At 46.7% G+C, this 72089-nt stretch overlaps 1 protein-coding gene across 1 annotated transcript; it reads left to right on the top strand.

Moving 5' to 3' along the window:
* The first annotated feature begins 15660 nt into the window (after window positions 1-15660).
* Window positions 15661-21760, top strand: HEY1 (hes related family bHLH transcription factor with YRPW motif 1). Its single transcript, XM_069621247.1, has 5 exons — window positions 15661-16112; window positions 18348-18423; window positions 18535-18618; window positions 18735-18816; window positions 20685-21760. Exons 1-5 carry the CDS (start codon window positions 16027-16029, stop codon window positions 21278-21280), a joined length of 924 nt encoding a protein of 307 aa, XP_069477348.1. The 5' UTR covers window positions 15661-16026; the 3' UTR covers window positions 21281-21760.
* Window positions 21761-72089: the final 50329 nt, after the last annotated feature.

Here is a 72089-nt window from a genome sequence, read left to right as displayed (position 1 = left end):
TATGATGTGGTGTTGGTAGGTGGGATAGTTGGGGCACTTCTTTACATAAAAACCATTAAAACTCATCAATTCGACGACATTCTTGATTGTGTCATTGTCGTGTTTATTGATTGGGGTGGTGTCACACAATGGTGCATGGCTTGTGCCGTGTGTAAGTGTCAAAAGAAATTGTCTATCAGTCCTTGGCATGCCATTCTCCCATCCCTCATGTCATCTCTGGCAATGCATGCAATTGCCTCTGCCACAGGCACTGCATCCTCATCCTCTGGGTCGTCAGGTGGCAGTGGAACATTTCGCTCCAGGCAGATATTGTGCAACATTGCACACACAAGTACAATGTTGCCAAATTTCTCAGAAGCGTACATTAGAGCTCCACCGGTACGGTCGAGGCAGTGGAAATGTGCCCTCGGGAGGCCGGAGGTATGCTCGATGCACACACGGGACCTGCTGTGAGCGTGGTTGTAGGCATTCTCTTGCAGTGTCTGTGGATCACGCACAGAGGTCATTATCCAAGGCAGCTGTGGGTATCCGGGAACACCTGCCTGGGGGAGGCACAGGCATTAGTCATGGTGTAAGGTCTGGGGGTGGATTTACGCAATATTAGGTCAATGGACTACTTGTGCACGCAGATGGGCATTCATTTCATGGGATGTGTCTATTCTACGTCCGTGTATGCAGTGTCACTCATGCCATGCATTGTTTGTGCTTTGCATGCAACTTGGTCCCTTCCAGCATATGTTACATAAGGTGTCTGTCAGTGACTTGTACAGTGGACATGGTGGCTGACATGTGGCAGTGTATTTACACTGTGCATGTGGCATGCTGGGTTCCTCATGGACCCTCCCTGGGCGTCTGGTGGAAAACGGGTAGGAATTGTGGACGTGGCACTGGCAGGGATGTTGTTCTGTGAGGCAATTTGGCAGCATTGCTTTGGTAGGTGCATGTTGCATTGTGGTACCTATATTCATATTGGTGCATTTGGTTTAAACTTATGAGTACAACAGCTTTTCCATTCAGGTAAGTCTGATATGTGCATGCTCCCTGGTTTGTACTGTGACGTTGATGCGGGAGGTGGTCAAGTACGGATTTCACATTCGCTTGTCACTCCATCCTTTGTGTGGCAATTCTCACCCCACCGCCCCCCAAATGGGCATGTGCTCACAGCGAATGTGTGCTGGCTTTTCTGCTCACCCACTATCCAGGTCTGTTGTCCTCTATGCCTGTACATGTATTCTGGCAGTTTACTGTTCCGTAGGACCATGGCATCGTGGTTGGAACCAGGGTAGCGGGCACAGCTGTGGGTGATGATGAGGTTGTGGTCGCAAGTCCCCTTCACATTCAGGGATGGGTAGTGCTTGCAGTCTAGGGCAGCAATCACATATGGCATTTGGGCAATGGCATAGAACTGTGCCTTCATGGGCTGGGGTGGTAGGCAGTGGGATGTGGTGTTGCACTTGCCGCCGGAGAGCTTCAAGCACCTGGGCCAGCACTGCACAGAATGCGAGCTGTGCCATGCCATGCATCATGGACATAGAGTGCTGGAAGGTGCCAGTTCCAAGGAATTGTAGGACAGACACTTGTTTCAGCAGTGGGGGCACAGCTGTCCGGATGTTGATCCTGCTCCCTATGTCATCCTGTATTTTGTTGAGCAGCTCTATTATGGTCTCCCTGTTCAGGCGGTACAGGGTGGCCAACTGACTGTCAGTGATGGTCCAAGGTGAGGGCCTACCCCTGGGGATCAGGGCACGACTTGCCTTGTTCTCCTGCTCCTTCTGACCACCCCCCCTGTACTCCCTGTGCCCTGGCCTGGTTGTCCTGCCTCTCTACTTCCAAGTGCAGCATGAGCAGCAGCCTGTCACAGTTCACAGTGGCAGCATGGTGTTGGAAACAGTGTTTGGGCCTGGTGTGTGCCTTATATAGCCCTTTGGAGTGGATTAGGATCACCTGTGGCTTCATTTCAAGCACCTGTGTTCATTTACCTACAGCTGGAGGCTGGTGGTAACTGCGCTGTGTTTTCGCTGGTATTAGCGCCGGTTTTCAGCAATAATACTGCCAAACATGGACTTGTGATGCAGATGTTTGCGCCTTGTGTGGCCAGTTATAATAGCGCCAGCTGTAATTGGGTGGCTGTAATAGTGCCGGCTCACAATCTGGCTGAGCAGTATTTGCAGCGCTAATTCCGTTAACACCCCTTTTAAAGGTTACCGCCGGACTTCTGATGAGGCCCATTGTCTTTTGGCAGATGACATCATTGAACCTGCTAGTGGTCCAACACCATGGGTATCCCACATTGTAGCAGTTCCAAACAAAGTAACAACTGATGAGATATGCTTATGTGTCGACATGCGGCAGGCAGAAAAGTTGATTGGGCGAGAAAGACACCTTGGGATGATATGATATGTTATTTATAACGCGCTTAATACAAAGAGTCTCTAAGCGTGGACCCGGGATCGAACCTGTGTTGCTCTGTGTTGTCTTGCTTCCAAGGCAAGCACGTTGCCGCTGAGCTATCCTCCCGATGCACCTGGAAGACATGTTTACTAAATGGCGCAATGGTGTTCTCAAAACTCGATGTGAACAATGGATATCACCAGATCAAATTGGATGAGCACTCCAGGTACATCACAACTTTTGACACTCACATTGGCCTTAATCGACATAAAATACTTTGTTTTGGCATATCATTGGCAGCTGAGATCTTCCAAGAGTGTCAGAAAAGTAATTTGTCATGTAAAAAACTGTTTCAATTAAAGTGAAGACATTCTAATATTACCACTGAACCACACGATCACGCTCTACAGCAAGCATGCACCGCCTTGATGAAACGCGACTGGCGTTGAACTGTGAAAAATACCTATTTCACAAGTCCCACCTCAAATTCTTCTGACGCATTTTCTCACACAGGGGGATACAACCTGACCCAGGGAAAGTAGCTGGCATTTCAGAAATCTCATCCCCAGAAGATGTCAGTGAGGTCAGGTCATTCCTAGGAATGGCTAGATACTGTAGCCGGCACCTCAGGGATTTCACCATCACCAGTGCCTCACTCAGCGAACTCACAAAACAAGGGACAATATTTCTATGGTCTCACGAATGTGAAGAAGCGTTTACCCAAATAAAAAGGGACATTGTGTCGGCAGAACATATGGCATATATCGACCCGGTCATGTGCACAGAACTGATGGTGGACCCAGTCCAGTTCGTTTTGAAGCAATTTTAGCTTAAAAATCATCCAAGGCTAGATGCTCCAAGGACAGACATAGTGTATATTAGTAAAAGCTTATTTGATGTTTATAAACATTACTCTCAGCCTAAAAAGGAAGGACTAGCAGTTGTATGGGCCTGCAAGCACTTTCAGATGTTTCTCCTTGCGAAACCATTTACCATAGAGACTGATCATCAGTCTCTGGTGACCACATACAGTAACCCTAAGTGCATGAGAGATGGGGTTTATGACTACAGGACTTCAACTTTACAAATTGTACACAAACCAGGAAAAGAATATAATCCAGCAGACTTCCTGTCACGGCATCCACTCCCGGTCCCATAAACTATCATTTCCATAGCTGAGGAATATGTCAACTTTCTCACCTAATGTGGGCCGCTCAACACTCAAATGCCAACAGTATTCAGGGAACATGGTATACGAAATAAGACACTGAAGAAAGTGCAGGAACTGATCGAATCCCAGGGGCGGAGAGGCATATTTCCTGAGGGACATCAAGACCGGGAGGTGTCCATAAGGGAGCTGTGTGAATTCAAACAAGTGAGGGATGAGCCATCGGTCTCAGTGGAAGCACTTATCTTGAGAGGCAATAGGATAATTCCTACAGAACAACAAGTCGTGGACCTAGCTCACGAAGGCCATTGAGGGATGGCAGCCACCAAACGACAGATAAGAGACACCATTTGGTTCCCCGGAATAGATGCACTCGTGCAGCGCCCATTAAGAGCCTGTCATTTGTGCCAGTGTATGTCGCGACCAAGCAATCCAGAAGCTCTCCAAATGACTGAGATGCTGGAATTACCCTGGAGTCACCTCTCTGTTGATTTCTTTGGAAATAGCAAATACTGGTTGGTTGTCATGGGCGAGTATTCCTGATTCCCCATCGTTCAGATGGTCTCCTCCACAGAGCCACCTCTGTCATCCCAGAGTTGGACAAGATTTTCTAAGCCTCAGAGATTTTAGACATACTAAAATCGGATAATGGACCACCATTCAGCAGTTTGGAGTTTGCTCGGTTCATGCAGTATTTAGGGATCCATCACAGGAAGATAACTACCCTGACGCCTCAGTGCAACGGCATGATTGAGAGATTCATGAGTAGCTTTAAAAAAGTTCTTCAGCAAAATGAACTTCCTTTCATGTCACTCAATCAAGCAGTATGTAACATGCTTCAGGGTTACAGAAACTTGCCACCTGGAATGACAGGGAGGGCTGTTGTTCAGTAGGAGATTCCCCACATCTCAAGAACAGTGGAACAGTGAACAAGGATGAGAGAGGGCTACTGCAAGATGCATTTGGAGACCTCCGAGACTCATTGAAGAAATCTGACAGAGAGAACTAGTGACAGATTTCTGCCTCCAGGGGAGGAAGTGGGAGGGAGATGTGTCCTGGAGAGAACAGTTAATGAAAGATGAGCACTGTCTCGTCACCTAGACACAGGGAGCATGCCCATCGCACATGCGCGATAGATTGTACTGTGCACGTCAGTTGCCGGTGCAAGGAAAATAAAGAAGGTTGTGTTTACGCCGCTGGATGCATGTAGGTTCCTTTTCCATGCTTATGTGCATGCACAGGCACACTGCCTCACACCCACCTCACAGATACTCCAATTCCCCAGATTCACAGGGACTCAACACAACACTTGAATGCCACACTTACTGAAAACAGACAATGTACCTTCACTTCACTTTTAATTTAAGTTTTTTGAACCACCACAAAAGAAATCACACCAACCCTGAACAACAAACATATTGATTCCTTTATAGCTATTGCACCATCCCACACACCACGACACAGTACTCACCTGTAAACACTGCTTACTGAATGTGCTATCTGTACAACGATTTTAGCACACTGCTTGTGGACAACCACCACCATCAACAAGAAAGATTTAAGCTAAACGATGTCTCTAGAATGACCAGATGAGCACAGAAAGACATGCAAAAGGACCAAACATTCAGATTGGGGATACTCTAGCCGTCAACAATAGGCACACCTGGTGATGGACAAGTCTGCCATTTCATACCACTCTGCTTACTGCCACCCACAGATAAGGTCCCTAGTAAACACACCTAGAATCGATGGGACAAGTCACTAGAAATACAGCACAATTGAAGAAGCTTGAAGGACAGCCATGGGACGAAGAAAGGCTTAAAAAAAACATGCCCTGAAAAGCCTCATAACTCGGAAGCTCCCACCTCTCAAGACGGATATTTTAAAGAATTATATAGAAGATGAAGTACACGCTAAAAGAAGGTACACAACCGAACCAACTCACACACCAGAAGTGGTCACCAACGATAAGTTACAACTAGAGATGGGTAAAATGACTGCCGGCAAAACTAAATTGGTGAAATTTGGTAACAATTCCATTTTGCTAGTGGGCGGTTTTCCACTTTTCAGTCACACGTTTGCCAGTGAAATGTTCTTTTTTTGTGGTATGAACCTCACCCAAAAAATATATAATTTCGGGAAAGAACAAAATTTAAATGGCCAAAACACCTCTTTTCCCCCAGACAAAATTTAATTTTTCAAAAAACGAAATTTTGGAGAAAAATCAAAAATGGGCAGGAATAAGCCCCAAACTGCCAATGCCTCTCTGCAGGCGAAATTGACAGAATTGAAGATTTTCGCCCACCCTTGGTTACAACCTGCATGCACTTGCGGCACACCCCAGCATTAAAAGACAGTAATTTCAGCAGATAAGTGAGACACTGAGAGTTGCAAGTCACACTGAGAGTTTCAAGTCCATCCAGTGCTAATCTCCCGTGGACCCGCGCTTACAAATCTTGATGATCATTTTATAAGGAATGTTGTGTAGAGGGTGTTGGTGGGGCACCATATAAGGCCAGGCCCCCTCCGGTGTCTTGCATGACAGAGACACAGGAGTCCAGCAGTTCAGTTGGTAACTGCCACGTGTGAGCCTGTGCAGCCCTTTTATTTAGATATATCACAAGGTGTGTGCCATGTGTTCACACACGTGACACTGCACGAGGCAAGGGTGGTTCAGACACAACATCCCATCCCAATTACATTAAAACAAAATGACAATATGCAAATTAGTTATAGCACCCAACATTTGGAATTTTAGCCTTTTCCTTGATCACATGTAGGGTTGGGCAGATAGACAAACACTCACAATTTTAAAACACACCCACTCAGCAACTAGGCACTGGGCACTTGTACAGATACAAACGTTATTAGTCCAGAAGATATTATACTGCTGATGTCCTTTTTTTACTGAGCCCAGAATTAAGCTTGCCGGCAGTCTGTAGGCCCACAGTTTCAGATCGCCACTTCACTGTGTCCATTTTAAGTGTTCTACTCATGACGGAGGAAGCCAGATTTTCAAAAGTACATTATGGATCTCTGGGCTACATACACTTGGGTGATGACCCATTCACTTATACAGATGCCAGAGAAAAGGCTTCTCTCTGGCCACATGCAGGCAAAGCTGCACCCGGCCTAACCGGGGGCCACATCTGCTGAGTGGTCCAGGTCATGGTAGTCCGTTGTTGGGAAGGAGGTCTTTCTCCTACTTCGGTGCGGCTGCTCGCCGCTTTGTTACTGGTCTCCCCCAGGCTTGAGTTGTCATGGAGAGGGTGGAGGCAGGCTGCGTAGTTTGTTTCTCACCTCCAGGCGGGCTATTTATTTTTTTAAGTGCACAACAAGCCGCTCCCAATTCCTGTTGCTGCGAGCACTTTCTTCAACGAGGCAATGGTCGTCACGCACATTGTTCCCCCATGCAGGAGGTTCCATCGGTGCGGCAGCTGGTCTCATAAGGCTGCCCGCTCCGTCATTCTCTCGCTCTCATAGTGCGGCATCAAACCGCCTGCATCATCGCTGCTACTGCCGCTCTATTCCTCCCCTAGGTGGGAGCTTGCGGTCATTCATTGTAGCGACGCCGCGAGGACTGCACCTCAACAACGGCACCAGTGTCGCGAAAACTACACCTCCCCACTCAGATGACTGCAGCTGGAGTGCTGATGGCCACTCCCCTCTCCCCGGCACAGCCTCTCCTTCTTTCTACTGTGGTCGGTGCTTTGAGCCCACACTGGGGGCTCCAGTGGCGGGCGCCTGTGCACCACAGGACCTCAACGAGCAAGCTGGTGGCCGTCAGATCAGGTCCGACCCAGAAATGCGCCCGCTCAATGCGGGACCTCATCCGGGAGGCCAACCGTCGTGGAAGTACTGACAGAAAAAGCAAGCACTGTACATCAGGCGCTCATAGGGGCATGCACCAACCAGACCAGTCTGCACACAGGATTACTCAAGTCCCTGTCACCATTGTTGTGGGGCACCATATAAGGCCAGCCCCCTCTGGTGTCTTGCATGACTGAGACAGAGGAGCCCAGCAGTTCAGTTGGTAACTGCCGCACGTGAGCCCATGCAGGCCATTTATTTAGATATATCACATGGTGTGTGCCACGTGTTCACACACGTGACAAGGCAAGGTGGGGGTTCAGACACAACAGAGGGAACAACTCCAAGTGTGTCATTCTCACATAAGAGTCGATGCATACCTCCAAGCATGCACGCAGCTATGGGTACCATTTTTTTCCTCACCTCGGGCGCTGCCAGAGCTAAGGCCGTCCCTGATAACACACCGGAGTGAGACGCTGAGAGTTGCAAGTCAGACCTTTATTTCTGCACCCCATTGCTACATATGTGACAGGTCCTAATTAGGGCAATACAGTTCTGTTATTGTGGACCGTGTTTTTAAAAAGTCTGCCAGGTCCGACGACACAGAGCCAGGCGAACTGGAGGAGGCACCCCCGATAACCCGGGCGGCGTCCTTTTCGGTTCCCAGCCCCCTCTCCCCCTCGTAAGGGGGAGGGGGTGCTGGGTCAGGGCGGCTAAGTGGAGAGCCCGCGAAAGAAGAGGCGCGGCAAAAACAGGAATTGCCCGCCAAAAGGTAGCGCGGCAAAAACAAGGAAAGCCCGCGAAAGGCAACAAAGGGTGGGGGCGTGGTTCCCTCTTCATAAGGAGCGGGGCTTTCAGCAGCAGAACACAAACAACTGCAGCCGAGGGACACCCGTGCTCGGTGCACAGGTCTGCAGTGGAAGGTTTTTTCGTTTCTGAAGGTTTTTTCGTTTTTGGAACGCGGTGTTGCCGGGACCAGCTGAAGAGCCGCGTCGCTGCCGGTGGGGATCGGAGGCCGGTGCTGGAGCCCGGGCTCAGAAAACGCCATTCAATGCTGGACTGCGTCGCTGCCGGAGAGGATCAGCTGTGAGCCGCAGGGTTGCCGGTGCGGAGCGGAGGTCGGCGCTGGAGCTCGGGCTCGGAGAGCGGAGACCCATGCAAGGCGGGTCTACGTCGCTGCCGGTGAGGAACAGCTTTGAGCCGCAGGAGTGCCGGTGCGGATCGGAGGCCAGCTCTGGAGCTCGGGCTCGGAGAGCGGAGACCCATTCAAGGCGGGTATACGCCGCTGCCGGGGAGGAACAGCTGTGAGCCGCACGAGTGCCGGTGCGGATCGGAGGCCGGTGCGGGAGCTCGGGCTCAGAGAGCAGAGACCCATTGCGATCACGCTGACGAACAGCTGAGAGCCGAGGCACGGCGGATCACAGCTAAACGAGGAGCCTCACAGCGGGACGAGCGCTCAGGCAGTGGTGAGCGGCCCCGTACAGGAAGGGGCATCATCTAGGAAAGAGCCGGCAACGTGGTCTGGGGTAACAAAATCCAACGGCGGCCGGCGCAACCGACAGTTTCGTTGCTGGTAAGCTCACGACAAGCTCGCAGGCTCACGGCAAGCTTCCGCTTCAGAGAGCATCGAGGGAGCATTGTGTAGTACGCAAGCAGCGGGGAGCATGGACATGGAGGCCTTCATGGCGATGGCCAAACTGGTCACAGCGCAACATGGCACAAACTGGATGGAGGCGCTGACCAGTCAGGCAGGAAGAAATCACACGGGTGTCGGGGAGAGAGCTCACTCGCCTCTAATGTTTCAAGAGGACGAGGAGAACCTCATGGAGGAACAGGAAGTAACATTGGAAGAAGAGGAAGAACCGACAAGGAAGAGAAAAAGAGTGCTGACAGAAAAAGCCAAAGCTATCAGAGAACAGGCCACGAGCAGCAAGAAAGGGAAACCAGGCAACAACAAGGGTAAAGGACGGGCGCAGCAGGTTGCAGCCGTACCGGCACCGGCGCCTGCTCCTGTGCCCAGGACGCAAGGGGCATCCAACACACCTGAAGCCAGACCGGCGGCAGTGAAGGAGATGGGATCACCTTCCATGGAGGTGATGAAAGGTATAGTGTTACAATGCATACAAGCCTTGGGTAACGGGGGTAATGGTCCACTCTTGAGTGGTAATGTGAATGCTTTTAATCAGTTGGGGCAGGGGGCGAATGTATTGCAAGGGGAAGTACAGCCGGTTTCAATGGGAGGAGCCACGGGGCAGTCAATGGGAGGCTCTCTGACAAACGGGGGGTCCAACACAGGGGTGCAAAGCCCAAGGGGATGGTTTAACGCACTGTCGGGGAATGCGGGGGCTCAGTCGACAGTGGGTCAAGGTTCTGTCGTGGCTAATTATGGGAGCTACATAGGGAATCCTGCGGCGTTACAGGTCTCGTTATGTCAGCAGGCCATGGCAGGGAATCCGGGAAGCTCAGTTGGGGGGTCAGGTCTGGGAGGTAGTGGCTCATTGGGTGAGACAACAGCAGGAGTGGGGCCACAGGCGTCACCATGGTGGGCTCAAGGGGTGGCTAATTTGGGGACACCTCAGGTCACCGATAATGGACAAGGGGGTTTAGGGGGTACTATGACTCCATACGGAAGGACCATGCCTGGTTTCGCCCCAGCAAGGGTGTCAGTAAATTCCCTATCCTGGCACATACCCCTCACAGTTAAGGAAAGGGTGTGGAGAAAGGAATTTGTGGAGATTTTGGAATTTATACAGATGGAGCCAATGGGGAATGGTTTAAAAGAGTTATCAGAGAAAGAGAAGGAGAAGAAAGAGAGGGAGACCCCTAAACCTGAGGCGACCATACACAATTGGATTAAAGCCTTTTTAATTTATACCTCCGTAATGATTGAGAAACACCCACAGGATGCCTCAGCAATGTTAGCATATTGCCACTACATCCAAGATATCTACTTGAAAAGAGGGGGGGAGGGCTGGTTTAAATATGACAGGGCATTTTGTCTAAAGATGCAAGTGTGGCCAGCTCTAGCCTGGGATGAGATGGATGTAGGGGGAGTGGTGGACAAACTGGTACTTAGCAAGGAAGGGGGTGACCAGGCCACCGGTGAAAAATCCCAAGTTGTATGGAGAGGCAGAGGTGGTTTTACGCGAAGGGGAAGGGCGTCCTTTTGCGGGCACTCCTCCTGGAATAACAGAACCAGCTACCATGGGGAGCAGGCAGAATGCTGGAGGGTCAACTCGGAAGAAGGTTGCCCGTTTGGCAAATCCTGCAGATTCAAACATCCAAGGGGAGGGAGCTATAGGGAGCAGAACACCTCCGCCAGCGAAAGCAAGCACAAGCCCAGTCCCAAAGAAAAGAATAAGGGCAAAAGGGAATGAAATGCATGTCTTGTTGCCAGAAAATGCGCCACTCAAAGTTGGTAAGGCATCCATTAAAAGTGGGCTACCTACTCCAGTTAACATCCAGGCTATGACTCCATGGTTAAATATGTATCACAACGTTGAGCACGCTAAACTGCTGTGGGAGGGGTTTAGGCGGGGTTTTAAGATCCCATGTACAGAAAGAAAAAAGGGCAGTGAGGTGCGCAATTTGCGGTCTGCCTTGCAGATGCCAGAAGTGGTGCGCCAGAAGGTCGCTAAAGAGGTGGCTCTTGGCAGGGTAGCGGGGCCTTTCACACAACCCCCATTCCCGAATTTGGTCGTGTCTCCTCTGGGACTGGTTCCCAAGAAGGAGCCGGGCCAATACCGCTTGATTCATCATTTATCCTTTCCATTAGGGGAGTCAGTGAATGATGGGATCCAGGAGGACAAATGCAGGGTTCAGTATGTCTCCTTTGACGATGCAGTTGACATGGTAAGGGCGGCAGGTAAAAAGGCTCTCCTAGGAAAAGCAGATATTGAATCAGCGTTCAGGCTGCTGCCCATTCATCAAGAGAGTCAGCATCTGTTGGGTTTCAAGGTCCAAGGAGGATATTATTTTGACAAATGCTTACCAATGGGGTGTGCCATTTCCTGTTCTTATTTTGAAGCCTTTAGCTCATTTTTAGAGTTTGCGGTCAGAAAGGAATGTGGTGACAAAGGGGCACTGCTGCATTATTTGGATGATTTTCTATTCATGGGGAGAGATGGAACAGATGAATGTCTAGAAATCATGCGGGTCTTTCACGAAGTGATGGGGTTCATGGGGGTACAGTTGGCTAAAGACAAGACGGTGGGCCCTGTGACTTGCCTGACGTTCTTGGGGATTGAGATTGATTCAGTTCAAGGGCTGTGCAGGCTTCCACAGGACAAGGTACACAAGATGAAATCAGCTATTGCGAGCTTGAGGTCCAAGAAGAAGGCAACGTTGAGGGAGCTCCAGGTCATGGCGGGCAACCTTAATTTTGCGGGCAAGGTCATTCCGGTGGGGAGGACATTTGCTAGGGGCATTGAGTTGAAAATGATTGGTTTGAAACATGCTGGTCAGCATGTCAGGTTGGGGTCTGATATACAGGAGGATTTGGCTATGTGGGATGAGTTCTTGGATAGCTTTAACGGGGTCTGCTTGCGGAGATCTGACTACAACAGCAAAGCAAAGCGTAAATTGTTCACAGATGCAGCAGGGGGTTTCGGGTTTGGTGCGATTCTTGGTACTCAATGGTGTGGAGCGGCATGGCCGGCCGAATGGCATGACCAAGGGGTCACCAAGGACATCACCCTGTTGGAACTCTTCCCAATTGTGGTAGCATTCAAGTTATGGGGGGGGAACAGCTGGGAAACAGCAAAATCACGTTGTGGTCAGACAACCTAGCGGTGGTGCAGATAATTAATCACGGTGCGGCTAGGAGTCCCAGGGTGTTGCGACTATTGAGAGAGCTCAACAGGTGCATGCTAAAGTGGAATATTGAAGTGCGCGCTAGACACGTCCCAGGGGAACATAACACAGCTGCTGATGCTCTCTCTCGTTTGCAGTGGGGGAAATTCCGAGAGTGTTGCCCGGGAGCAGAAAAAGGGATGACGCCATTCGATGCAAAGTGGTGGGACATGATTTGGGGGATCTAAGTGCCCTGATTCAGACGGCGTTAGCTCCAGGCACGAACACAAAGTATCAGGCATGCTGGAAACGGTACCTAAGCTTCAAGCAAGAGGAGCTGGGGAATACCATGTTGGAAAAGCCTGTGAGGGCGTTTGTGGGTTGGGGATGGCAAGCAGGCAAGTCCAGGTCATGGATGGCACATCACCTGGCAGCCATCGCTCATTTTTCAAAATTGCAAGGGGAGCCCGACCCGACTAAGGAACATTATATTTGTATGGCCATGAAAGGATGGGCCAGACAGGTAATACCAATAGGAGATGAGAGGCGCCCCATAGATTATGTCAAGTTACAAAGGGTGGTGGCCAGTCTAAGGTTGACCTGTCACGGGGATTTCGAGGTAACATTGTTCAAAGCTGCTTTCTCGTTGGCCTTCTTTGGGGCCTTTAGGGTAAGCGAATTAGTCCCAGAGAACAAAGGCGCAAAGGGTTCGAAATATTTGCAGATGCAGGATGTTCAGGTCTCTGAGGGTGGACTATCGTTATGGCTGAAAAAATCCAAAACAGATCAGGAAGGTAAGGGGTGTACGGTGGCGTTACAGCCCATTGCAGGATCCATGGTGTGCCCAGTCCGGGCCGTGGTTGCATTTCTCGAAGTAAGGCCTCCTTCCGAGAAAGGAGCACCGTTTCTGATACACGAGGATGGCTCCGCACTAAGTCGATTTCAGTTTAAGAGGGTGATGGAAATGGCATTGGCAGAAATTGGGGAGAATGAGGGAGTGTTTGGTACGCATTCATTCAGGATAGGGGCCGCAACATCAGCAGCGGCAATGGGGATGAGTGAGGTTACGATCAAGCAGATAGGTAGATGGAAGTCAGGGTGCTTTAAGAAATACATTAGGCCCGAAAAATTGTAAGGGTGACACGCCTTCTTCTTTCTCTCTCCCCCCCCCCTCTCCTTTTTTAGCATCCGCCCAGAAGAAGAAGACAGCCGTGTGGGTAGTAGGACACTCTTTTGTGTCCAGGGCGGGGGCCAGCTGGTCAGAGGAGCAGGAAGCACTAACAGCAGGGGAGTTCAGGATTAGGTGGCACGGGGTGCCTGGCATGAGGTGGGCACAATTGCATGGTCATCTACACAAACTCTTAAGCAACAAAAGGAAACCTGATATATTGATCGTTCACTTGGGGGGGAACGATTTAACAAGGCTGGGGAGAGGGGCTCTCATGAGGGAGATGATGTATTCACTGCAGGAAATTGCAAGCCAGCTAGGGGAAACAGAAATATTATGGTCTGAAATCATCCCAAGAAAGGAATGGAAGGGGGCTGATAACCACGCCGCAGTAGAAAAATCTAGGCGAAAGCTGAATTGTGCGATGGCAAAATTTTGCAAGGGTAGGGGTTTTGGGCAGATTAGGCACGGACTCATTAACTTAAAATCTCCAGAGTATTTTTTAAACGACGGGGTGCACCTATCTCCATTGGGGATGGAATTATTTTTCTGGAACATATGCACAAAGGTACTAGAGATGTGAGAGAGGAGCAAAGGGGGGAGCCACGTTGGGCGGAAACCCAGACGTGGCGTGGCGGTGTTTGGCCAGACAAACACAGGAGACAGACTCCGGAAGAGCCAGGAGAATGCGGGAAGGGTCCTCGCTCTTCCCAGACCCAACGCCCCTTGGGAGCCTAAGCGGCAGGGGCGGCGGGGAAGGACTATTACGGCTCAGCTTCCCCCAAGGAAACGGCACTCTCCCCGCTCAGGAGCACCTGCAGGGGCAGGACAGGCTCGGATACTACCAAAGCAGGGAGAGTTGGGCCTACTGATGGACTCTTGGGAAAGGAAAAGGGGGAAGCAGGTCCTTGGGACACGGAGTAGTCGCCGCACCTGGCAGACAAAGTTTTTTCCACAAGTGATGTACAGTTTGGGTGTTGTATTGTGGAATAAATTTCTGCGGCCTTCTTATGCCAACAAACAAGCAAGTCTCTTTCTGCACTTTCTGGGGGGGAAAGGGCAAAGAGTGATGGTGTTATGCTATATGTTGGGCATAGGTGGACGGATGCCGGAGTTATGCACTTGAAACAGCTGCCTGCCAAAAATCTGCTTTGGTCAATAAATATTCCGCCCAAAATAAGTGGCACTTTGAAAGGTGCCTCTGCGTCCCTTTAGCCAATCATGGACATGCTAAACAGTACCCCTAATGATTTGTTTAAGGCTTGTGCCAACAGGGGTGCCCTGTACGAAACTTCAAAGAAAACATAAAGGAGCAGAAAGCACCTTAGGTGTTATTCTCAGTGTGCGGTGCTGCCCGATATACGCCTCATCACAGCGCTATTCCTTATGCTAATGGGGCAACACTGCGCCGTGTTTACGGCATTGCGCTGGTAGGTGCCACGGGCAGCAGAGTGCGGCATGCTCGTAGAAGCAATGCTCGTACAGCCCTCTCCCTGGGGCCGTTGCCTACACCGGGCGCCGCCAAGAGCCAAGCTCGGATTACAGGTTCACACGGTTGAGCCACAGAGCGCCCGTCACCCGCCCTCCTCAACCAACTGCTCCATTGATCCGAGCGCCGCTGGCCGCCGCCCCCTTCCCACCGCCTCCAAGCAACTTTCCCACGGCCCGCGCGTGCAACAGCCGACCCACAGTCTCCACTGACTGGCCCGGCTCCCAACCAATCACAAGGCCGTGGGCGTGGCCGAACTGCTTCTGCATCCAGGAGACCGGCGGCGGCGGCAACACATGAAATAGAAAAGGCACCTTTGTGTGGTGGAGGGCGTGGATGGGAATGAATCATCTACGACTATATCTATGTTTAAGAAAAACGTATTTTATTTAGCCTTGAAATGCACTGTTTTTGGAGAGACCCAATATTTTGACTCAGAAGTCCTCAGTGTAAATCGCTAGCGAATCATCCATGCAGCTTATGCAGTTCCTGCTTTGCGGTGTTCTAAACTGGAAAAGTTTCAAACTAGAGGTATCACCTCACTTAGCATCGAATATCGTCTTTTTGTTTTGATTCGTGTAGAATTTAGTAGAAGGTCGTACATATTTTATAGAAAATGTGTTTCAGAGCCTTACACTAAATGGTATGTAAGCTCAGTGTAGTAGTATACAAAAAACGATTAAAATATGGAAATCGCTCGTCTCGCTAACAACCACAGAGACATAACCTAAAGTGTAAGTCTGCTCTTGCATTGCCTTGCTGTATGCAATACACAGCTGGCTGGAGTTTGACAGGTGAGTCCGTCTTCTATTTCTGGCATTGTCAACCCAGCACCTCTTTTCCACCACTGCTGCAGCAGAGATCAGAGCAGTGGGTGTGCACGATGCCCCGGGTGCCCACGTGCCGCTATTGGCCGCTCTGACGGCGTCAATCAGGGGAAGGGGAAGCACAATTGGTGGCGCACAATGGAGTAATTATAGTACGGCGCCGGCCCCCGCGCCCCGCCCCGCGCCTGCCATCCTGTGGAGCGTGGGAAAGCGACGGCCGGGCTTTAACCAGAGGCAGAGCCCGGGGAGCAGCAGTGTGCGAGCGGCGCCCCAGGGACACGGAGCAGCGCTGACCGGAGGGGAGTACAGCTTCAGACAGCGGGCACCAGGAGCACAGTTTACGTCATTTGACCTCCTGGCCACTGCGCCTTCTGCCCGCGACATGAAGAGGACACACGACTACAGCTCCTCGGACAGCGAGCTAGACGAGAACATCGAGGTGGAGAAGGAGAGTGCAGACGAGAATGGGTGAGCGTGCATTTAAATCCCCTGAACGTCCCTCTAACCCGGCTGCAGGGAGCTCCACAAGTGGATTTCAGCCATCCAACTGTTGTTGGAGATACTTGGGAGTAGGGGGCGGATTGCTACTTCTGCAGTGCAGCATGAAGGGCTTTCTCACAAGTAAAGATGTATGTATACCATAACGTTATCCTCCCAAAACATCAAATGCATACTCAAACGCATGTTGATGGGGAGGTTGCCACTTACTTTTGTTCCTATTCACTATGAACCAAGCGCATGTCTCCACACACCATTGATCGATGGCTCATTTCCACCCCCTCCATAAGTATCTGACTTCAGTGACATTGTCTTCCCAGCAAAACGTGTCCACCTTTAGTGCCCGTTTGCATCGTCTCCAGTTGGATTGGCCTTTGGAAATATTTGACATTGTCCCCCTTTGGTTCATTACCTTTTTAGCAGTACTCGTTGCTCAGCTATACTTCATTGATTATCGCCCATTTAATGCTTTAGCAAACTTTCATCTTCCTACCCAACGCTGCCCTCTAACTTTTTAAATGTCTGCCATCCCCCAGAGAAAGCTCCATATGTGTGCCCTTCCTTCTGGAGCTCAAACAAGCAGTCATTTATTTCAGCTCATAAACGAAATGTGTCACTCTTCTGTTTGGTGTCAGCAGAACAAGCCATCATGACATCTCTCCACCCCTGCTTACCTACAGTTTACCCAAGCTCTTGGCTTGGACCCACCCAGCCCTACAGTTTACCCAAGCTCTTCGCTTGCACCCACCCAGCCCTACAGTTTACCCAAGCTCTTCGCTTGCACCCACCCAGCCCTACAGTTTACCCAAGCTTTCCAGTTTACCCAAGCTCTCCGCTTGCACCCACTCAGCCCTACAGTTTACCCAAGCTCTCCAGTTTACCCAAGCTCTCCGCTTGCACCCACCTAGCCCTTCAGTTTACCCAAGGTCTTCGCTTGCAGCCACTCAGCCCTACAGTTTACCCAAGCTCTTCGCTTGCACCCACCCAGCCCTACAGTTTACCCAAGCTCTCCGCTTGCACCCACCCAGCCCTACAGTTTACCCAAGCTCTCCGCTTGCACCCGGCCCCTCAGATATCTCTAGCTCTTCACGTGCACCCACCCACCCCTTCAGTTTACTGAAGCTCTTCACTTGCACCCACCCAGCGCTTCAGTTTACTCTAGTTCTTCACTTGCACCCCAGCCAGTGCTTCAGCTTACTCAAGCTCTACACTTGCCCCATGCCAGTTCTTCGGTTTACCCAGGCTGCCTCCCAGCCGTCTCACCGCCCTCAAACATTTAACTGGACAGGTGGCAGTTGCCCTAATGTGCGTCGGCCGCTGCTATACTCCTGGTTTGCTCCTGCACCCCGTGTCATTCTTTCAACATGTTCATTTCTGCGGCATCCACGCAGCGCGTAGGACCTACACCGGTAATTTGTTAATTTAGTTGAAGCATTGGGTCGTAAACTTCGACCCAATGCTTCAACTAATATTCCCGGGCCACCGTGTCATGTATTTCCTCTCGCACATACATCCTACGCCCCGTTGATTTAATACGGATGAAGCAGTGCACTCCTGTTTGATCATGTCTGTTCTGGTGGCCCCTTTTGGGCAGGCCGTGAGGGGTAGCAGAACGCCCGGGAGCCGCTTCTGGGCAGGAGAAGGGCTCGATTCTGCTGTTAAACGGGTTCTGTTTGCAGCATGGATTGTGCGTCCACGCACAGCCCGTCCCAATGCCCTTGCTCTTCGGAGTCTGGCGGTGTCTGGCCGCCCCTGACCGCGCTATGACCTTCCTGTAACATGTTTGCATGCGAGAGATTGAATTCGTGTTCATATTTTGTAAAACATTGTCTATGCCTTAATGTCTTCTTTCCTCACTCTCCCCTGACAACGTCGTGACGTAATAAGTTACCCAAAAACCCATAGTTGTTGAAAACATAAAATCGTACCTGTCCATCTACTGGTGTTTGAAACAATTCACCGGCATCCGGCTCCTTGAGCGCCGCCCCTTTATGGCTACAACACGCCCTGGTTCTGAGAAGAAAAGAAAAAAAAGAAAGGCGCACGCTTGTACCCCACTGACGCTCAAAGTGGGAATTGTTTTTTGCCAGACATTTTAGGGCTGGCGCGTGTGCCATGTGGCGATGGCCGACGCTCCTGCTTTGCATGCTTCAGACATGGCTAAGGCACACCTTAACACATCTCTTCTGCTTCTCTTGATTTCAGAAACCTGAGTTCAGTGCCGGGGTCCATGTCCCCCTCCACGTCCTCCCAGATCTTGGCCAGAAAAAGGCGCAGAGGGGTAAGTAAGCCTCACAGCTGAGCTGCACGACCTACCTAATCGACGCCCTCCTCCCTCTTGCCGCGTCTCCCGGCTCTAGCTAACGGCGAACCCTTGTTATTTACGTTGCAGGTGATAGAGAAACGCCGGCGAGATCGAATCAACAACAGTTTATCTGAATTAAGGAGACTGGTGCCCAGCGCTTTCGAGAAACAGGTAAGGGTTGGGGCGGGTGACAGTAGCAGATGCTGTCGGTGGCACACGGGTCAAGCCTGTCGATGCACAGCTGTCTGGGCATTATCTTTAATTACTCTGTATACTTTTCCTCAAAGGGATCGGCGAAGCTGGAAAAGGCAGAGATTTTGCAAATGACCGTAGACCACCTGAAAATGCTGCACACGGCAGGAGGAAAGGGTAGGTCGTTTCCTCTACTTTTGTGGGGGGGGGGGGGGGGTTACTTATTCTGGTGGATAGGGTAACGTGTATCACATATGCATGTAGTTTCGCCTTCTTGTCCTTACAATGGCAATGCCGAACCATTGCTGTCTCGAGTCACGTTCCCGATACGAGTTTAAAGCACAAGGGTTTCCTTATAGCGTCAATGCTGCGAGCTTGCATGGGTGAGCGCTCCCCTCTTGGGTGTTGGGGAGCCCTGGGGTGGTCACGAGACTTTTTAAAGAGGAAGGAGTGCAGTTTTGGCATTTGACTGGGCCTTGCCACCACTTTCACTAGAGGGGACTTGGTATAAAACAAGTTTTGAAACTATTTTACTGGATTACCTGCATTCCTGTTGATGTTTTACTCCCAAATGTTTGTCGCTCTGCTTCAACTTGCCCCCTCCCCGATAGGACTCCCTGCGCAGCAGAACATTTTCCAGACCGGGGGTTTCATTTGACACTAGTGCTTTCTGGGCATTGTTGCGCTGGTTCACAGGGGGAGCGGGAAGCGATTGCACCCAGTCCCAAGCTTCTGGGGGAAGAACGCGTCCCGTTGCGGTTCCATGGAGCTGTAGGGCCACCCTATCCCTGCCGACCTGCCTGTTGGCGCCACTTCTCCCACCCTTGCATGGCTTACTTGGCTAACGTATGCCTGGCTATGCTGATTTACATTGTGCACCGCTCCCGTTACCCTTATGCTCTTGTTGCTGTGGTTTTGGAACCAGAGGAGGCGTTTCTGCAGATTTCAAATAGAGAGATATATTTCGTAGCAGCTTCGGGTCACTTATGTTCATGTGACAGTTTGCCTTTTTTTGGGAGGGTTGTGCTTTCTCAATTGGGTTTGCAACTGCAAAAAGGTAGAGAGTCAGAGTATTTACACAACCACTGTAGATTGTATGGGCCTGATTCATGGAACGTTTTCCTATGGGATTGAGCCATTATAAAACACTTCCATGAATCAGGCCCTATATGTCCATGTTCACACCACCTATAGCTCGAAACAGGTTCCAATGCATTCTGTCTGTAATGAGAGTTGTCATTTGGAAATCTGTCATTTTAAACCAATAGCACCTCCCTGTCTTCCTTCTAACGTTGCCCCAAATTGTGACGTCCTAATTCCGAAGCCCTCGGTTTCCTCCCTAGATTAAAAGGCCACGCGCGTCCCGTCCTTTCTTGCTACTGGTCTGTGCACAACCCCCCCCCCCCCCCCGGGTCTGTTCACGCTTGTTATATATCACGTGAATGCATAGCAGAGCAGCATTTGGCCTTTTCGGACGGTAGCCGGTGCATAGCACAGAAGAGTTACAAGTTGCAAACGTCCTGGATGAGAAGCGAGCAAGACAACCCTTTAACCATTATGGCGTCAATGTAATGTTCTACAGTGGGATTACGTAATGTAGCCCCGCGCACAGTGAGGTCTCAGACCATTTCGCTGCTCTTTTCTCATTGAGCGAATGATGGCCATGGCCCATCCTTATGTTTTGGATCGTAGTGGTGTTAATCCAAAAGTGGCGAGCTCAGGACAACACGTGGCAGACTTATTGTAGGGGTTTCATGGGAAATCCATTAAAGGGACCACTGGTTGAGAAGGGGAGACGCATGGGAGTTCTGGTGGCCACGCACCTGCATGTGTTGTGTAATGAGGCATGAATCGCCATGGCATCCGCATTTATATGTCGCTGTGTTATTCTGCATGAGAACGTGGCAATGACAAATGGCTGGTTTTAGTTGTATTGTGTGCATTTTATTTTCCTCTATTTTTAGATTGAACATTGTAATAAGACTGGCATGCTATTGCTCGCGGTGGCGTCTTTTCTCATGTGAGCTTTGTGTCTCCCTTTTTAGGGTACTTCGACGCTCACGCTCTGGCGATGGACTACCGCAGCCTAGGGTTCCGGGAGTGCCTGGCAGAGGTAGCACGGTACCTCAGCATCATCGAGGGCCTGGACACCTCCGACCCTCTGCGGGTGCGGCTCGTTTCTCACCTCAACAACTACGCCTCGCAGCGCGAGGCGGCCAGCAGCGCGCACACGGGCATCGGACACATCCCCTGGGGCGGCACTGCTTTCGGGCATCACCCTCACCTCTCCCACCCGCTGCTGCTGGCGCAGAACGGTCCCAGCAACAGCGGCAGCAGCACGGCAGCCGCCTCCACAGAAGCACATCACCAAAACAGACTGGTGGCTGCCTCCTCGCACCCGGACCCCTCCTCCCTTAGAGCGCCCCACAACGGCAGCCTGGCGTCTGTGCTACCGGTGGTTGCCTCTTCAAAACTCTCCACCCCCCTGTTGTCCTCCGTGGCGTCTCTGTCTGCGTTCCCCTTTTCTTTTGGCTCGTTTCACCTGTTGTCCCCCAATGTACTGAGCCCGTCTGGACCAGCCCAGGCCACGAACCTTGGCAAGCCCTACAGGCCGTGGGGCACGGAGATTGGGGCCTTCTGAGAACTGCAGTCACGTGCCTCTGCGTGGCGAGGGATGACGTAACCCAGCTGTGCTGGGCTTTTCACGTGATTTCAACTACAGACATTAGTGGTGTGGGGAGGGGAATGGTACAGTGCAGAACACAAACGCCTGTAACACACATACAGTGTATGTAAGCAGCGGGTTTCCTCACTAGTTGATAAAACGTTCACAACTGCAATAGTCAATGCTAACTAACACTTATATCACTTAGGTTGGTGTTCCTTAATTTACTTGCTTGAGACTTTTTTTCGAGCAGAGACATGTTTTCTCCACTGGGACTCATCACGTCTTATTTGCAGCATTTCTTTAGTCTTACTTGTTGGGTGACCACTGTGGTTGAAGTTTAATTTTGGCAGTTGTTTTCTTAATATTTTGAGAGATGTTCTATCAGAAAATATTTTGTTTAAAAAAAAAAGTATATTGAGTTTTATATTTCTGAATAAAAGCGTTGACAAATCAGATTCATCAGCTCCTTCCAAGGTGAAACTAGCAACGGCTGTGCGCATTTAACTTGGCTGCTATACTACGTATCTGTTACACACACGTCCTTCGGTTGGATGTTTTAGCAGGTACACTTTTCTATTCATATTTTGAATGTTGGTACATTAAAAGACTGCATCTTGACCATGAGACGTTTTGTTCTAAGTAGCCCCAGTGGTAGTTCATGTGGGTGTCTATGGGTATGAACTGGTCGCTTGTTTTCACAGGTTCCTTCCAGTGGGGCCTGCCTTGCTGGATGTGGTGAACTGCTTGTACTGGTTTATTCAGGCTAAATAAAACACGGAAACGGCTCGGCATGACGCAAACGTGCTTATTTTTCGGTTATAAAGTTCACATCTTGAACACTGGGGGCACCATTAGATTTTATTTTGCGTGACCGGTTAATTCTGTCGAATTAACATTTCTTATATAACACAGAGGTCTCACAAGCCTTTGGCTTGCCAGGTGCTTTTGACTACAACTCCCATCAGTCATAGCTATCATAGTCACTGTTGACTATAGTAAGGGCGGTGAGGCTGGGGTTGACAGCAATCACCTGCACCCCACTAAACTGACCCACCCCTCTGATTACATATTTCAAAAATAGCCCACGCTGGCAAGGTGGTCATATCCCGCACTTGTACTTTTATGTTAATAATTTCTCTGGGATAACCTTCAACTGCCCCACCTTTCCCAGATTACCATGTGTCACTCTTAGAATTGTAATAGAACCGTGAGATTAGCCTTAGAGGACGTCTAGTCATTGTGGTGTTTAGCATCCCTCACTTTGTTAGAATTGTGAAGTTTAGCATGCGCCCCATCTAGATAGAACTGTGTAGTTTAGCATGGGCCACTCCTAGATCGAACTGTGTAGTTTAGCATGCATCCCATCTAGATAGATCTAGATAGAACTTTGTGAAGTTTAGCTTGTGCCACATCTAGATAGAACTGTGTAGTTTAACATGTGCCACTCTTGGATAGAACTGTGTAGTTTAGGATGCGTCACAACTAACCCAACTCTAAAATTTCAACTTTCCGCATACACTTCTCATACAGAAACCCACATGACCACTTCTCTGCACAGCAATCCGCACGTACTTTACCACATGGCAACAACAGATAAATAACACATAACCCGGCACAACAGCACATGGTAATTGGTATGAACGAAAATCGAACTGCAGCTCAGCGAACCGTGCAAACTGAATTGAAGCTGCCAACAGGACATCACAACTCTGTCCTATTTCCGCTACACCCTACTAACCCCTCCCCGCACTTTTTTCAGAGGCGTCAGAGCGCCTGGGGACTACTCCGGCGGTGACGATGCGCGATACAAATGCCTTTAACGTTAACATAATGGGAGTTAAAACATCTGGAGAGCTCAAGATTGCGTAACCCTGTTAGTAGGCAAGGCCAGTATCTGGAAGCAATGCTTTTATAACTTAGCCCTTCCCGGTCTTGTTTGCTATGCACCCTCGGCTGGGCAGCATACTTGGGGCATAAAAAGTACATTGCGGTGCCTCGCGTAAAGTGCCAACGGGGACTAAAACTTTGAGGTGGATTTTCTGACTCTGGTATGTGGTGGGCCTTCTAGCTACGGTTATAACATTAAGTATCCTGCCAGACCAGTAGGCTTCTAAGGCGATATCCTGTACATTTGCCTCTTTTTTTTTTTTTTTCCCTCCATCCTTACGGACGCAGCATTGCTTTCCTTGAGGTAATTACAAAAAAAATAGCTGTTAAGTGCATCCACCAATTTGTCCAATCTGAAGTATTACTCTGCTGATGGCGTGGCCTTAGTTTCTTGTACAGGTAGAAGGTACCGACACGAATATAGTCTTGGGTCTCTGCGGCAGAAACTCAGGAAAAATAAAGATTTGGGGGGCGTGGCCCACGTTCCCATTCAGTTGACTTTTGAGTTGGGGGCACAAAGGCAAATACGTGCCACATTGTGCGAGATATCCACATTCCACTTATGTGACCGTAAAAGGCCATGCTTTTCTTCCCTAATTCGTTACTTGACTGGGATATTGTGCATACGCTCGTGCACGTCTCAGTGTAACAGTAGCTAAGGTAGAACATTACCTGTGATGCAAAACTGTGCTGCCAGTGCTGTCTGCATTTGACAATAAAACATCGGTTGATATGTCCCTGATTAGAAAAAACATGAAAGGGTGGGCGGAGGCTGTTAATACTCTGCTGTACTGTGTGCAGCATGAAAGACACACGTGCAGCCGTGCACCCTGCAGGTCACAGCTCGGAATCGCAGCATGCTAAACGCCTTTCATCCTCTAAGCTATTAGTAATGCCATTGAAATGGTCAATACTTGCTGTGCTTTGCAGAGGGTGCTGCTACGCTAATGTCGGGACTGTTGGGCTACAACCTAAATACCAGGGGCTATAGACCCTTCAGGGACCCTCCCCACCCCCCAGTAAGCAAAGGCTGGCCTCTTGAGATAAAAGGTGTTAAAGTTCAACCTAAGTTATCAGTCATACAAAGGCACCAGAAATCGTATTGACCGTAGAACAGCCCTTAAAGCAAAGCAGTAGTGCGTGGCATGCACCTTCCATCCAACAAGACGTTTGGCTGCAGCAGATGAGCGTGGGGGGGAGGGGAGGACTTTCACCCATCTACGCTGTTGGTCTTGCAGCTTGTGTTTGAGCAGTGCTTTGTGAATGCCACACGGTTTAGCCTTCCCCACTCCCTTACGTACCGGAGACGCTGCCGGAAGTCGTTTATAGAGAACACTGCAGACATTCGGAATCTTTGATATTTTAACAGGATGCGTGGGTCAAAGTGATTCAAAATGCCTATGATGCGTGTACTCTTTATGCGTTGTAATGGGGCCCTTAGCTTTCTATAAAGGGCAACACCCCCCTCACGCCCCATCTCCCAAAATGTCAATCCCTGGAGCATGGACATTTAAGCATTATTTCTTTTCCTCTGATACAGCTCCCACACAGCTCTTGTCACCTCGCATGCTTCGTATTTCAGCAGAGACTGGCCCAATGTGGCAAAAAGGGCACTAGGCTTTTGAAGATTACATAACCTGAACCCCAGGCTGCCCCCTAATAGCAGGCTTCAATCTGCCCACGTCTTTCGTTCGTTTACAATATAGAAACGAGGATATACTCCCGCCACCACTTATGATTTGCCTATGTATGCCTCTCGGTAGTATCCCTTAATTTACTGGCCTTCTATGTTCCGTTCAATCTGCGTGTGTTTCACCTTGTCCTGCCAAAGTCGAATCTGGCTGTGCCCAGTTGCTGCGTGTGTTTCACCTTGTCCTGCCAAAGTCGAATCTGGCTGTGCCCAGTTGCTGCGTGTGTTTCACCTTGTCCAGCCAAAGTCGAATCTGGCTGTGCCCAGTTGCTGCGTGTGTTTCACCTTGTCCAGCCAAAGTCGAATCTGGCTGTGCCCAGTTGCTGCATGTGTTTCACCTTGTCCTGCCCAAAGTCGAATCTGGCTGTGCCCAGTTGCTGCGTGTTTCACCTTGTCCAGCCAAAGTAGAATCTGGCTGTGCCCAGTTGCTGCGTGTGTTTCACCTTGTCCAGCCAAAGTCGGATCTGGCTGTGCCCAGTTGCTGCGTGTGTTTCACCTTGTCTTGCCAAAGTAGAATCTGGCTGTTCCCAGTTGCTGCGTTTGTTTCACCTTGTCCTGCCAAAGTAGAATCTGGCTGTGCCCAGTTGCTGCGTGTTTCACCTTGTCCAGCCAAAGTAGAATCTGGCTGTGCCCAGTTGCTGCGTGTTTCACCTTGTCCAGCCAAAGTAGAATCTGGCTGTTCCCAGTTGCTGCATGTGTTTCACCTTGTCTTGCCAAAGTAGAATCTGGCTGTTCCCAGTTGCTGCGTGTGTTTCACCTTGTCCTGCCAAAGTAGAATCTGGCTGTGCCCAGTTGCTGCGTGTGTTTCACTTTGTCCTGCAAAAGTCGAATTTGGCTGTGCCATCTGCAGCCTCTACCTCCTGCCCCTGTTCCTCATCCTCCCTTCCCCTTCCAACCCTATCCCACCCTTTCTGCCAGCACTCTCTTCTTCTATCCTCCTTGTATGTTGCTGTATTGTCCCTCTTCTGTTTCCACCCCACCTCATCCTCCTCTGCCCTCCACCCTACTTACCAATTTCCCTATACCTTAAAATCTGCTTAACTACTCTGAGCATAGTTATGCCCAGCAGTCTACTTTTCCTACACTCCTCTTCCCCTCCCCTCTCCTCCACCTACCCCCCTCCACTGTATTTATGTCACGCCACTATATAACTTTGTTCCATTTCAACTTAGCATTGTATAGCAGCCTGTTCCGTTCTACCCTTCCCCCCCACCCTCACCCACCTTTACCCTTTTTGTGCAAGGCACTTTGAAAACTAAGGACTGTCGTCAGGCATGAACGAGTTATCCCCACTGTTCTATGTATTATTTGCACTTATTCACACACTTACCCGGCCCTGTGCAGCCCTGTATCATTCGGAAAGTCAAATGGCTCTGAATGACTGTTGTTTTTCTCCTACGGTTCCCCTGCCCTCCTTGAGTGCTTTGAAACACTTCTCTGTGTATAGGCGCTATACAAATAAACAAGAAATAAATTCATACATCTGTGAGGCTGGGTAGGTTTGTTTTGATAATCTGCAGCATGAACTGTTCACAAACCTAGAAAATGCATCTACTTTTTGTATCAAACTGCTCCTATGTAGGTCCAGTCTGTGTCCGCAATGCGCCTTCTGTGAAATAATATTTGGGCGCCCCCCTCGAATCTTAACATTTGTACGCGTCTATATGCAACATTATAGCATAACCACAGTTAAACCTGGCAGGCTACACTGAATTTGGAGAGCGTAAGCAAGAAAACATCTTTTAAGCAGAACCAAACTGCAAAGATGTTCACAAAGAACACTTTGTTAACATGGATGTGTTTGGAATGAGGATGTGTGCTCTATGTTTAATGAATAAGGTGTGAAGATTATGTATTGCACAATATTCTTTAGTGACTGCATACTGGGGGTGCCTATTTCTTTTCTGACATTTGTACAGATTACCTGATTTGTCAAGAAAGGTACGTGTAAACAACTGGATCCAGAAGAATCCAACTGAGACATACCACCCTTGCTGTAATTATTCTCTGCTGTCTCATACTTTCCACCTGAAAGCAGTGTACCCTTGTATACGTTTCAGTTTATTATTTCCAAATAGTTTCTACTGGATCAAAATGGTCACAGATGGATGTCTGTACATCTGATGAAACTTTGACAAGAACGTTCCTGGAGTGATTTTATTTCATCAAGTGAGTTCCTTTAATAAAATGTAGTATCCCGGAGGGGATGGGGCAGGTGAGGTGTTGGCATCCCAGCCAATCAGGAAGCTCATAAGAGGGAGGCTTTACAATATGGTAAAGCCCCCCGCTCTTAACCTCCTCAGAAGCGGGAGGCCTCCATCTTCCTCGGCGGGACTCGTGTATGTGCGCTCCCCCTTCGCCTGTTCATCATCCCACCCCCCATTTCCTCATATCTAATCCTTGCCACCCCTGCCCAACTTACCTTGCGCTCCCTTGTCCCTCACTGATGCACCCCCGTCGTGGCAATGGCCGCCATGGACAGGGAGAAGGGACTATGGGCCTCATTACGACTTTGGAGGTAGCCATGGTGCTATTGGCACCATGGCTGCCTCCAAAATCGGGTCTGGTTCCTGGAATGGGGAAATACCAGGCCATTCTGACATCGGAGGGCCCGGTATTTCCTCCTTTAGGGAACCCGGGCCCGGTCCTTCCCCATTCCGATTCGAGCCCTCATAGGGCTCAATGGGAATGGGGAGGGAGCTACCAACGGGCCCGTTAATTACGGGCCCATTGTTAGCTCCCTGATCCCCTCGCGGGACCCGCTATGGACGTCTGGGAAAAACCAGACGTCCAGAGCGAGTCCCGCGAGGGGACATCGTAATAGTGCGGAGTGGGTTTAACTGCACCGGCACCATTAACGGCGCCGTTAAACCCATTCCGCACTAGTCGGTATGAGGCCCTATGTGTAGTTCCTTTCTCCCTCTTCCATGGCGGCCGTCTTGGACTGTACTTTTTTTTTTTTTTTCTTTTTTCTTTTTTAAAGTTGGTGCATTACTGTCCAGCATACGTCCAAGGGCCTTACCTGACCAGTAATAACTGCCTCGGATGTATTGCTTAATTATATGTACATAAAACACCTGGATCCAGTATAAACCATGTTTTAAATAGCAATTAGATGTTTCAGTAACCTACACACGTGTGCCTAAAACAATTTGATGCAAATATCAATTGTCAAAATTGTCAATTTACCAGCTTCCCCCCATATTTATTAGGCATTGGATAACAACATGATTAGATTGTTTAGCCTGAGGAATGTGACATCTGTTATTTATTTTATCCTTCATAGATCCATCTCCAAAAGGAATCTTCCCACCCACTAAACTGTCATTTATTTTTTAATTCTTTTTTTAATTGTATTTAGCTAAATGTTAGCTTTTTACAAAAGATAAGTCATATCAATTCATTTTTACATTCATTACAATGTTTAACCATGGTATTCAAACACAATTTAAAAAGCAAAGAAATTCAGTATTCCTATTCCTTGCAGTTTAAAAAAATGAAAACAAGAACCAACAACAATACTAAACCAAGAGAGGACAGCTTAGACAACAGATAATAATAAAATAAAATACCACTATAGGCAGCATGCAGACTTCAACAATTTCAGAACCCCCAGAGTTAATTTGGTATTCTGGCCCGAGGCAGCTCTATCCCAGAATGCAGCTGTTTGGAGCCATTCTTCAGCGTACACAAATTAAGAAAGCCATTTCACTCTCTTTTTATTTAGTGAAACACATTCTATTACAATATGCCTTAAAGTGTGGACTTCCCTTGACCCACACAATAAACAGTGACCATCTTCTGTTCCTTGGCTATCTCTAGAGGCCCTTACCTCCATCGTTAATATTATGTTAAGACAGAACCCAAGGAAGTGAGAACTCTCCCCTGGATCAGGAAATGTAATCGGGTATACTGGAAATGAGCCCCTGGCTTTATCGAGAAGCGAGAGTGGTTTATCCAGTTTCAGCCTACGAGCAGAATCCATTGTTTGGATCCAGTCTAGGTCTAAAATTGCTTTCTTTATACCCTCCGTGTTCTCCACTAGTTCTTTTTGGTTTTCTATCCACCCTCGCTAAACAGTCCGGGACTATTTTTCCATTCTCATCAATTGGGGAGAGTTATCTTGAAGAACATGGGCTGTCATGTCCTCATATAGGGAGCCCCCCCTTAGGTGCCAATATAGAGAGACTGTTTTTTGCTCTATGAGTGCCCCCAAGGACGACAGACCCAATTCGTATCTTAAACTTGAGACTGGAAGGGACTGTGGTAGATTTAGAACCTTCTTCCATATCCTCTGCACCAGTCTCGCCCAGTTCAGTTCCCAGGCCTGAAAGTTGGAGTCCAATCCATGTAGGAGTTTAGGCTTCACCATCCCTTTATAGAAGCTCAGCAGGGGCGACAGGGAGAACTTGCAGTACTTGAATAGGAGCTTTTTCATCTGACAGGATAATTGATCTATTACAGTTTCCAGCCGTGCTGTTTCTTTTGCGACTGAGGGATTAGCATATAATGTCAAACCCAGATATTTTATCTCTTTCTTCACAGGAATTGTCAGGACATTTATCCTCCATTTGAAATTGGGAATGCGCTTTCCAGGGTTAGAGAGGCACACAATGTTTGTTTTGCTAGGATTAATAACCAAGTTATTAATTGCTGCGTATTCCTCAAAACCCTTTATAAGAAGGACCACATCATCCGCATATGCTATCCAGCTCATACCTTGATCCCCGATTTCTGGGGCAGCTAGTGCGCACAGGACAAGAGCCCTATTCAAATCTGCTAGGGAGAGGTTAAATAAGCAGGGTACCAAAATGCATCCCTGTCTAACACCTCTAGCTGTCAGAATGATTCCAGAGAGATTTCCCCTCGCGTCCAATCCAATCTGGATAGTAGTATCTGTATAAAGATGCTTAATGATAGACAATAGCCCAGGCAGGATGCCCCAATTGTGAAGTTTTTCCCACAGCCTGCTCCTGTTAACTGTGTCAAAGGCAAGGGACAGGTCGATCCAAACTCGAGGACCGGCATGCCCCAACCCATGACTTCATCATCAGAGTGTGGATAATCAACCCATTCAATGAGGTGGCGAGACTTCTCCTAAACCCAGTCTGATATTTCTGGAGGATTTCCCCCTCCTTGGCACAAGTCTCTAATTCGTCCAAAATCAATGAGGCAAAGATCTTGCTATCTGCATCAAGGAGAGCGATCGGGCGGTAGTTGACTGCCAGTGCCCGATCGTGCCCCTTGAAGATTGGGATGACGATGGCTGTGCTCCACAAAGGAGGGGTTTCCTCATACTGCATGATATTCTTAAAAAGGTTATATATTATCCTTGACCAGGCCGGGGCATTCGACTTCAAAATCGAATTGGAGAGTATGTTCGGCCCGGGAGCTCTAGAGGGGGAAGCCCTTGTTATCAATTCCTTAATGTGATTCCTCGTTCTATTCAGCTGCCACCATGCCTCAATAAAACAGCCCCCACACTGGTCAGGCAAGCTGCCGAACAACTTCAAGAAATGGGAACACCACGCCTCCTCTGTAACAGCGTTACCCTGGAGGCCCAACTGAGACTTCTTGCTATAGTTAATAATCTCCCAGAAGTTCCTGGAGTTATTCTTGGACAGGGCCCCTAACATAATTTCTGCGTCCCTTTGTGATCTCAAAGCCCGCAGGGCTTTCAACCAATTCCTGTAACAATTTGATAGGGATTTATTCTTAAGAGCTTTTACCTGCACATCTCCTCACTCATTGTTAATGTCTCTAATCACTCTTCTCAGGTCCTTTTTTTTTTTCTTCTGGTAAGCTCATCGGCTTTATGATGATGGGAGAGCCCTACCATAGGGCCCATCAGGTTTGGTGTTTCCAACCCCCAGATGAGATCGGTATAATTAAAGGGGGTACAGGCCCCAGATAAATCAGTTTCGTTTACTTCACCCAGATATTGTTCCAGTTTTTAAATGAAGGTTTCTCCATCTCTTCATAATTTCACTGCCCTGTTCTCTTCCTTATTCCCTTCCAAAGGGATAGCGTATAACTCTGCGGCCGTACAAGTTCCCAAGTTGAAGGTAGCTGTCAGGATATTATGGTCACTATTGTCAGTCTCAACAAATTCAAATCGGACACAGCAGTCAAACAAAGCTCTTGAAAAGAACAGGTAATCCATCATTGAACTGCTGCTGCCATTGGACCATGTTGAGGACATTGTGTTCTCTCCGCTAACACATCCGTTCAGCATATGCAAGTTCCATTTAGTCAAGAAATCCAACCATTTCACACCATTCGACCGTAAAACCATGTTAACCTTGCAATTACCCATAGATGGTAGTCAGGACGCATTCAAGCCCCCACCCAGTATTACTTCTGTGTTCCCATTTTCTTGCATTACTATGCATAGAAGGGTAGAAAGGTCCTCAAGAAACTCTGAAAGAGTTGAGATTGCGGGGTTCCAGTAGATATTGATCAAAATGAAGCAGCAAAGTTGCTCCATCACCCTTATACGAGCGCGGGCAGCACAAATTCCTTGATTTTGTACTGGAATTTTAACTAGGCTCACTACAATCGAATTTCTGACGGCTATAAGAAGACCACAAGATGGTTGACCCCCGTTTTGATGTGTTGCATTATTTTCCACCGTTTTGAAACCATCTAGGGTAAAGGCTCTTTGTAGCCACGTTTCTTGGAATAACACCAAGTAAAACTTACCGAAAACTTATTGCTTCATGGGACCGTTTTTAAAACTACTGGGATCCTGCATATTCCAACTCCATAATTTGATCTGGTTGTCAACTAGAGCCGCTCCTCCCTCAATCCAAATCGCTGAAATAACTCAGACAAAATGGTTGGTGAGGCAGGAAGAATATTGTCTTTTTTAGGTCCAGTCGGGCCGGTCATTAAACCACTACTACCGGTCTCCTTCTGTTCCAACGTTGGAGTTTGACTGTTACTCTTAATGATTGCTGGGAGCGAGTTTGAAATTGCTATAGCCTGTTTCTCCAGGTCTTCTGCCACTGTTCAGATTGCTTCAACCCCCAGTCGGGATTTCAGACCCAGTTCTACCAAATCTGTTAGTGTTTCATATGGGAAGCACACATAGTCCAGATCGTAAATTGAGAAGAGGCAAAGAGATGGTATTTTATTTGTAATATCCAAAATAGAACTCCTATTTGGGATATTCCCATCCTGTTTAGACATTTTACGTTTGATCCATATTTTAGGAATTCCAAAAGGATTAAGGCCACTTACCTTAATCAGAGAGTTGGAGCCAGGTGCCACACTTAGCGTCACGTGTACAGGTAGTGCCACCATGGCATCAGCATTTGCCATTCCAGTATATCCTGAAGTTCCCATTTCAGAGGAATCTGTTATTATTGGCAGCGGAATCTGGGATGGCTACAAACCAGGAGGATCAGGCCTCGAGACTTTTTTTTTCCCCCCCAAAAAATCAGAGCAAATTTGATGATTTTGTTTCGGAATTGCATGAGTAAGGTCTCTCACAGCTTCAGCAGGTACCATGGCTACATCTATCTGCAATGCAGAATCTGCTAAGCTTTTATCCGTTTGGATTTGGGGTACGTTCTGTCCTTTATTAGGCTCCACCAGCTTTCTCGGTTGTTGCTTACCCTTTCTTGTTGACTCCTTTGCCAATAGGGGTTGAGATGGAGTCATCGGAACCTGAGAGATCAGCCACCATTTTTCCATAACTTTAAGGAATTGCCGATTACTAGCACTCCTGTTTTGTTTAATTTAATTTTTAGATTTCTTCTACATGTGACACTGAATTGCTTTCTCCTTGATTTATTTGGAAGTTTATTTGTTATTTCGTGACTCCCCTGAGATATCTTCCAGTGAGACCACTGGCAGTTGAGCTGGAACCTGAGTACCAATGTGAGCAATCGTTGGCTGTGCTACAACTCCCGTGTTATGGATTTCAGGTGGAATTTGGGCAAGCTTGATACATTTTTCCATTTTTGAGAGGGAAATTGGGGAATCGGCTAGTACGTCCGATGATAGAACCACAGGAAGTACCTCCAAAGGAGGAGCAAACGTCTCAGAATTCAAGCTGGTTAATAGATCGGTCACACCATCCATTTTCGAGTTCATTCCCAAAATGTGATGATTCAGAGAGGCCACCTCTCCCTGGAGGACAACACGTGTTGAGGATTGTCCAGTGATCTCCCTCTTAATGGTGTGGAGGTTCTCTGCAAAGACAGTGTTAATCGCACACTTTAGCCCAGTAGCAGAGAGGCCTCCATGGGTTCTGGCATTCAGAAAGACGAGTGAGCCGTTGATGCAATCACTTCGACTGGACCCCTCTCAGACAAATCATTTGATAGAAAGATTGAACTCATTTGCGGAACGGCACCCATGTCAAAAGACACATTTCTCAAGTTTCTGCTAAGATCTTGGTTTAGAGACAAGAGATCCAGAGGCTTCCGGCCAGTTGAGGTGATCAGTACAGGGCTCACTGGAACAATGTTATTTACATCTCTCTTTCTCTGCCATTCCGTAGCCTCCTCTTCAGACAAATTCCGATTGTTTCCAAGCGGCAAACAGTCATTTATCCTTCTTTTAATGGATGAGGAGGATAATGTGTAATCCATATGTTTTCCTTCTTGTTGTTTCGCCCCTAAGTCCAACCAAGAAGTGGTCCCAAGGGGAAGAACTAGATGACCGGTATCAAGGATTTCTAAGTTTCTTGAGGTGTTTGGTGACTCCACTACCAGCACGACTATTCTAGGCTCAACGTTGTCCACCTCAATGGCCAGTCTGTCTTCCCTATTTACTAAACTCCTCAAGGTGTACATGGAGGAGGACTGGTTCTAGCAGATTGCTGTTTTCTGCTCTGAGACTTCCCACTTACTGTCTGTGTTCCTCCACTCAATGAGACCAAATAAATTGGCGTTTAACCGAGCTCACAGACAGTAGGGAGTAGTACTTACTCTTGGTAGTTTTAACAGTGGTCAACAATTCGAGGTCCTACTTCAATTTTGCCCTAATGTGTTACAGTAATCATCTCAGGGTCCAGCACCAAACCTCTTTCAATTCAAACATATTCAGCAAGTGCAACTGGTGTTAAGGAGAAACTGCTATTGATAATAATTAGGAAGATGTCGGGTTGGACAGTTTCCAGACTGTGGAAAATGTATGGCTCAAAGATCAGCAATGTGAGGAAATCTCAGAGGCAGTAGATAAGGTAAGCAAAACCTTTATTTAACTGGGACAGACCCCGTGGCCATACCACCACACTGAGCACCTGGAATACGGACTACGTAGTAACGCAAGCCGGCATTCCAGAGTACATTATGACACTTCTCCCCCCTTAGAAATTGAGCAACAACAGAAAATGGGTAACAAATGAAACAAAAGGACAATAAGTGCACTGGTAAACTGGGATAACACACATTCGTGATGATGGGGGGAGAAAAAGGAATATACGTAAAAACAGGTTGAACAAAGAATGCATTTTAAAGTTCACACTGCAGCAATAATAGACGCATGCTGTGGCGTGAGCCCACATGCATGCTCAACCACACACATGGGTTACTCACTACCACCCTCCCACACATAATTCTTCATTCTGACAGGAGGCACCCTCACCCTCAATGGATGCCCCCCCATTCCTACCCGATGCCTGAGGAACACATTCCTCAGACAGCAAACTCACTCCCTCCTCACGACTGTCCCCCGCAGATACCTCATTACGTCCCACTTCCAACTCCCCCGTGGACCCACCCACATACTCTGCCACAGAGAAATCTCTTAACTGAGACTCAAAATCAGAATCACCCTGAACTGATGGTGTCACAACAGCACCCCTTAACACCACAACCATTCTCTTGGTCCAGCTTGTCCCATCGTCAAGAACCACATACCTTGTCCCCACCCTCACCACCACACGCAGGGACATAACTGTGCTCCTCCCCTTTGGAACAAACCTAGGGTTTTTCACACAAACCCGATCACCCACCTCGACCCTAATGGGTCTTTTCCCACTCTCCTGTACTCTCACACGATCCTGGTGTACACGCACCCTTTGCAACAACTCAGACAGAATAGCCCCCTTCACAAATCCATTCATTCTTCCACCAATTCATTGGCGCATGGATTATACACCGCTGTCCTATGGTGCCTGATCCCATTGCTTCCTTCATTTGCTGGGACACAAACTGCACCCAGTTGTCTGTGACCCTACTCGTGGGTACCCCTTCCCTATCAAATATCCTTTTAAGGAAACCAATCACCTTATCCGTGATTACTCAAAAGCAGCAGCCTCAACCCACCGCAAAGTATAATCAACCAACACCACTAGAAATCTCAAACCCCCCTCCAAACACTCCATGGGGCCCATAATGTCCAACGCCACCTTGGACCATACCTCATTGGGAACATCCATGGGGTACACTGGTTCCGGGTGCACCACTCTACTCTTTTGTGGCACATGCCACACACTCCTTCACTGACATTTCTACCTCCTCATCCATAGCCGGCCACAAATACGCCTCCCACAACCTCCTTTTGGTCAGAGACCTGCCCAAATACCCATCATGCACCAGCTCAACAAGCCTTGTTCTCACACTCACGGGAGGCACAAACCTCTCTCCTCTTGTGACCCCCTATGGCCCCTCCCCCAATTAACTCAAAACCTGCATGCACCCCATTTCTACCTCCATACCCTTAACCGCTTCCCAGCCATCATGCAGACCATCTCTAACCCACTGCATCCTTGGACGATTCTTCATCCCACTCATGCTTATCCACTGCAGGGATCACATGCCACCTGGGTGCTTATATCACACTCCCCCTGCTCTTCCGGTGCCTCCATCGGAAATTGCGATAAGCAGTCTGCTACCACATTCCTTTTGCCTGGTTAGTATCCACACTGAAATTAAATTCTTGCAGGTTCACCATCCACTTTGCAATCCTAGGAGACACTGATGCCACACCCTTGGTGGTGAGCATATATACAAGCGGTTTGTAGTCCGTCCTGATGACATATGGAATACCCCAAAGAAAAGTTCTAAAAATGCCGAAAATATAAAACGGCAGGGAGAGGCCCTCTCCCTGCCAGGGCTCTCCCTGGTGACTTGTGCCGTTTCCCGGCCGTTTTATATGTTTGTGGAAAAATGCCTAAAATATAAAACGGCACTATTAGCAGATGCGGGAGTGGTCGCGGCTGCCCGCGGCTGCAGTATGGGCAGCCACAGCAGCAGCGCACGCCTGCCTGCGGCCTTGCGTACCGGTCCGGCGTGGCCCAAGGCAAGGCCCAAGGCAAGGCCCTTGGGCCACGCACGGACCGGGGGTAAACAAAACAAGGCTAGGCCCAGGCGGCCCCCGCCGAGCTGACTGCCGTCAACTTGGGGCGAGCCTTGGTGGTAGCGGGCGGCCCGCTACCACCAAGGCTCGCCCCAAGTTGACTGCAGTCAGCACGGCAGCAACACTGAACGACGTGTAGAGGGGAGTCTCAGGGGTCCTGAAGCATGGCCCCTTTAGATGTGGGGGGAGGGAAGCACAATGGGGGAATGGCGCGGAAAAGGATGGGGTGGTGCTGTTTGCACAAGCGGGCCACTCCGGGGGAACAGGTATTGAGCCTGGAGGGGCATGGCCCCGGGGAGAAAGCGGGATGCCTGGAGAAGGGGTAAGGAGACGGTAGGGTGCAAGGGATAGTTAGGGAGGAAGTGGCCTTATTTAATTATTTAATTGTTGGGGGAAAATGAAAATGTTTAATTATTTAATTGGTTGTTTAAAATAGTTCTTTAGTGTGTAAGGCCATGGAGCCAGGTAAGCGTTTAACTGTAAGCTTTGGCCTGTCACATTAAAGCGACCTTTTCCAGTTTTAAATGAGTCTGGGTTTTTGTGCAGTAAGCCAAAATCAATGCTTTTGCAACAGTTCGCTTCGCTTTGTGAAGCCGTTGACGTTATAAAGCCTTCCCTTTAAAGGCACAGAGTCAGCACGTTGAGTCCTCTGATAGAAAAATGAAAGGCACATTTTCCAGCACATCCTTTCCAACAGTCAGCTTCACCCGCAGAACACTTCTGCAACACTTCATTTGCTTGACACCTTAAAGAAATGCAGCTCATAAGGGAACCTAACAAGGTAATACAGGGACTTATCATAGAAACCTGTGAGACTACTTAAGCATGGCTCACTTTTAGAGGAGAATGAGTGAAAGAGAGAATGTAATTCTCCAAAAAGCGGTGCAGAAACATTGTTTTTTTAAAATATTCAAATGTGATCTTCGTTATTGTTGCAAGTGAAATGTCAAATGCAAGTAAGGCAACATGCTGTGAATTGAGATGCGTTAAAGGTGACAAACCTATACTGCCATATTTCAATGGGGCTGACAAATTGCTACATTCATGTTCGGTTAATCTGCTTTTCTACTACACTAAATCACCATTTGATAATAAAAGACCACTCTTGCCAAATTTTGCTCCCATCATCTGTGGCTGCAGACAGCTTTTGGCATATGTTGTGTCATTCCATTTAATTTCACCCCAAAGTCTGAAGATCATGAGATGAGAATACGTGTTAGTGGAGTCCAACGAACGGGACAAGAAAATCCACAAATAAATGGATAAGGTGAATGCATTTTCAGATCTTGGTGGCCTGGGTTGCTGCCTAAGCTGCCCATGCCTAAGGTTGGCCCTGCACCTTCGGCAACGTGAGAAATTGTAATATATGGCATACAATTAACATGTAGTGCCATAATATCATTACTGGCACTTCCTCGTTCCTGTCCTTTCTTTCACAATGGCCGTTTAACTACTCCCTGGCCCCATCCCAGGTATGAAGGGTTTGACCTACCTGTAAAACTGTTCTTTCTGCCGTCCGACAGACAGTTCAAGGTGAAAGTCTGCTGGGCTTGTCTCCCCACTCTCCTTTGACAGGTTTTCCACAGAGGTAACGCCTCCTGTGATCTCTGCTGTGCTTGGCCCTTTGTGAAGCAGGAATGGTAGCAAAGTCCCCAGGTGGGGCCCCACATATCTTGAGTTGGGTTGAGTTTGGGGATTCTGCGGGGCCCTTCTACCTGGCTCGCATCTTCACTGGAGCGAGAGCTGGATTCAGGCATGGTGACAATTCCAGGCACTGTAGCATCCTGTGCTGCTGATGGTTTTACGCACAAAGCTGCTAGGCCTAGACCACACCCATTTGCTAATACATTGATTTGAGGCCTCAAATCAGTGCTCACAGTAATGGTGGAAAGCTTTCTTCCTGCAGAATCACACAATCTCCTGCGGTTAATTAGTATAAATCAAGTCCTTCTCTGGAAGCTGAGACTCGAGTACCCATCACCATGCTTAATTATCAAACAGCCTTTATGATGCTGGGTGCTTTGCACATATGCCTCCAGATCTCAAACCTGACTAAGGGCTTGAGTAACCAGCGGGACAATCGCCACACCTTCAGCAGGCAAGCTGATGTTGGGAGAAAATCTACCCCTGCAAATCAGGAATTGGCCCAGACCTGCAATGCCATGTTACTGGAACGTCTAAATATGCAAGGGGCACCACTAGCCTACTCCGATTGTGGACGGAAAGGAGCCTGCTGTCCCTGGAGGCATTCCATTTCAGAGAAATATGGAAATCCCTGGTGGACAATCTTGGCCGGATCATTTTGACATCAGAGGGCTGGCTCCTAGCCAGAAACATTTGTGGAGATCATATACCAATTCAGTCTTCCAGAGGTAGACCTGTTCGCCATATCGACCAACCCCAACCTCTCTCGCTTCCGTGCAATGCTCAAGTGGGAAGAAAGTTGGTGACAGACACCATGTCTAGAGGTATTTCTACATGTCTTCCCCAGGGGTTCTTTGCAGGGTTAGGGACTTTGACAGTCAGGCATGAGTACTGATGGTAACTCCATACTGGGCCAGGAGTGTCTGGTGCCCCTTGCAATTTCGCTGCAGCCCCCCTTTCACTTTACCCAATATCCCTCCTTCGATCCTTCTACCAGTGTTTTCCGGGCTGTCAATAGGGAATCGTCCAGAAAGACGGCGATTAAAAGACCGAATGGAAGATTTGGCTGAATTTCGGGCATTTGAAATTACCGAATAACTGAAAAGTTTGAACAAATCCCCCATTCGGTGGCGGGGGCTGCAGGGGTGTCCCCCGCACCCTTGCTCACTATATTGTGACTGGGGGTAGTGAAGATGTCTCCTGCAGCCGGTTCAAAAGTTAAAAAAAAAAAAAAAGATAGGATCCTGCGGCGCCGGTTCCCGATCACGGAAGTGGAAGGGAACCGGTGTCACAGGGACACAGCGAGTCGGCAGCAAGGTAAGTAGGGGTTTGGGGGTGTGGATGGATCAGCGGCCACGTCGGAAATGTTCAGGGGAGAAAAGACCCTCGAACATTTCCATCTGGGGCTTTCAACCTTGATCCTCCAATTATGTTCTGCTTTGTGGCTTTGTGGCATGCACTTTATATCGGAAGTATTATGCTGACCAGTGCTCCTCGGCATTTCCCCCCTAGACATCCAGTGTTACCAAAGTCTCCCATGCTTTGCTCAAATTCAAGACAAAAATATACCTATGTCTCTTGGTGTACCAGAAAGGCCCTCCTACCACTGTAAGATGGTTCTCCAGTAAATTGCTTGTTTTCTCCTAGAAGGATTGGCATTGGGATTGGCTCTATCAAACCTCAATGGGTGGTTCACTGGGCTTTCATCGAGCCCTGAAGGGGGACGACCTATTCAGATACAGCAACAACCTCTTAGTCACTTTTGGGTCTACAAAGAAGGGTAGTAAAGCCACCTCTATCAACTGATGCCTGGAGGTATACACTAGAGGAATTGCCACATCCTGGACAGAATTGGCAGGGGTGGTGGTGTTGGGGAAGAGGTTGTTCTCGAATTGATATCTGCAGGGCTGCCACCTGAGTTGCTCCTAGCATATGCATATGCATACATCACTATTGGTTGCAGCTCAGGTCAATCACAATGTGGCTGCCACAATCATTCAGACTGCCCTTCCAGGAAGGCCTTCCAATGCTGCCATCCTTTGGTAATAAGGTGTAGGGATCTTACAGCATCTATGGGTCTATTTGCCTTTCTTGATTTGTCTGTACATGCCCTGATTACTTACTGGTAATATTCATTACAGCTAGACCTCCCCTTCCTCATCACAGTCCTGACACCCACCTCTGCCTCCCCGGAGTAATTGTTGACCTGACTCATTTCATATAATAACAGGAGAATTGTGGTTAGGCCAGCGCCTTTAAACTCCGTAGGTGATAAGGGGAGGGTGTAATTGGAAAAAAAAGATTGTTAGAAGGAAAACTTGGGTGGGGGGAGATGGCAGACTGTTTCCGGAGTGTATAAGTGCGACCGGCCAGGGAAGGACTAGGTGTAATAAAGATGAACAGTAGAAAATTAAATTTCACTCATCTAAACATCAGAGCAAAGAATCAAGTAGAAGAGTGAACAGAGCTGTGCTCCAATAAGAGCCTATTACGTGGAGAGGATTGTTACTCTTACAGAACTATTGTGAAGCCAAATTGGGCATTTTCCTATCATCCACATAATGTATGGAGAAAGCAAGCATAAAGATTTTTTATGTACTCTCATTTGCACTATCAATGCTTTGCATTCTCTCTGCGTATTTCTTTTAGAAGGACAGAATAGCCCTGACAATGGACTTGTTGTCCGAAATGCATCGGGTACTGTTTCCGCCACTTCAGTTATGAGAACATGACAGTTGCACCAATAAATGATGCTTATGAAGAAGATTCACAGAATTCATTTTATTTGTAAATGCGCTTATCAGTACTAAGTGTGTGTATTATGCAGTAATGCTCACTGCAGTGTGGCATCATCAGTTCTGATGATTTAGATTATCAAAGTATTTGTTGTATTTCCTGATAGAGTGCTTAGGCAGGATTCTGATGTACACCTAGAAGTGTACAGAACTATTATGACAAAATATTCAAGATTGGTGGTGCCCGCCTACACCCCTCTTTTCGGAGTTATCTACATCCCCAGCTCTATCAACTAGGTTGATCCTGCCCTCCCTGTCATTACACTGTGCTCTTTTAACTCCACCCGCCTTGGGATCCGCCCATTCAGATCGGGGCCTGTTCCCCCCTCCCCACACACAGGCTGATTGAAGTCCTACGTTATCTCAGTCTCTTCTGGCCCCCCTCTGCCCTCCTCTTTAACCAAAAGCTTCTTCTCACCCTCGCTGATAATTTCCACACTCTTTCTCACCCTCTTGTTTGCTTACACTGTCTTTCTGATCTCATCTGACCTTATCCTCACTCCCCTTACTCCAGTGTCCTCACTCTGATGTTCAGTTATTTGTCTCAACCTTCTCCAAGCTTTCGTAAAAACGTTAAACCACCCTCCAAACTAATGTTTCCCAGCCTCCTCTCCAAATACCTCTTTTACCTTCTGATCTTTACCTCCTCCTCATACTTACCAACACACCCCCCAACTATTACTCTCAGTCTCCTACCTGTGTCCAACTAACTCCTTGAGCTGATCATGCCCTTCTCCTTAGCGCTGTCTCTTTCCTTAACTTCTCACACTTCCTTTCCATGCGGTTGCAGTACTTCCTTAAAGTCACTTTCACTATTAATGTGTCTTCCTTTTACCTCTTATGCCATTGGGCTTTTAATGTCACCTCTGCCTGACTCTTGCGGTTTCCACACCTCCTTAATGCCACCTCTTTTCACATCTCCTTCTTCCTACCCTTTCATTCAATTCTCAACTGCTTCCTGGTTGTTTCTCACCTCTTCTAACAACTTTTCACTTTTCTCATTTACACTTCCAACTTCCGCCATAAACTCCTGCACCTCTTGCCTTGATTTCCCCAACAAACCTTCTACCACTGTCTCTGTTGACCCCCTGTCATGCGGACATTCTGAATTCTTTTGCGATGGTCTCTGTGACAACTTTGGACACGTTGCCATAACCAACTTCGTGACCGACACAGGCTAGTGGGACCTTTGCAAAATGGCGCCTGCAGTATCATCTGCCTCACTTCCATCTTTTCCGGTGGCGTTCTGAAGCCACGTATTTGAGGACAGGGATTCAGGATTCCTCACGTCACATCTTCAGGTATTCCTCCTGTTCATGATGCTCCTTGTTCACGTGTGTACCACTTTCCTGTCCTGTTGATTGGGGTCTCTTCCCCCTCCCCACACACAGGCTGATTGAAGTCCTACGTTATCTCAGTCTCTTCTGGCCCCCCTCTGCCCTTCTCTTTAACCAAAAGCTTCTTCTCACTCTCGCTGATAATTTCCACACTCTTTCTCACCCTCTTGTTTGCTTACACTGTCTTTCTGATCTCATCTGACCTTATCCTCACTCCCCTTACTCCAGTGCCCTCACTCTGATGTTCAGTTAATTGTCTCAACCTTCTCCAAGCTTTAGTAAAAACGTTAAACCACCCTCCAAACTAATGTTTCCCAGCCTCCTCTCCAAATACCTCTTTTACCTTCTGATCTTTACCTCCTCCTCATACTTACCAACACACCCCCCAACTATCACTCTCAGCCTCCTACCTCTGTCCAACTAACTCCTTGAGCTGATCATGCCCTTCTCCTTAGCGCTGTCTCTTTCCTTAACTTCTCACACTTCCTTTCCATGCGGTTGCAGTACTTCCTTAAAGTCACTTTCACTATTAATGTGTCTTCCTTTGACCTCTAATGCCATTGGGCTTTTAATGTCACCTCTGCCTGACTCTTGCGGTTTCCACACCTCCTTAATGCCACCTCTTTTCACATCTCCTCCTTCCTACCCTTTCATTCAATTCTCAACTGCTTCCTGGTTGTTTCTCACCTCTTCTAACAACTTTTCACTTTTTCTCATGTACACTTCCAACTTCCTCCATAAACTCCTGCACCTCTTGCCTTGATTTCCCCAACAAACCTTCTACCACTGTCTCTGTTGACCCCCTGTCATGCGGACATTCTTCATTCTTTTGTTATGGTCTCTGTGACAACTTTGGACACTTTGCCATAACCAACTTTGTGACCGACACAGGCCAGTAGGACCGTTGCAAAATGGCGCCTGCAGTATCATCTGCCTCACTTCTATCTTTTTCGGTGGCGTTCTGAAGCCACGTATTTGAGGACAGGGATTCAGGATTCCTCACGTCACAACTTCAGGTATTCCTCCTTTTCATGACGCTCTTTGTTCACGTGTGTACCACTTTCCTGTCCTGTTGCTGGGGTCCTCTGTGTACCTTTGTCTCCTGTACTCTGCTGCTGAGCTATTTTTTAATATTACGCTTGCTCTATCCTTGGCCACCCCTTATATGAATTATCTAAATTATCTACTTCCGAGCCTGCTACCGACTGACTGCCTTTTCTTATGCGTTGCCTGCTACCTGACGTCTCCGCATCTGTGTCCATCGCCCAGCCTGATACCCACATCTTCCACATCATCAGGGCACTGTGGAGAAGGGTTTTCTTCCACAAGAGGGTTTCCCTTTGGGCGGCTTTTCTGGAGGAGACTCAGCTCCTAGTTCTGATTTGACTGGGGGTGAATTGATCTCAGGCAGGGACCGACCAATCTTCAACAAACCCAGAAGAAAGAAGTCATCCCAGGTATATCCAATCGCTGACACATCCCACCTTACAACTTCAACTCTCTGCCATTAATTCTCGTTCAATAACTCTCGACCACCTCTAGGAATGTGTTGCCCTGCTCACCTGCAAGGGGTATGGTGCATCATTCCAAGTTTGGCTGTGCAGTAAAAAAGTGGCAGTAATTGCGTTTCTGTCACTTTTACTGCACCAGCAAATTACAATTCCACCAGCACCAATACCAGTTCCATGTGTTAATATTTTGTGCCATATTTTTGCTGTGCTATTAAGCCATGAAGCCTGTGGGGTACATCCCTTTTTTTAATGGAGCGGGGGACACCGCCGCAATCCCCGGTCCCGATAACCCCACAAATTATCCCCTCTAATAATATCACCTATGTCCTTACCCCACAACCATATATATATATGGCGAAATTATTGGTGGGGATAATATTACCTGATACCCCAATTCAAGAGGCAGAATTAGTGCAGAGAAATTACCACCACAAAAAAGCTGGTAATTCCTCCATTGCTAATTCCGGAGGCAGTATTACTATCAAAAGGGCAATGGCAATTCCATTGAAATACAAGGTGAAGTACTACCAAAATATTTCCAAAATCAGGTGGTAATTCCTCAAAAATAGCAGTGCCGTTATCTGAGGCGTGGAGGTAAATGCATACAGGTGATGATAATACGCCACAGATGCATCCAATTGCATTAAAAAGAGTATTTAAGGTCAGCACCTCTTACCAGACCCATTTTGCAGCAACATGCAGCCGCTTGTGGGCATAGTTTATGGGCTCCACAATTTGCGGTTGTATATTGAGCTGCAGAGACAGGCATTGCGACAGCTGCCAAGGAGACTGCCTCAGCGAAGGCAGAGGCGACCTACCATGAGGAGACCACCCATACACGGCTCAGACCCTCACCCTGGTCAATGACAGAGGACCAGATAATCACACTCTACCGGCTGAATTGGACACTATAGCTAAGCTTCTCACCCTCATACAGCTAGATCTCCAGAGTGAGGTCAAAATCAGGATTGCCATCCCACATCTTTTGAAACTGGTGGCTGTCCTGTACTTCCTAGCTATGGGCACATTTCAGCACTCCGTTGGGATGCTACATGGGCTGTCGCAGCCAATCTTTTTGAATGTGTTGGTACAGGTGCTTGACACACTAATGCAACATAACCTAATCACATCAAAATGCCTATTACCCCAAACCAGGTGCATGCAACCAAGGCACGTTTCTATGCTGCAGCCCAATTCCCCAAAACATGCATTGCACATGTTGAAAGAGGAATGTGACGGGTGTGAGAAACCTGATGGGTATTCTCACTCCTATTTCCCTTGGGTCCTCCGCGAGAGAGGATCACCTGGGTGGAAGCTCCTTGGGGACTGGGAGTGGAATGCCCTTAATTGAGACATGGAATCCCCCTTTCCCTACTAATTACCAACCTGACCCTTCCCCAGCCTTCATGGGTTATTGTGAATCAGCTCCCCTGACTTCCTCATATATGACCATTGACAGTATTGGGACGAAGAAGAGGCAACCACGAGTAATGAATGCTAGGTGCTTTTGCCACTCTGGTACTGGGACTCGGAAGATGCCTGCTTAAAACTGTCAGGGTCAGGCATGTTCCTTTGATTATGGTCAGGCACATTCAATTGGATATTCACACCTGCAGCCTTTCAAGGGGCTGCAGGTGTATAAAAGAAGCTCAAATCAAGAGGCAAAGAGAGAACCGGTGGTGTCGAAACAGCAATAGAGAGGCCAATAGATGCAGCAGGGAACCGTGTTTGTGAAGCACACCGACGGTTCATAAATATGCGGTTTGGGAGATGGGGCTCTGTTGAACCAATCGAACGCTGGGAAGGGAGCCGTGCAGAGAGACTGTCCCTTTTTCTGGTGCTCACAGTGCTCATTCTCCTGTGGACAGAAGCCAATACAGGAGTGCCTGAGGGGCAGGAGGTAGAACCCTGATGTGGAGAACCGAAGGTCGAGCGATCTACACTTCTGGAAAACCCTTTGATGCCACCAGTGAGTTTCAATCAAAGGAGAAACCTGGTATGCAAGTGTTTGAACTTTCGTAAAGGATTACTTTGTATCAGAGTGGTCGCATATTTAACGCAACACGCCTTGGAAGGTCTCCGACTTCAATCCTTGTTAACTATTGAACTATTAACAATACTTTGTAGTGGAGTTGTTGCGTGTATAAGAAAGTGCGTTTTCGAAAGTCTCTGAGTGCTGGTCACTTCATTAAAGGCAACCTACACAGAAATTAAACAACGGGCCTAATTGAATGAAAACCTTAACAAATACAACCTCTTTGTTATTGAATTCTGAACTGAATGAAAATGGAATAAATAAGCAGAACTGTTACATATGGGAATTAAAAGTGAATGGAGATTTAAATTCAAATAAAACCACCACGTTCCGAACTCAGAAATGCATCAAACCTCGATCCAATTAAAATCCATATATGTTGAACTTTCAAGTGAAAAGAACTTTGAATTTAAGTGTAACCAGTACATACTGAACTTTAAAATGAATGGAACTGTAACAATGCAAGGGAACCACACTAAATGCTGTACTTTAGGTTGAATGGAACCCTGAAGGTGAACTTTAACAGTGAATCTAAGAAAGGCATATTAATTATCAAAGTGGGAGAAAATTGTACATAGTAAATATTAAACTTTGAAATCTGAATGAACTGCAAATCTAAAGTTTAACTATCAGTCAAGATATTTGTACAAAGACCAATCATATCAAGAGGGCGCAGGTGTGGCGCACACCTTTAAGAACCCTGAAAATCCTATTGTAACATTGAAACTGAGTCTTGGGGAAGGGAACACTGAGGCTTAACCCATTTATTGACTTGAAGACTGAGTCTCAAGACTCTTTTGTGTTTGTAACTTTGTTATTTGGACCTTGGGAAAGGGGCCCCGGGTATTGGTACAACTATTTCACCCTGAACTTAAGGAAAACAATTCTGAGACTTTTTGCTGGAACTGTTTTATACTTAAGGGAGCTGAAAGGAAGCTGCGAGCTAGATGAAGCTTAGAATTTTGTGTTGGACACTGTTTCTGTTGGTTGCTGACATCCCTAGACATTGTAGAGATTAGATGTGAGGGCCCGTATAGGTTTTGGACACAGACAGATTCCTAAATTGAACCCTTTGACTCTTACTTCCTTAGTTTTACTTCAGTAGGGAAATCCCACCATAGTATAGGGCAAGTTAGGCAATTTTTCCATCCTGAGGAACAGCAGGGTACCGTGTTTGCGAAGCCCGTTGACAGTTCATGGAAGTACGGCTTGGGAGATGGGGTTCCGTGGAACCGTTTCAAATGCTGGATGAGAGACAATTCCTCCAGGTGAAAGAAGACTGATACCCAGTGATACCCACTGACTTAAAATTGATTCCACCCCTTGGTACCTACATCAGGCCAATACCCAAGTTAGGGTTAGCCTGGAGATTTGGGATTGATGTTTTAGCAGGGGTGATAAACCCAGAATTCCGAGGTGATATTAAGGTCCTAATACAGAACCATGGAAAGGACCCATTCCAGGTCCATAAAGGAGATAAAATTGTTCAAGGGGTGCTTGAAAAAGCAGTAATCCGTAGGCTTAAAGAAACTCCCGGGGAGGGAAGCATCAACAGGGGGACTCAAGGCTTTGGGGAAGCTGACGAAACACCTGAAGACCCTCCCAAAATTGACACTAGAAAACCTTCTGAGGAAGAACTCGAGTCCCTTTTTGATTTAGCTTTTGCTTAGAGAAATTACCCCTTATTGGCTGAAGCATTCTTGCAGGCAGTTCTGGAATCCAAGGTTCGCAGAAAAGGGCGAACCTTCCTTTTTGTAAAATCTGGATTTCTCTATAGAAGAAGTACTACTTAGGAGGGTCTAGTATAACACCGTTGGTGGTCCCTAAGAGTCATAAGCAGGTGGTATTAGGTATAGCCCATTCCCATCTGACGGGAAGTCACCTGGGGCAGTTCAAGACTCAAGCACACATTGCGAGTAAGTTCTATTGGTCAGGGATTCATGTTGACATTAAAACCTTAATTCAAGCATGTGCAGTCTGCCAGAAAACTAGTATACATATACCACCACCAGCCCCCTTGAATTCATTACCCATAATTGAAATCCCATTTTGATTGGTATGGATATTGTGGGACCCCTAGAGACTTCTAAACTGGGGAATACATATGTCTTAATTATTTTAGATTATTCCACACATTATCTGGAGGCCTTTTCCCTGAGAGCCAACATGAAACAACAGATTCTGAAACATCTACTCCACTTTTTCTCTTGGGTGTGGTTTGCAAAGGAGATCTTAACAGACCAGGGATCAACTTTCATGAGCAAGCTTATGGGGGAAGTTGAAGAACTGTTACACATTGCTACCCTTACAACATCAGTGTATCATTCCCAGACAGATGACCTAGTGGAAAGATTTAACAAGTCTCTTAAAACCATACTCCAAAAGTTAGTTGAACAAAATGGGAAACATTGGGATCAAATGATACCATGGGCCTTGTTTGCAGTTTGGAAAACCCCTCAGGCCTCAACAGGATTGTCCCTGTTCAAAGTCCTTTATGGACAAAGAACCACTGGATGTTCTAGATATGTTGAGGGAATCTTGGGAAGAGAGAGAGGCTGCTCCAGTTCCAGACCCCCCAGACTGCGAGTCAGTTGAAGGATCATATGAGGGTGGTAAGATCTTTGGTACAGGCTCACATGGTTAAGGCACAAGAAGAACAAAAGGCCTCTTATGACAAAAAGGTTTCTCTCAGATCCTTCTGATAGGTCAAAAAGTGCTTGTCCTGTTGTCTACCACAAAATTGTGCCCACGTGGCATGGACCTTATGAGGTAATAGAGGAGACGGGTCCATGCAATCATAAAATCTCACAACCTGACCGCCACCGTAAAACCTAAATGTATCATATCAATTTATTAAAAGAGTGCAAGGAACATCCCAGAGAGTCTCCGGTCACAATATCCTGTCTCTTGCCCGAAGACACTGAAAGTAAGGCCATAATTTCATCTGACCTTAGTAATAATCAGAAACAAGATCTGTATGAGTTTACAAGGCAATATACTGATGTATTTTAGGAAGAACCTGTGAGAGTAAAGGGTATTTATCATCATATCCACACTCCTGTAGGTAAAGTTGTACATCTCAAACCATATTGGCTACCTGAGTCTAAGAAGAAAACTATAAATCACGAAGTTAAAAACATGTTAGAAGCTAACATCATTGAACCTTCTAATAGCCCCTGGCCCTCCCCCATCGTGTGGGAGGCCAAGCCCTTTGAAAGTTGGAGATTCTTTGTAGAGTTTCGTAAATTGAACGCTGTCTTTGATTTCTGCTCACCCAATGCCCTGTATCGATGATATGGTAGATCGGCTGGGTAATGATGTATATTTGTCAACACTTGATCTTACCAAGGGATATTGGCAAGTTCCTTTACGTGGACCTGATAAAGAAAAGATTGCCTTTACTACTCCTATAGGATTATTTCATTTTAAAGTTCTACCTTTTGGACTACAAGGTGCTCCTTCAACTTTTCAAAGAATTATGGATAAGATCTTACAACTATACTCGGAATTTTGCAGAGCCTATATAGATGACATTGTAATTCATAGTAAGACATGGGAATATCAGGTAAAATCATATGTACCACCTCAATACTATTATGAGAGTATTAAGAAAAGCAGGGGCTTTATAGTCAGAAAATCGAATACAATAATGTCGAAAGACCTAAAATCGAAAAAATAATGTCGAAAAAAAAGTAGAATTTCTCTTTTATTACGTTTTTTATTCGAAATGGGGGGTTCCCCCCAACCCCTTCCTTTTTATTTTTGACCTTTTTTTTTACATGCGGAACCCAAAAAAAATATAAATAAAAAATAAAAAATGCGACTTTTTTTTTCTCGACATTATTGTTTCCAGTTTTTTGTAATTCAACATTATTTATTTGATTTTATGACTGCACACCAAGCAGGGTTGTCCGCTAATCCAAGAAAGTGCAAGCTGACCCAATCATCTGTACATATCTGGGGGTTTTCATGGGTAATGACACCGTCCAACCACAACAGGAGAAGGTGAGGGCCACCCTGGAAACACCCCCTCCCAAATCAAAGACAGATCTGAGGGGCTTTCTGGGATTAATTGGGTACTACTGCAGATTTATTCCAAATGTTTCTAGTAAAACATCCATATTGACAGACAAATTGATAAATGCTGAGCCCCAAAAAGATCAGGTGCAAAAAAAAGAGCATGAAATCTGTTATGCAACCTTAAAACATGCCTTATGCCAGAGCCCCGTTTTAGGTGTAGCCGACTTCTCCAAAGAGTTAATTCTTCAGACTGATGCTTCTCTAACAGGACTAGGAGCTGTTTTGTCACAAAATGATGATGGGGTTGAACAGCCTATCTTGTACATCAGTAGAAAGCTCTTCCCCAGGGAGAACAACTATTCAGTCATTGAGTTAGAGGCACTAGCGATCAAATGGGCCATAGTTCATCAAAAGTATTACCTCTTAGGTCGCAGGTTTCCCTTAGTAACAGACCATTCTCATCTAATTTGGATTAGTCAGAGAAAGGAGTCCAATCCTCGGATGATGCAGTGGTTCTTGGAGCTGCAGCCATAGTACTTCAAAGTGGAACATTGGAAAAGCAGAGAGCAAGGCGATGTGGACTTTCTCGCTTTCCATGTAAAGCATCTCAGTCCAACCCGCATTGGGGAAGGGTATCCTGATGTTTAAGTTAATAAAGTGTTTTATTTATAATTCAGAATCTGTATCCTGTATGCTACTCAGATATGCCTTCATAAGGTGTAAATCCCGGGGTGGTGGGGCACAGGAGTACTGCCATACACATGTACAACATGGCCAAACACTTTTCAGAACACAATGCATATGAGGGAAATAATGCAAGCCTACATGGGGTACACCACTCTACACTCCAGAGTGAACAGCCCATTGCCCACATCACTCCCTCCCGCAAGCACAGTGTGACATGAGTAGCCATGATAGTAGGGTACAGAGGATGTACTGATGTGTGTCCCAATATCCCAGACAATAACCACCTCACACTAACAAGCAGAAAGGTATACAAATGACGTGACTACCCTACAATGCACAGCACAAGTACCTTTCAAAAGTATCAGGAGACCAGTAATATTCAATAGCGTATGGGTAATGGTCATCCTGTGATAATGTGTAGAAAAAGGTGTCAAAGACATTCACCATGCATCTGCATTAACATTGCTCCTTCACCATCAGCCATTGTAAGGCCAACACACTGCTAATGTCATGCAGAGGGAGCCTCCATGTATAACTAATGATGTTCCCAATGAAAAAAGCCATGCTGCACTGTTGAATGAGGCTTGTATACACAGCAAACACTTCCATCATTAAACACATCTCCCTACTGAAGGTGACTCAGGCTATCCACTGCTGCCATGGCTGATCACTCCCATCAGAAGCCCTGCAACACCACACGAGCTGGCATACAACTAGGCACATGCATGGACCAGGGTGTGCATATAGCGTATATTTGGACTGCTCAAGGGAAGCTTATGGTGCCTCCAGAAGACAGATGGGGCACACATGTACAGCCATGAGAAGGCGGGGATGATGGGCATGGTCTGTATTTTATTTTTATTTTATTTTTGAATTTGTATAGCGCACTACAGCCCACGGGCATCGAGGCGCTGTAAGAATAAGTATGCAGGCTTGCTTCAGGGTTACAGGAGAGTGGCCCAGTACAATGGATTAATACAGTTGCTTAGTTTACAGTGCGTTGAAGTACACAAAGAGGGTAGCATATCAGGATACAGTACATAGCATGAGAGTCACAAGATGGCAATAAGGATACAGCACAAGCTTGAAGGTGGAGGCAAATCAAACAAAAAGCCTTGTTCTAAAGCCTTACAGAAGGCTGTATCAGATTCGATCATTCTGAATTGGGCTGGGAGGGTGTTCCAGTAGGTTGCCTCCAGGGTTGGGAAACTGGAACCACCGGCTCACACTCTTTTTTTAGGAGGAACAGTGAGGCGATTGGCATATGCAGTTCTAGAAGTTCTAGAAGATGTGTTTTTGATGATCCTTTGAGCTAGGTGGGAGCTAATTGTTGGAGACATTTGTGTGTGATAGCCACGTTTTAAAAAGAATCCTTCTTTGGCAGGTAGCCAGTGCACCTGCCTTCTGACCCCAGAAATGTGATTCCTACGTGCAGTACCAGGTGCGGCCCGTAAGGCATTATTCTGAGCTAATTGGAGTTTAGCCAGATTATTTTGGGACGTTCCAGCAAACAGAGCATTGTAATAATCCTGCCTGGACCCGATGATGGCCCTAGCAATGGTGATGTAGTTCTCTTGTGATAGGAATGGCCTGACTGCATTGATCAGTTTGGAGTGATAGGCAGCTGAGGATACGATGGCATTAACCTGCCTCGCCATGGTCATACTAGGTTCAAAATACACATCCAATGTCTTGATTACTTGAGACACTGTGATGGGAATGTTATCTATTGTGAATGAGCCGTACTGCATGCCCAATTTACCCAGTGCGGCTGTGGATCCAATTAGCAAGAGTTCTGTTTTCTCACTGTTGAGACAAAGCCAGTTTTCAGCCATCCAGGATTGAATTGTGGAGTAGATGAGGTTGAGGGTGTTCATATCAGTAGGATAGTCACCTGTCAGTGGGATGAGCACCTGGGTCTTATCTGCATAGTTGGTATATGAGATGCCAATGGCGTCTAGGATTTGGAACAGTGGCCTGGTAAAGAGGTTGCAGAGATTTGGTGCTATGCAGGACCTTGAGGGACCCCACATTTAATTGGACTAGGGTTGGCACTAGAGGAATCAGAGAACACCTTCATCACTCTTTCTTTGAGGAAAGACGATATCCATTCACAGGCCTTTGGGGAGAAGTTGGCCGTGGGGGACAGATGAAGACATAGGGTTTTGTGATTTACCAAATCAAACGCTGCTGAGAGGTCTAGCAGAAGGAGAGCCGGCTTGCCTACGTCTCTCAGGTCATCGATTTGATTTTTAAGATCAAGAAGTGCCGTTTCTGTGCCATGCCATGGCCTGAAACCAGACTGGCGCAGTCCAAGGAGTTGATTATCTTCCAAGAATTTCTGAACTTGTGGGTAGGCTTCTTTGTCCAAAATCTTTGGCAGGAAGGGGACAGTGGTGATGGGTCTTTAGTTCCCTGGGACCAGTGGGTCAAGGGAGTTTTGTTTAGGAGTGGTCGGACCCAGTCCTCCTTCAGTGAAGTTGGTACCTGGGCCGAGCGGAAGGATGAGTTAATGAATGCAGTGATGAAAGGGGCTAGGGCAGGGGCACATTCCTTAATGGTGTGTGCTGGGCAGGCATCCCCTTTACAGTTGGACGGTTTGATAGACTTGATAAGGGATATGACTTCTGTTTCGCTCATGTCAGAGAATTCAAATGTCAGTACCTCCTTACCAGCAGATGCTGTGTGGGGAGGGGGTGGACACGTGTCTATAAGAGCGGATAACGCTTTTTGGTGAGCTCGAATTTTGGATTGCAGAGTGTCAAGTTTATCTAGCATGGCAGTTTGAATAGTATTGCACCATGACTCATCCTTTATGAGGGTTGATGGAGGGGTTGCAGGAGTCTCTAGTTCCCTGAAAATTGCAATGATCTCCTTAGTTCCAGACTTGGCATTGTTAATCCTTTCATTGAAGGGTGCAGCTTTAGCCTGAGTGATGGCTTTGTAGTGTCTAGTAAAGGCTTTGAAGGCTGCTATAGTTTTTTCATTGGGGTTTTTCTTCCAAGTGGCAAGTGAGGCCCTTTTATTTGAACGTAGGTCCATAAGTTCTTGAGTGAACCATGCATTGGAATGCTTGGTTTTCTTTGCTTTCTTAAGGGTGAGAGGCGCTATGGTGTCGACTGCACAAGTGATGACCTAATTAAAGGAGCTCGCGAGGAGGCTTGGATCATAGGGAAATGGAGGCTGGAGGGCTGGTGCTAGGAGATGTGGGAGAAGATTCTCTTTAGTTAGTTTTCGCATGCTTCTAGAGAAGGCTGCTTGTAACGTTATATTGGGTTTGGTGGACCCGGTAGTGGTGGCGATGTCTAGTTTGATGCAGAAGTGATCAGACCAAGGGATGGGGGAGATGTCTGGGACGAGGATAGGACAGTTATGATGAGCTACCCAATCCTGCGTGCGTCCTTTCATATGGGTAGGCTTAGTAATGGCTTGGATATACCCTAATGTGGTTAATGCTTTTTGTAGAGCAGATGCATGTGCATCATTAATATCATTCAGGCCAAGATTAAGTTCACCCAGTAGCACTATTTTGGATTTTTTTTAATGTTGTCAGATAGCACGTGTATAAGGGCATCTTGGAAATCTGTTGAGGGGCCAGGAGGACGATACACAAGATGGAAGGCAATGGTGGAGGTGGGCGACGTCTTGAGTTTGATTAGGAGATAGTCAGCGTTAAGGCCAAGGTCACCTTGAATTCTCCTGATGTTAAGTGTATCTCTAGCAATGACGGCATCACCACCCCCTCTTTGGCGGACTCTATCTTGCCTAAAGATAGTATAACCACTAGGGATAGCCAGAAAAAGGGCAGGGCAGGATGATTCCTGTAACCATGCCTCACAAAGAAAGAGGAGGTCTAGATTGTCACTGGTGATCAGGTCGTGCACATCAAGAGTGTGAGCAGGGATTGATCCGGCGTTCAACAAGGCACATTTAAGAGAGGGTGCTGTGCTACTATCAATAGGCAGAATATCCAAATCTAGTGGGTTGGCAGGCCTAATTACAACATGTTCATTCCACACAATCGCAGGGGTAGTGCGCACCAAGGTAGGATATTCAGCATCAACAATAGCTTGGGTGTCAACATGAACATTACTCCCCGTAATCAATGGGGGGGTGGGCACCAAAGCAGGACAGTAAGCAACAACAATAGCGTGGGTGTCAACATTAACATTGTACCCAGTAGTCCGAGGGGGAGTGGGCAACAAAGCAGGACAATCAGAAACAACAATAGAATGGATGGCAGAATCAACAATAGTATGGATGGCAACATGATCACAACCTGTGCATTCAGAGAAATGTCCCTATGCCTTCAGAGGATGACAATGCCCACCCTGACTCAGACCTAGATGATGCAGGTAATAAGAGGACACCCTGAGGTGCACGTGAAATACAAGGGAAGGACGCATCATCCCCCATGAGCTATCCACTGTAACATAACTTCACTAAAATCACATACGCAAGGTAAACTCAATGACTACTGGACCCATTTGATGTAGTGCTGTTTTTTCTATTGAACTTAAACAGAATCATGCACACGCACCTCCCACATCACCAACACTCATGTCTACCCCTTCCCACATTTCCTAAACAGTGCTTGTGACATGGTCCCCCTACTTCCTTTTGGTTTTACCACATTTATTTGTAGCCGGTAGTGAGTAGGGCTGTCTCCATTAAGAGCTCCTAAATGGGCTGCACGGGCGGCGATCCCTCTGTGGGCATTGTCAAGATGAAGCTAGTCATGCCATCCCCAAATGTGCTGCAGAGTGAGTGTGATGGCTCCCAGCATGGTCTCATTGGTGGCGGATATCGACTTTTGGGCTACTACTGTGTCAGCCGCAGCAGCATCTGCCTCTCTCCTGCTCTACCTCTCAACAGTGGAGGCCACCCTCCTTGATGCCCCCTGAATGGCATCACACATGGCCTGAGAGTGCCCTAGTTGCACCTGTAACATGGCTTCCATGTGCTCCTACCTCTGCTCCATCTGGCTGAGTCTCTACCAGATCACGTCAAGTGTGTTTTGGGAGACTGGTGATGCTGGGTCATGGGGCATTTTCCCCCCAGTTTCACAAAACCCACCATCTGCAGTGCGTTCATCATCAGGAGCGAAATCACTATCCTCATCATGATGCCACTGCAGAGCCTTGCCAGTGGATAAGTTTGATGATATGTCAGTGAGAGGGGAGATGGAGCGAAGTGAATGAGAGTCCCGCTGATGAGGCAAAGCCCTTGTGATGACATGAGTGTCTGGGATGGTGTCCTGGGATTCATCAGGTACCGTTGTCCCAGAGGTTTCAGTTTGCACAGTGGTGGTTGGAGCCTCCGGGACACATGCAGTGGTGATGGTCACTACTGTGGCTTTTGTGGTGGCAAATATGGCAGAGTTGGTGGAGGCCACAGTGTCACAGCTGCCGGAGGCTGGCATGACACTGGTGATTACTTTGTTGACAGCTGCGGCTCATATAGCAGTGGAGGCCTCTGTCACAGTGGTTTGCTGATGCAGCCTGCATCCCTAGAGGTGTTGCGGGAGTATGGCGGAGGGGTCGATGGAGAGGTGCTAGAGGTGCCTTCTGCTCTGGTGCCTTCCTGTTCTTCCTGACTGTAATAAGAAAAGTGACATGTTATTAAATGCTATGTGAAAAAAGGATTAGTTGTGCATTACATTATAGCATTTTATTAGGGGACCCAAAACATTTCTGGATGTGGATATTTCAAATGGAACCCCTGGGGCATGATAGCTTGGTGTCAAGTAATCAATGAATGCCTCTTAACTACCTGCATGCAGCAGGTGGTGCAGGGCTAAGGGATTGTATAGTGGGCAGAGGGGGTGATCAGAGCCGTGAGACTTGGTACGACGTGTCATGAAGTGAACCTTCACTGATGGCTGAAGCATCTCCACAGGCCTTTATAGTAGTTGCTGGTGCATGAATAGGTGACATATGCCCCTCATATGTCTGTGTGGCCCATTGCATGTCATGTTTGCAGATTCCCCTCTCTGTGTGGGTGATGCTGCATTTCTATGAACAGGAGAGTTGGTTTGCCATTCAGGATACATGCTGCACTTTTGTGTTACACTAATGGTACTTTAAAAAGTGTCCTCTGACTACATATCCGGTGTTCTATGGTGTGACCTGCCAGTCACCCTGCTCATTGATTTACACCATTATGCATGGATTTTGCCAGACCCATAGTCAGCAGTCTGAAGAACAGAGGAGGCTTTGCAATTCTGTAGTGATTGTCATGTTGACCCGTCTCAAACCCCCTTTCACAAATACCCCGGGTCACAATGGACCATGAACCAGGCCAGTTGGTGAAAATACAGTATTTATTTATTTTTAAAGTTCACAAAAATCACACACATTTTAAAGATTGGGCAGCAATCACCAATGGGGTGATAATGACAATGGAAATGGAAGGAATGCACTTAGTTAACCTTCTAGTATAAAATATCCAAAGCAAAAATGAATAGAAGCGCTTTTTGAATTAGGATAGATAGCACCCAAGTTAAGGTTTCCCCCTCAATCTTCCCTCAACCCATATATAATCGAATTCTGAGTGGATGGAAAAAAGCAGCAGGTAGTCAGGGATAAGAGGCAGCAAACAGAATCAAAATCTGACATTCCCTCACAAAATAAAAGGATTTTAAACCCTTTGCATCGACCTAAAATGCCACTCAGATTTTGACAAATAATTAATTATATGTGTGTTTAAATAAGGATATACATATGTTTTATCACGGTATTAGGGATGTTATATGACTATCAACCATAAGGTAAGGTATCACAAAAGCATACAGTTCACAAAACAGATTGAAATTGAAAACCCAGTGCAGCCGAATCCACACATGGAAAAGTTGCATTTTCTCTAGTTTGCAGTTTTAAATGCCAAAATGTTTTTATTTTTTATAAATGGGTGAAAACCACTGAATCGGAATGCGGTTTTTGGACAGGGTGATGGATGTACTGCACAGGGTCAATACAGAAGTGAAAGTAAGGTTATAGCTGGTGAATTGAGAGAGATTTGGAAGGTAGAATGAGGTTAATTATTTTAGGAAAATAGAGCAGTTCAAAAGAGAAAATTGGTTTTAAAAATGAAAGGCAACATTTACTTAAACTAAATTATCTAGACTATATTGTTAAAGAAGGCCACAGTACGTTCAAAGACTGATTCGCGACATCAACCTTTTCCCGCCGTGTTCAGATCTATGTGGGAATTAATTTAAATTACTCCAAATATTACTAATGAGTTAAATATGAGGTGAAGGAAAGAATTGTGCTAAGACTCGAAAACAAAAACAGGGTGCACAGAATATTAGAACAGTCTATGCAAGTTATCAGGGTATGGATTGGGTTGCTTAGAGTGGCACAAAGAAAGAAGTCAAGATGGGGTAGACTATGTGTTATGGGTTGGGGGATACTCACAGTCCGCTCTTAAATTTGTTATAAGGCACAGTCAACCAGGTTCTGGACTCCAGGGCTCAGGTCACCAGTTAACGGCGGACTCTCCTAGCAGAACAACAGCTGGGCCTGTCTGGTCACCAGATCGAAGGACAGCTGGATGGCAGGGTTGCAGCGGGCATGCAGTTAGTGGGCAATAAAGCCAGTCTGGTCTCAGGATGCTTCCCAAAAGAATACCACAGCTTTTCCCTTTGGTTATTGGGATTTTTAGTGGGATTTATGGATTGAGGCCTTGCTGGGATGGTCAACAATGCTTTGGCCTTGCTGGGATAGGATCACCTATGCTTTGGCCTTGCAGTTGGATCTGGAATCTGGCAAGATGAATGTAGAAGATCAGGAATGCAGGCGCAGGAAATTCAGGAAAGAGTCTGTGTAGAGTTCTGTCAGCCACCCTTTTTATAGAGCATGGTGACATCATAGAATTATATGGTAGGGCAGGCTTAGTTAAGCATGCCTCTAAACAACTGGATTGGTCAGGGGTGATAGTTACCGCCTTCCCCTCAGCTGGTTGGGTTTCAAGGACATGATGTCAGATTTATGATGTGAGTTTTACAATGTCCAGAACCTCCCCTAGTTAGCTAAACTCCAGTTTTGCATTAAATCGTGCATTTGTACAGTTGGGGCATCTTAACAAATTACATAAGCACGTTACATATATTATGCAGAACATGCTAGTCCAACTCTCCAGTTTGTGAGACATTATTTTGCCCTTCTAATAATTTTTAATCATTTTTAGTGTGAAATATTCAGCCTAAAATTCTATAACTTTATACATGTGTATGGATTATCATTAGGCATATCAGCATTGATTTTCACATTGGCATCAGGTACACTTTCCGTGGAATACCCAATTATCTGCCATTTCTGTTCCCAAGGTGGCAGAAAAGGCTACGTCTTAAATTAAAGATTACAAAATTACATTAAAACTGTTAACTTTTTACATTCCTGCAAATTTCTGTTGCAAAAATAACCGTCTTCAAATTTTCTTAATAAAATAGTCTTTTGAAACAAATGGGCATCCTTTGTCCTTCACTGGAACCATATTTTTTCTCTGCATCTACCACCAACTGTTGATTCAGCCCAGTGTGGGGAGCGGGTTTCCCTAGTTTGATTGAAGGTTTATGGCCACTTCCATTTCATAGGTTGGTGTCCCAGAAGTTACATTGTAAGAGACCTCAGCCCAGACAAAAGTCTGCCAAGGTAGCAATTAGTACTTGTGTTTTCTAGCATCTACTCTGAGGGGCCTTCTGTTTCTGGCAACCCCCAAGCAGAAACCTGTTTGGGGCTGATTTCTCCCATATAGCCAATGCCATTTAATTCCTTATTTTATTTATTTTTGTTTAAAATCAGAATAAAGCCTGTTGAATACGATCTCCCATATATCTTTCACAGCACAAGACCCCATTCACATTGCTAGATCAGGGCAGGGCCCCATCCAACAGTTTGCACACTTTTAAACAAGTCTTTTTCTTAATTTGCAAAAGTACATTTAAACATGTGGTGACTGCTGACATTTTCCTTGCAAATTGGCTTTTTCTATTCCTTCTGAATTCCCACATTGTTTGTAGCCAGAGTTAGTTTCTTGTATGCAGCAATTTGTTTAAACACAGATGCACTGAAATTGACAAAGGCCCAGAGAACCAGGATCTCTTTCACACATTGATCTTTAATATTTTGTAGCCCCAAAAGTAAAGCATTTCCCATGTAGCTGAAGTAAAGTTCTTTTGAACTCTTCAGCGCTGAACAACAGCCTGTCATATCAGGGATACCATTCTCTGGAGCACAATGTGAATGTGGATGGGCATGGCAGGGTCTCATTAATAAAAGTAGTGTGATGATGAATAGAGGAAAAGAACATCAGCGGCATCATTTTTAAATGTAAATATTTCCCTTTTTCAATGAGAAACTTTGACTTGCAGCAAAGCAGCGCTGCTTTTTCACTCCCCTTATTTTGTACATGTAACAACACACTGGCAGGCTTTCTCAGTGTGCCCCCTTGTTCCATCCTGCCCAATATGTGCTTGGCAAGATGGTGCAGCCATCTTTTTGTAGTTTAACAATGCAGTTTTGCTGTGAGGCAGTGGTGCTCACAGGAGCCAGCACAACCATTTTGCTGCTTCTGCTGAAGTGCAGCTTGGTTCTGGAAGGGAGCACAGCTGAGTGGGTAAATATACTATCGCACAAATTATCTCCCCAACTCTTCTGAGATTCCTTGTCGAGAGAGAGTAGGGCAAAGTGGTATTCATCGGTAGAGCAAAATGAGGCTCATCAGGTGGGAAAAACGGGGCTCATCAGGTGGAGTCCTTCCATCATCAGGGAGCGGTACTCCACCATCCTCCTGTTGTCTCTCGTTGCAGTGTGGAGTGACACCCGCAGCTTCCCCTTAGGTCTTTCTTTATGGTGTGGAGTGACACCCCCAGCCTTTCCTTGGCTCATTCCTTTCCCAGTCCCCGGGGAGGTCCTCCTTGGTGATGAATGGGCGGATCCAGGATGAAGCTATCAACTAAATCAGAACCGGTTACTATATTTTCCCACTGACTGCCCTCCAGGGAGGTGGACAGTAGTGGGACACACATACATTAGATATTGACAGTATTTAGACAATAAAGGTAAATGATCACTCCCAAGACACAGATAACTATGGATTTAGCTAGAAGTTTGGGGAATCCCTCTTGTCCTAACAATGAAGAAAAATACTCCCTTTTAAATAATTATACCTCTAAACCTATCTGACCCCTTATAGTTCTTCTTTGTCTTCTTTGTCTGGTTCTCATTCTCCAGCTGTCTCCTTTATTTGCTGCAGAGTGTGTCTAAGGTGACAACTTTTTAACTGATTGATATGGACCCATTTCTCTTCTGTCAGTTCTCCTTTGGGGATGTGGATTTTGTAGGCGAGGCCAGGGATGGTGACCTCTTCTCCATTTGTGAACTTCAGTTGCCTATGGTAGCAATGGGGCTGACCGGAAGGCTTTCTTTAGGAGTGCTAGTGCCCTGAGATTTACTCTCCAGTTGGGACCGGGCTTGTCAATAACTGGGATCTAAATTAATTTCGAGTCGGTTGAGGATTAGGCTGCCCATGTAAAAGGCAGAAGGAACACCTTGCAGGATCCAACAATTATATTCTATGCTTTTGTCCCCTATAGAAATTGTTAGCATACAACTGCTAAGCAGAAGATGTTTGGAACGGGGAATTTCCAGTCCCCATACCCACTGATAAACTGACTCAACAGCGGGCAGGGTCTGGTCTTTTGGGAGTTTCCTGAATAATACTTCGCTGATTAAGCTTTCTTCGCTATTCAAGTCAACTCGGGCGAGAATAGACTCCTTCTCTTCATTTAACTGAATAGGGAAGAAGAGCTGTTCGCCCTTCTTCTGAATGCCAGCTATGCTTTGTGCTAGTTTCTCATCAATTTTGGCTATAGAATTGGGATTTTCAGATTGTCAATCAGTATACAAATTGAAAGTATTTCCTTCCAGTGTGGAATGCCACTTGAAACTGGAAGGAAGGTTGATTTTCAGGAATGGAGAGGAGTTCCCATCACCAGTTTGTTGTGCTACAGCAATTATTGTAACGTCGGGTATTTTATTTTTCTGGAAATGAAACTCAATATGGTCAGATTTTTGTTCAACCATTTGGCATGTGCTATTTAAACTAACATGGTTGACACTGTTTTAATTTTATTGGCCTGTTAGTCTGAGTCCAGAGGACCATGTTCACACAGTCTATTAGGGGGGACAACCTGCGCAGGATGTCATTCTCTAGTAGACAGGGTGTTCGCTCTGGAGTCATGACTATGACCGGGTGTTTCACTTTGTGTCGGCCAATTTTTATTAACAAATCCACTCTCCCCTTGACAGGAAGTTCATTCTCGTCGAAGTTTTGGAGTTGTCCAGGAAGAGGGGTGAGAGGGACTTGGTATCTCTTGCCCCTTCCTGAATTCAGCTGGTCAAATGCCCTTTTTGACAGAAGAGTGGCTTGGGATCCAGTGTCCACCAGTGCTGAAAATGTACATTGCCCTTGCACTTGGACCGGGGCATAAAATCTACCCTGCTTCTCCTCAAAGGTAATGTGCATTTTGGGCAAGCTGGGTGGTCATTTTCTTTATTTTGGACAATTTTCTGTGTAGGAGTCTGGGGATCTGTAATAACATTTTGACATCCTGAAATAGTGGAGATTTTGGAATCCCCTGTTTCCCATAGCTCTGTGCTGCCCCCGCTTACTGAGTGGCAGTCACTACAACCAATTTGTGGGGAGGATCCCTCCATTACTATTTGTTTCTCAGGATGACAGTTCTGGGGTTCCAGGATGGGTGATTCTGCATCAGTCCCCACACCCCGTCTTCATTTGGATCTCTCGGGACCCATTTTTCCTTGGAAGGAATTCCTCCGTCCCTGAAGGAGAAGATGGTTTTCCCAGAATCCTCTAAGGATTCTTCCCCTTCAACTTGGAGGACACTAACTTCCTCCCCAAAAAGGGCTTTTTTGAGGTCTTTATTTCTCCTATCCCCCATCTGTTCCCTGGGTTGCAGATTTTCAGGGGCAGGAGATTTTTGTTCCGGTTCTGGGTTGTACAGGGCTTTTCCCGGGTGAGGAAGGATGCTTCCTCTAGGGCTTTACACCCCCTTCCCCCGTGCCTCCTCTTCTGGAACCAGTGACTTTTCAGGGTTCTCTCCCCATCATTGTTCTAGGGTGCCAGACCCTTGGTTTGTGGGGTTCTGAGCCGCCATGTTCATCTGAGGGTTCTGTTGAGCCCTCAACATGCGACCCAGATCCTGGGTAAGGTTCTGGACCTGGCGCTCCAGTTGGGAAACCCGTTCCGGCTGGTACGGGCGTCTCTGCTCATACCTCGGTTGTTCACGGGAAGGGTAACTATCCCTTCTTCTGTAGTACCCTGGAGATGGTGGATTTTGGTAGCCCTCCCCACTTGGCCTCCCCTCTCCCGGATTGGGCTGTCTGGGTTCTTGAAACTGGGGAAAGAAAGGAGGGTTGCCCTGCAGGTTTGGGTTTTGAAGGTACTTGGGAAAGAAACTTAACCTGGGATTTGGGGAATTACTGCCCTCTTGAGGGAAGTTAGGAGGGAAGTTTCCTGGGGGAGTACTTACTTGGCCGACCCCCCCACCTTGGGCTGGAGGAGTCCATATATACCCGAAGATAGGCCGGTGGCCCTTTTATCTGGGACCTATGTACTCCGGAGAATTAGGGGTCCCATTAATGGGATTACCTCCCTGAATGTACCTGTTTGTGATTGGCCTGAAGGCCCTCTTTGGCCTCTGGTTTTGCTGGTTTGGGATTGGTGCATTTTTAGGCTCCCCCGTGTCTAGGTCTAAAATGGGGGCAACCTTCACCTCTGCTACCTTAGCAGCAGCAGGGGTATTGGCTGGGTTGGGGTTTTTGGTCTGATTTTTATTTTTTGCAGGTTTTTGGACTTCCCAAATGCAGCTCGCCTGCACTATTACCCAGTCCAGAGATCTTTTATCGTGGAAATCCCTCACCAGCTGGGTCATGATATATGTTGGGAGCACATGAAAGAAGGTGGTTATAAACTCCCTGCTATCCGTGCGCACCCTGGTAGTGGTTTGTGCAAAGGCGCATTTTTGCTCCTGCACAAATTATCATGGGGCCTCATCTTTCCCACACTGCAAATTATAGGCCGCTTCGCAGGCCTCTTGGGGGTTTCTGTGGGTGGAAAAGTGTTTCAAGTTGGCCACCCTGTAGGTGGACCATCTTGAATGGTTCTGCTCCTCCAGTCCAGCAAAGGACTGGAGGAGCAGAGAGTACTCTGGGGAGAATGTCCACTTAGCATACTCTGTGCAGTTCTGGTTGTCTTTAAGCTGAAAAGTGTCCATCATTTGCTCATAGAGTTCCAAATGTTCCCAGACAGAATATTTTGTGTTTTTGTAGTAGGGGGTATGAAAATCCTAATGGCCTCAATCTGTCTAATGGGGTCTTTTTGCCATAACCCTCTTTAGTTTGTTTGCCTTCTTTGGCTTAGTCACCCGAGTCCACTCGCCCTCAGGCTCAGAGGCAGGGGTGTTGCTAGGTCTTGAAAAGATCAGGGGCTAAGCTAATGTCAGGACTAGCAGGACTCAGGGCTAGCTAGCATTTTGGTTGTAATACCTGGGCTTCTATCCGGGGGTAAGACCAAAAGACTCAGGGCTATTGCCTCCTTAGCCCCCCTCCTAGCAACACCTCTGCTCAGAGGCGCTACTGTTGGAGGACCCCTCCTGATCTTCTAGGCGCTCCCTGATTCTTTGACCTTGGGAGGGGCTCGCAGAATGGTGGGGCCTAGTTTCTACTCCCCTGTGGTGCACAGGAGAGTAGTCTTCTGACTCCTCCCTGCTTCCAGGGTCGGCGTAGGATGCCCCCTACTGCTTGGATTGGGTGGAGGTCTTCAAAATGCTCTTTTTGGGCCTCATTTCATTCGGTCTTTCTACAAATTGAACCAACTGGTCCCTTGGAAGGTAGTATTACTGTAGATCAAATTCCCTGACTTTCCCCTCATAGGAGACTTCCTGGTCAGAGACATCAGCCTTAATGTTATGGTATCTATATTGGGATGCCCGTCCATCAATTTCTGGGGGGCGCTAACCTGTCAGATCCCTCATACTAAACCTATTTAATTCTGCCAGCCTCATGGTTTCTGGTTCATGTGAATGTATTAAATGGGTTTGAGTCCCTTAGTATAGAGGTCATCATACTATGATCAGGGGTTGCCCTGTCCGCATGTTTGGGGTCCCTCCAGTTTGTATTGGATCTAGAATACTCTTTCTCCAACCTTCCTAGTTTTTCCTTCTCAGCCCCTATCTCTTGATTATAGGCAAAGATCTGAGCTTTTTGCTCGGCTATCAGGGTTTTACTGGCCTCTATGACCCGCTCTTGAGCTGACAATTGTTTGTGGAGCCCATCATTCTCCACACAGAGGGCCTCATTATCTCTTTGTGCTTTGTGCTGCCTGTATAGTTTGGGCACCCTGAGCCAATTTTTTGTTGTAGAGGTGAGCCTCCTTTTTCTGCACATTTAGAGCCTCTATGGCCTGCTCTTACTCGAATTCCATTTGTCCCCTATATCCCACTAATTTATCATATATTTTAGACCAGTCAGTCCATGAAGGTTTGACTCCCTTCTCTCCAGATTGGTTTTTAAATTACACATGTCCTGGTGGAGGGCCTCTTTCTTCTGATACAGAGCGCCCCTTTGTTCAACCAGGTGATCCCTTTGTTGTGTTATGGCGACTCATTTCTGGCGCTCTTCATCAAATTCTGCTTGAGAGTGGAGGTCTCTCATAATACATTTTTTATTTTCCTCTTCCACTTATTTGATCTGATCTTGTAGAGTAACTATCTGCTCTACGCAGACTCTATTATAGTTTATTTGTTGATTTAACTTCTGAGAGTCAACCTTTTCCCTACACTCCTCTTTCAATTCATCTAAATGGGTTTCTTGATCTACATTATTCTGCAGTTGGAGAACCAAGTCCTCTTTTAGCTTTTGAATATAATTTGAATATAATTTCTAGATTCTGTCTCAAAATCTTGGCTCATTTGCAATTTTTGTTTCCGCTAATTTCAGTTCAGTCTGTATCTGAGCTAAAAGGTCCGATTGATTTTGCGCAAGAGTTGTATTTTCCTCATGCTTTTCCTGCATCACTCCCATATGCAGATACATATAGTCCGCAATTCTGACAATTTTAATCTGCTCTTTAATTTTCAGAGTCATGTATAACTCACTCAAAGCTTGGTGTAATAGGCCACCGTCCTGCCATGTATCCATGTCTATGGCGGTGGCCATTTTTTCTAGCCAGACTTGTTCATCTTGTTCTGGCCATTCCTTCCTGACCAATAGTTTGTGCAGAAGGTGCTCCCTAGCTATATTGATCTATACAGAGGCCATTTTGGAAAGCATTCTTTCTTTATTAATTTATTTATGTAAGGGTAATCTGTATTCTATTGCTTTTTGTCTATTTTTAGGGTTGATTTAGCTTTAATTTTATACACAGGCCTGGTACTTAGGATTTTTTAGTTTTGCGGAGGCGCTTCTACAGCGTAACACAGTGTTCCAGCCACACAAAGTAGTCCTACCTTGGAGGTTAGTCTGCTGTGTTAGGCTGTCACGGGCGAATAAACAAACTCAATCCCCTACGCAGGCCCCCAATTTGTTTAGGATTCCAATTAAGCGTCACACACTGGACTAGGACACTTGATCTTAGCCTGGGATGTGGTGCTCAAAAGGAATGCTTTTTCTTTAAGATCAATGAATTCAAATTGAGCTGGAACCCGACCCGTATCACACCGCCTTTTACAAATACCCCAGGTCACAATGGACCATGAACCAGGCCGGTTGGTGAAAATACAGTATTTATTTATTTTAAAATTCACAAAAATCACACACATTTTTAAGATTGGGCAGCAATCACCAATGGGCAATAATGACAATGGAAATGGAAGCAATGCACTCAGTTAACCTTCTAGTATAACATATCCAAAGCACAAATGAATAGGAACGCTTTTTGAATTAGGATAGATAGCACCCAATTAAGGATTCCCCCTGCAATGTTCCATCAACCCACAAATAATCAAATTGTGAGTGGATAGAAAGAAGCAGCAGGTAGTCGGGGATACGATGCAGCAAACAGAATCAAAATCTGACCTTCCTTCACAAATTAAAAGCATTTTAAACCCTTTGCAAAGGCCTAAAATGACACTCAGATTTTGACAAATAATTAATTATATGTGTGTTTAAATAAGGCTATACATATGTTTTCTCACAGTATTAGGGATGTTATATCACTATCAACTATAAGGTAAGGTATCACGATTTTGAATGCCAAAATGTTTTTTTTTTTTAAATGGGTGAAAAACACTGAATTGGAATGCGGTTTTTGGGCAGGATGATGGATGCACTGCACAGGGACAATACAGAAGTGAAAGGAAGGCTATAGCTGGTGATTTGAGAGAGATTTGGATGGTAGAATGAGGTTCGTTTTTAGAGCAGTTCAAAAGAGAAAATCGGTTTTAAATGAAAGGCAAAGTTTATTTAAACTAAATTATCTAGACTATATTGTCAAAGAAAGCCGTGGTACATTCAAAGATTGATTTGCGTTGTCAACCTTTTCCTGCTGTGTTCAGATTTATGTGGGAATTAATTTAAATTACTCCCAACTATTACTAATGAGTTAAATATGAGGTGAAGGAAAGAATTTCGCTAAAATTCAAAAATAAGAATAGGGTGCACAGAAAATTAGAACAGTCTATACAAGTTATCAGGGTATGGATTGGGTTGCTTAGAGAGTGGCACAAAGACAGCAGTCAAGACGGGGTAGACTATGATTTATAGGATGGGGGATACTCATAGTCCGCTCTTAAAATTGGGATTAGGCACAGTCAACCGGGTTCTTGACTCCAGGGCTCGGGTCACCAGGTAGCGGCGAACTCTCCTAGCAGAACAACAGCTGGGCCTGTCTGGTCACCGGATACAAGGACAGCTGGATGGCAGGGTTGCAGCGGGCTTGCAGTTAGTGGGCAAAAAGCTAGGCTGGTCTCAGGATGCTTCCCAAAAGAATACCACAGCTTTTCCCTTTGGTTATTGGGATTTTTAGTGGAATTTCTGGATTGAGGCCTTGCTGGGATGGTCAGCCATGCTTTGACCTTGCTGGGATAGGATCAGCTATGCTTTAGTCTTGCAGTGGGATCTGGAATCTGGCAAGATGAATGTAGAAGATCAGGAACACAGGCGCAGGAAATTCAGGAAAGAGTCTGTCTAGTGTTCTGTCAGCCACCCTTTTTATAGAGCATGGTGACATCATAGAATTATATGGTAGGGCAGGCTTAGTTAAGCACGCCTCTAAACAACGGGATTGGTCAGGGGTGATAGTTACCGCCTTCCTCTCAGCTGGTTGGGTTTCAAGGACATGATGTCAGATTTATGATGTGAGTGTTACAATGTCCAGAACCTCCCCCAGTTACTTTAGCTAAAATCCAGTTTTGCCATAAATGGCACATTTTTACAGTTGGGGCATCTTAACAAATTACATAAGCAGGTTACATACATTACGCAGAACATGCCAGTCCAGCTCTCCGGTTTGTGAGACATTGTTTCGCCCTTCTAATAATTTTTAGTGATTTTGAGTGTGAAATATCCGGCCTAAAATGCTATAACTTTATACATGTGTATGGATTATCATTAGGCATATCAGTATTGATTTTCACATTGGCATCAGGTACACTTTCCGTGGAATGCCCAATTCTCTGCCATTTCTGTTCCCAAGGTGGCAGAGAAGGCTACACCATCTTATATTAAAGCCCACAAAATTCCATTAAATCTGTTAACTTTTTACATTCCTGCGAATTTCTGTTGCAAAAATAACCATCTTCAAAGTTTCTTAATACAATAGTCTTTTGAAACAAATGGGCATCCTTTGTCCTTCACTGCAACCATTTTTTTTCTCTTCAGCTACCACCAACTGTCAATTCAGCCCAGTGTGGGGAGGGGGTTTCCCAAGTTTGATTGAAGGTTTATGGCCGCTTCCACTTCACAGGTTGGTGTCCCAGAAGTTCCATTGTAAGAGGCCTCAGTCCAGACAAAAGTCTGCCATGGTAGCAATTAGCACTTGTGCGTTCTAGCATCTACTGTGAGGGGCCTTCTGTTGTTGACAACCCCCAAGCAGAAACCTGTTTGGGGCTGAAATCCCCCATGTAGCCAATGCCATTTAATTCCTTATTTTATTTATTTTTGTTTTAACTCAGAATAAAGCCTGTTGAATAAGATCTCCCATATATCTTTCACAGCACAAAACCCCTTTACGTTGCTAGATAACGGCAGGGCCTTATCCAACATACACTTTTAAACAAGTCTTTTTCTTTATTTGCAAAAGTACATTTAAACATGTGGTGACTGCTGACATTTTCCTTATAAATTGGGTTTTTCTATTCCCTTTGAATTCCCACATTTTTTTTGTAGCCAGAGTTAGTTTCTTCTATGCAGCAATTTGTTTAAACACAGATGCACTGAATATTTCAAAAAAGGTAGCAGGCGCTCCTCTCCAGAAAGAACATGGCATGATAACCTGTTCTGAGATGAGAGTTTGCAGCACACGCTTTTTGCTCACTGTACCTTTCACAGATGGGAAATATCCATTTGCATATCAGTCTTTGTCCCGCCCAGATGGGCAGTCCAGCACCGAAATGCTATGGCAATTCCTCTCTGAACAAGAGTATCACCAGCAACCCCATACACGTGTTTCAGCCTTGTTGGGCCTCATCAGTGAGGTGAAGCTGGGCCTCTCTGAGCACAGTGAGCAGGGAGGCCACATCTGGTTGCCCCCAGGTAACTCAGGGTGACCAACCCCAAGTTCCTTTCATATATTTCAAAAAAGGTAGCAGGCGCTCCTCTCCAGAAAGAACATGGCATGATAACCTGTTCTGAGATGAGAGTTTGCAGCACACGCTTTCAGATGCACTGAAATTTACATAGGCCCAGAGTACCAGGGCCTCTTTAACGCATTGATCTTTGATAATTTGTAACCCCAAAATTAAATCGTTTCCCATGTAGCTGAAGTAAAGCTTCTTTTGAACTCTTCAGAGCTGAACAACAGCCTGTCATTTAGGGATATTGTTCTTGTCTGCTGGAGCTCAATGTGAATGTGGATGGGCATGGCAGGGTCTCATTAATAAAAGTAGTGTGATGAGGAACAGAGGAAAAGAACATCAGAGTGGCATCATTTTTAAATGTAAATATTTCCCTTTTTCAATGGGAAAATTTGAGTTGCAGCAAAGCAGAACTGCTTTTTCACTGCCCTACTTTTGTACATGTAAGAACACAATGACAGGCTTTCTCCGTGTGACTCCTTGTTCCATCCTGCCCAATATGTACTTGACAAGATGGTGCAGCCATCTTTTTGTAGTTGAACAACGCAGTTTTGCTGTGAGGCAGTGGTGCTCACAGGAGCCAGCACAGCCGTTTTGCTGCTTCTGCTGAAGTGCAGCTTGGTTCTGGAAGGGAGTACAGCTGAGTGGGTAAACATATCCCACAGTACATACCAGGTTCAGGATAGCTGCTAGCTCGGCACGCAGCATATCCAACACCCTCCAGCCAGGCCAGTTGGAGAGTGGTGCTGACCGCCTCGTCCAAGGGGGTCAGTGTAAGTCACTCTACTGTGCCTCCGCCAGTGGCAGCTGTTTCCCTGTGATGGTGGGCCACGAGACTGCACACCTTGGCCTTTATGTAATTTCAGAGCTTTTTTATGTCTCCAGAGTCCCTGGGTACTGGACCCACTGCCAGCACATTGTCTTGAACCTCTGCCCAGATGATGGGCTTGTGCTGTAGTGTACTCTTCAGACTACTTGCCCCAGACAGCTGGTCTGCATGTGCCACAACCTCTTCTGCCGCTATAAATGTAGACTTCCATAGCCTCTTTTCTTGGATTTTGCCTTTGGATTTGTACTCCAACATTTTTAGGCTTCTGTTTGGGCTTGGATGGCTGCTGGAGAAGCTGATATCGAAAGGATTTCTTTTTAAACAGCCGACCTTCAGCTTCCTGTTTTCAGGATGAGGCTTTTTCTGCCTGGCAGTAACAGCCACTGCTCCTTGAGTCTCCTGGCTCTAGTGCTCTCCAGCTGTACTCCGTCACCATCATCCAGTTGATCTAAACACTGGTGACTATGTTAAGAGCTTCTCTTTTTACACTGTCCTAATCCTTCCCCTGTGCCAGCTTCCTGGATAACTAGCTGCCGCTTGCTGCAAGAGGGATATTTTACTCTAAAAAGAAAAAAAAGGCCGTTGCTCAGCTTGAGCAGAGCTCCGGGGAGATAACGGTTTCAACCCTCAGAGAGAGAGGGTTGAATGGCGCTTTACTCGGCACTGTATCACAGCTGCTGCCCGGGCCTTGACAGCCATTACCTATGTGCACCTCCTGTCATTACCACAGGCCCTGGGCTCGCCCTCTAATTACTGTTGCTCCCCCACTGGGATTGCACAACGTCAAAGGCCTCCCAGCCACATTTTTATTTACAAAGGGCTCGCCCCCTGCCACGTGACCCATAAGGACTCCCTGGGCCACTGCTGCAGACGCAGCCTGGGTTGAGTTTTGTGGGGACGCCCACCTGCTGTAATTAATGCTTGGCTGATTACCACAGATTTTCAAAAGCTATCTTACAGACGCCCTAAACACAGCAGCTACAGTCGCAAAGAATTACACATTAATCAATCATTGTTCTCTGACACAACATTAACTTCCAAGCCAGCAGACTAAGGTGGAGGACTTGTGGTCCTGCATACAGATGATTATGAAAAGGAATGTGAGATACAACTCCAAGACAAGAACATATATGCACCAACAGATTCTGACCCCAAACTGGGAATAAGAACCAATCTTGAGACATTACTAATGAAAGCGGAAGAGAGAGGTTGGAACTCAGATAGAACATGCAATTACCTCACAGCACCAAACCCCAGGACATCCATCTTCTACACATTGCCCAAAATTCACAAGAACCTATCCAAACCACCCGGTCGCCCCATAGTATCAGCAACCAACAGCATTGATTCAACAAACTGACACGTACACGAAAGACACCACAACCCATTTTCTGAACATTCTCAACACACTCAATGTAAACTTTCATGATTTCCTCTTTACTGCAGATGTACGGAGTCTATATACCTCTATACCACACGACCAAGGACAGGAAGCAGTGGAATGGTTATTACTAAAAGCCAACGATTTAAAAGCGTCAAAACCTAAGATTTAAGAAACAGCATTACCCTCAGGTATCTGGGGCATCCATAGGTGCCACCATGGCACCCAGCTAATAAAATACTTTTATGTATACATTTGAGACTGAACACATACTGCAACACCATTTCTGACGGAACTACGTCAGGCATTGGGGCAGATACATAATTACATTTTTGTAGTATGAACAGGCAATGAAGAGGAATTCAAACTATTTAGCAGTTACCTAAACAATATTGATGAAAGAATACAGTGCACAACTACACATAGCAGAGACACTGTTGACGTTTTAGATGTTACTGTGAGACACACAGAGGACAGACTCCAAACCACGCTGTAGCGGAAAGCCACCAACCAGAACAACTTGTTACACAGACTAAGTTTCCAACCGCCAACCACCATCAATAGCCTACCTTATAGTCAATTCCCCAGATTAAAAAAGATTGCACAAGACAAATCAGATTGTGTGAGACACCGCAGAGATAGGGCTGACAGATTTGAAACTAGAGGTTATCAAGATACAGAGATCACAAGCTCCCGCAACCAAGTAGAGGACATCACTAGAGAAGCAATAGTAACAAAAGAAACGATCAAGAAAATTGTGAATAAACATTGGCATTATTTATCCCAGGATAGAACGCTAGGCAAATTGTATGCTCACCCCATTCCATTCTTACTCT

Source organism: Ambystoma mexicanum, chromosome 5q (genome assembly GCF_040938575.1).
Source record: "Ambystoma mexicanum isolate Mex_15411 chromosome 5q, UKY_AmexF1_1, whole genome shotgun sequence".
NCBI classification, from domain to species: Eukaryota; Metazoa; Chordata; class Amphibia; order Caudata; family Ambystomatidae; genus Ambystoma; species Ambystoma mexicanum.
The sequence above is the reverse complement of the archived record's forward strand: the minus strand, read 5'-3'. Positions and strand labels throughout refer to the sequence as shown.

Bases quoted from the DNA above. Each gene is read 5' to 3' on its own strand.
- HEY1 (XM_069621247.1), top strand. From the start codon at position 16,027: ATGAAGAGGACACACGACTACAGCTCCTCGGACAGCGAGCTAGACGAG. The intron at 16,113-18,347 runs GTGAGCGTGCAT...TCTTGATTTCAG, and splicing joins GAGAGTGCAGACGAGAATGG to AAACCTGAGTTCAGTGCCGG. The intron at 18,424-18,534 runs GTAAGTAAGCCT...TTTACGTTGCAG, and splicing joins CCAGAAAAAGGCGCAGAGGG to GTGATAGAGAAACGCCGGCG.